The sequence below is a fragment of the Coturnix japonica genome, chromosome 7 (genome assembly GCF_001577835.2).
Source record: "Coturnix japonica isolate 7356 chromosome 7, Coturnix japonica 2.1, whole genome shotgun sequence".
NCBI classification, from domain to species: Eukaryota; Metazoa; Chordata; class Aves; order Galliformes; family Phasianidae; genus Coturnix; species Coturnix japonica.
This window is the reverse complement of record NC_029522.1, coordinates 13,090,142-13,162,230: the sequence shown is the minus strand read 5'-3', so window position 1 is coordinate 13,162,230 and position 72,089 is coordinate 13,090,142. Positions and strand designations below refer to the sequence as shown.

Genomic DNA, 72,089 nt, shown 5'->3' with positions numbered 1-72,089 from the left:
TCAGCCCTTTTGCATGCTACAGAATTTATAAAATTAAATAAAAAAATAAAAAAAATTTAAAGTTTAACAAATAAATGGAAGGGGGAAAAAAGTATTTACTTCAACTGTGATTAAGAAAAGCATCCTTAAAGTGCTCCAACAAATTTTCCTCAGTTTTTGGAACATCACAAAAAAAGGATAATCCTGCAGCAAAATCCTTATACACTGAACATCAAACCAATAGACCATCTGGCATACCAGGACCCCTCATGAAAAGGGAAGGAGAGACACAATACCCTTTCCCTTGCTAATGTAAAAGTTCAAATTATTCAATGGGTTCAACCTCCTGTATGCTTAGAGAAGTAGGGAAATAATCCATTGTTCTCATAATATATAGGATTCAAATCTAACAAGGAGAAAGGAAAAAGGTTTCTGTGTGGTTTTTGTTTGTGCATGTAACATACTGTGCAACTTTTTATATTGCTTGGGCAAAATACACTTAGGACAAATGAAGGACTTCTGTTTAGTACAGTTAATAAAAAGTATTGTTTCAAATTACTTCTCACTTGAATTAGAGTAATCAAAACTCAGACCAGCAAAAGCAGAAAAGATCAAAGGGCCAGGTTGTTAAAAGTTGCATTTCTCCTCCTTTCCTACTAGTATATTTCTTAAAAGTTTCTCCAGAGCATACAACATCCTTCCAGAACTTTGTTGTTTGGGAAAAACGTGAATGACAAATGCATGACTCCATTACATGCATCTCTACTAAGTAAGGCCCAACCCAGTCATTAATCATGCACTGACATAATACTGCTAAAATAAAATCAGCTTCACAGGAGAAGAAATACACCAATAATTCTCAGTATGACAAAATATTAATTGCTAGTTTTATTCTGTATTATATTCAATGGTTATGCTGGCAGGAAAAGGTATGGCTTAAAAATTTCCTTAAATTTCTTGTCCAAAATGCAACATTTCTTACTGATTATGTACCTGTGCTTGTACTTGGAAACAAGGTGCCAGGAGCTGTACTTGTAGGGAGCTTTCCATTATTTAGCTGCTTCACTCTTTTCAGGTGAGACTTGCCATTGTAATGAACTTGAGCTTGTGCTGCAGAGTTCAGCTGTATATTGCACACTTCGCAGACGGAAAACAGTATCTTCTTTTTTTCTTTGCCTGGTTGATAGTCCTGTCTGTCATTTTTCAATCCTTTTTCTTCAGAACTCCGCAGAACAGCTGGCTGATTCATAATCCCATCTTCAAAGACACGGTCAGGACTTAATGGACGTTTCATACCTACAGAACAAAAAGTAAAGTGTTATTGGAAGTCTGCTAGTAATGCTTAATACTAAATCAGTATTTTTGTATTCAGAATGAAGTAAAACAAACAACCAATTCCAATACATAAAGTTCCACATTGTAGAAGCATTTCTTTATGGAGAAATGCATGCATTTGTGACACGCCTCAGAGACAAGAAATAAGTAGTTGGGTCCATGCCCAGTGACAACTTACAACTCTGTTCTGCAAGCTCTCTGATTTAAAGCAGGTTCATTATTACATCCACAGCAGAGGATAAGATCATCTTCATATGGAATAATTAGGGTTGGAAAAGATCTCAAAAATCATCTAGCCCAATCACCATTATTGTCCATTGAACCATATCCCTGGGTACCACATCTACACATCTCTTGGACACCTCCACAGACAGCGACTCCACCACCTCCCTGGGCATTCCATTTCATTCAAGTGCCTGATCAATCTTTTTGAGAAGTTTTTTCTAGTCTCCAATCTGAACCTCCCCTGGTGTAACTTGAAGCCAATCTCTCACCCTATCATTAGTTACCAGGAGAAGAGGCCAACTCCTGCTTTGGCACAACCTCCTTTCAGGTCATAGTAGACAGCGATAAGATTTCCCCTGAGCCTGCTCTTCTCCAGACTGAAAGACTCCAGTTCCCTCAACTGCTTTTCATAAGACTTGTGTTCCAGACCTTTTACCATCCATTGCCCTCCACTGGACGCCCTGCAGATACATTTCCTCTGTCTCATTACAAACTGGTTCCAGAGCTTTTGACTTTCCTACACCCATAGTATTAACTGCTGCCCCAAGTACAATTATTCAACCAACGATTTTCTTTCATCATTATTTAGAAGGCAGTAAAATGTTGGAATTAACCTAATGAATACTTTCCACTGTTATTTCTACCCAAAACTTCATCCCTTATAAAAGCATTAACACACCTATGATAGATCAATCTACGTAGGTATAACTAACTCTCAACTCCTTTATTATTAGAATTATCGTACAGAGAAATGCCATCTCAAAGTTCAGCTTGTGAAAACTAAGCAAATGCATAACAAATGGCAGTCTCTGGACAAAAACTCAGGAGTCTGAAACATGCATTTGTCCCTAGAGAATAAATCCTCAACACAGTAAACACTCAAAACCAGTTATTTGCTTTGTTCCCTCAAGACAGAAATATAAAATACCTATAAATATATAGATGTGTAGGCTGCAGGTACACAAATGGTTAGTTTAAGGTTATTTAAAGGGCTGTTTGTATGGAGGGATGGAGCACTTCATTGCATTCCTTACTCTAGCCCATGCTTAAAATGCTAGTATTTGTACAAACTCCTCCCAAGCATGAGTCATTCTTCCAGTATTCTAAGTCAACAGGGTTTGTAGTCACATATCTGTTTCACACAGCTCCCAGCTCTGTCAACAAATAAAAAAATACAAACAGTACATTCATTAAGATGTACATCAAATATTAAAACTAAAAAACATTATTACAGGTTCCAGGTACCAAATTGCTTTTTAAAACACATAGGAGTAGACCCTGAAAACCTAGGCTGTCACGCTAAATCATTTAAGCATAAGTATCATATTTCAAGGCAAGCAACCAAGATCCTCCACTCTGCTGAGCTTAGATGACATTTTCATCTGAAAATTTAATCTGCTCAGAGCTTTGGTATTTGTTACTTTTCAATGCATTTTTAAACCATAAATAACTTCCCCCAGCGCCCTTTGTTTTCTGATTTCTATTATTTTATTTTTACGCTGCTGCTCTGACTTTTATTCCCTAAAGTAAGAGCCTGTGGGAAAACATAAATAAATTATATTACACTGTTTAAGTTCTACTAACTTCAGAAAAAAAAGATTTAATAATGAAACTGGTAACAAAAACACTCAGGTTGTCAGAGATTTCATAACCATGTTGGCCAAAAGCAAGTAGTGATTCAATATGCAATTCAATAATTATCTCAAAAATTCAGTAAATTTTAAGCTCTTTACAAAATTCCGTAAGTGTGGATGCGTTTAAAAGTGGCAGAGGCTCATATCTGCATTGGTATGTAACAGGGATCAGAGGGACAGATGCTCAGTGCAGACAGTGGGATTAGAGGTCCTCCAGCAGCAATGCAATCTGACAAGGGGGTACTTAGGGAAACAGCAGCATGGCACGGAATTAGGCCACTGTCACTGGGACATGGGATGCATATAGTCCTGGCCTACACAGTTCAGTTCAGTTTCACACAAAAACAATGAAGCCTTTCAGTTGGCAAAGTCTGAGACCACTATGCAAGATGCACCAAAGCAAAAGTGAGTGGGGAAAAATGAGATCCTCGCAAGTGCATTTCCGAGGTGACCCAGACTGGTTTTTCATGTAGACACACCCAGAAAGAGCAAGAGCATAGCAAGGACTTGAACACAGAATGTACACCCTAAGGTAACATCCCAGCAAGAAAACCCATCTTCTCACAAAACAAAAGAACTAAAAAATTCATAAACAGAACAGTTTTAAGCTTGATTTTAGATGTAGACCATCTTGTCTACACTAATAAAGAACAAACGAGAAACACAGAAAGCAGTATCTTGTTACTACTTAAGAATTAAAAAACGCAAGCTGAAATTTTAAAATAACTGACTGCTTAAAGTTGTCTAAATTAAAAAGTGACTTGGTTGCAGGAAGCATTAACCTCCCCACAGCTGCAGGGCGTGGCATTCACAGAGCACTTTAGAACCAGTATCTGCATCTCCAGCTTGGCTGCAGATACAGAGATACAGAGCATGTAACTCCATGCTCTGATGGGTACATGGCTGGAGTGGACCAGTACATGCAGCCAGGGAGCAGAGCCAAGCAACCCTCAGAAGTCTGTTCCCATGCAGAAATCCCAGCCTTCCTCTTCCTGAAATGTGAGACCTGAACATTTGGTACAGCAGAGCACTTCAAATAAGGTGTGATATAATCAGGCAAAGCCGCACTCCTGCTTGCTGTGATGAGCCAAAAGGACTCCATGCATGCACTGAATGAGCACCCAGGTGGCTTCTGGGACTAGCTGGGGGAACTACACCTCTTGAAACCGATGCAGGCATCTTCCCAACCTGTCCAGCAGCCAAGAATAGTTCAACAGACGACAAACATGCAGGAACAGTCAAAAAAAAACACCTTCCTTTCTTTTAAATCGCTCTCAGAGAGATCTGCTAAACTTTTGGCCATTTCTGTAGGTCCTGTTAAGTATCTGACATCTTTAAAATGCAATTTGTAAAGGTACTTCCATACAGGCAGCCTTATCCAGTCTCTTCCAAAGTAAAAATGATGGTAGCAAATACCCAGTAAGACTTCACAGCAGAGGCAGCTTTAATACAATATATCTTCTACCTTAAATGATCACTTTCTGTGGTATATACACCTGTCCAAAAAAACCACAAAACAACAAACAAACAAAAAACCCACACCCTCAAAAGTCAAACAAGATTATTATCTGAAAGGTCCTCTCTTCAAATTCTATCTCCTTTCTTCTTTAAAGCTTTGTTTGGAAAAACACCTTTAAAAAAATCTCTGCTGAAGTGTCCAGGCTCTAAAATACAAGAACAGTTGGCACTTGAGTCAGCGTAAGATTGTTAATGTGAATGCAGATGTGTCCCAAGAGATAAGACTTCTAAAGAGAGGTTACCTGAATGCCTTGCACTTGTATGAAAGAAACTTGTACAAGAACTTATACAAAACCAAACCTCATAAAAATAACTTCACATTCTTCCTAACCTAACCTCCATGTTTTCCAGATACTTGCATAAATTCAAGTGACTAGGAAGTTTTTCTTCCCCCTTCCCCATTAAGGGAAAAAAAGAAAAAAGAAAAAAAAAGGCCTTTCACTACAGAGATTCTAAGAGTTCTGCATAGTATTTATTCTCACTCACCAGGAATCAGATAGGAAATGGGGCCATTTAGCATCTCAGGTTTTTGCACAGATCACTAACATTATCATGTAACAGAGGCAGCTACTTGAGACTACAGTCAGGGAGCTGAGAATTAAGAGAAGTTATATGACCATTGTACTCCACAAAATCAAAAAAGTCCATTTAGAGTAATTGTTATCTACGGGATTTTGAAGAATTTAGAATTAGGTTTAAGAATAAATTTTTAAAAAATACAAATTTATTAAAAGTGGGAAACAGTGAAAATTATTGTATGGACAAAATACAACAATAGATCTGTACATCTGTGATAGTCTGGTCAAATTTACCAGTTGCTTATGTTCACATTTTATTCTACATAAATATCTACTTGAAAAATAAGAGTTCTATAGAAAAAATTTTATAGATCCTTAAAGAATGTGTGATTTTCAAACAAAATAATTGAGTTTGTGATTAAAAGATGTATCTATACATGTTTACATACAGCATCTCCTAATGAGTTTTATGAGAGCTAATCCTACATTTAGCTCAGCTTTAAACAGTAATTTAAATGAGCAAAACTTCTAAAATGCAAATATGCTTTCCCTACTACATGCAAAATGCTGCCAATCTACATAGGTTGCTCCAAAATTAATGCTTCCTTTTTGTTTCCATGGCAAGTAGAACAGCTGCAAAGAACACAATAACACTATTCGATAGAGCAAATTCTCAGCTACAAAACAGTATTTTTCAGTGTAGTCACCACCATGCATTTTTGCCAGCAGTGAACAGAAACCTACATGCTGTGCTTATAAAAATATGCATGGCTGTCCAGAATATGGCTTGCCTTTCATCTCACTGCCATCACTGCTGAAATGCACCACCCACCGCCTCACTGCGCTCACTTCCACTATGCAGTCTCCATAAATGTTCAGCAAGAGATGACAAATGCCAGTGGGTGCCAATTTTTCCACATGGAAGAATTCAGTGACACACCTTTGCTTCATACACATTTCCAAGTCAGATGCCATTTTGTCAGATTGATGTCTTGTGTCACACAGCAACAAAGTGTAACAGAATACCATTGAGAAGGTTCAGCCTCTACTGCCATATCTCCAACATTCACCTCTGCTGTTGCAGGCCAACATAATGAAATAGGAGGCATTACTTTCTGAGCAGCACCTGTACATGTGTAATCATCACTTAAAAGGCACAAAGATTGTTGTTCCAAACACATAAACCAAATCTGCATGATCTCTATAACTTGGGCACCAATATAAAAAAAAAAAACTGTGAGTTTTTAAACCTGCACCATATTCAGCCCTTGTGCCCCTCTCTCCCAAAATAATAAGAATGCATAATTACATACAGTGCTGTCATTCCAGATAGCTATTTTGTTTTCATCTTTCAACAGACCAACATTTTTAGCACATTTCCTAGACAAAGCTGATCACAGGGATTGGATCCTAAAAACAGTTGAATTCACCCTTGTTCAGTTACTACTACAAGTCCTGCAAATTGTCTCAGCTCCATACTGACATTCTCCTCTTTTCACCTGAATCTGTGTCTTAAATTCTCTCTTTGTGTAAGGCAACAGAAGAGCTTCATATTAAAAGCAACTGGCTTTAGTTCAAATGTCAATATATATTTAAAACTTTATTATTTAGCATATAACCCATTAATGCTTTCATTTAAGACTAACAGATGTAATTTATTTTCTGCTTTTGTATAACCTGGATGCAGCCCACTATTTGTTAAGTCTCAACAGCAGTCAATAGATGCCAAGCACAAATTAAAATATCCCATTAGAGAGCACAATACCATGAATCACCCTGAAGTGACTCACACGTTACAATGATAGTGGCATATAATTGTAGCTGTATTTACTCAATTACTTACAGAACTAGAACCAATTAAAAATTGAAAAGGGAGAACTTGAAAACAAGAAAAAAAAGCAGGAAGCAAAGAACATCTATGTACATTAGAATACATCCAATTGGTCCAGAAAATCTAGGTTCATCAGGGGACCATATGACATATTCATCTTTCACACATACTTGTAATTCTGTTCCTTTCTCTTTCAGAAAGAAGTTTTTGGGCTCCCTCCAACTTGGGATATTCTATGACATTAAGTTCTTCTATTTCAAACCAGATAAACTCCATTTTACTCTGATCAAAGTCATACTCATACTGTTTCCTTGCATAACAGTGTTTAAACATTTGACTCATTACCCGACTAAACACTTTTCCCTATCACGCTTTATCCTGTGTACAGAGCAGATCTGTCTGAATAGATTCTGCAAGCAATACCACAGCAAGAATAAATTAGTGATTTATGACACCACATTAAAATTCTTAGTTGTCATGAGATACCCTGTTTGGATTTCTGAAACCACATCTTCTCAGCCTCTTTCAGCTGGGAAAGAAATCTAAGCATGGATGTTCTTTATACTTGAAGCCCAAGGCAATTAGCCTTTCAATTTATCTAATTTACTTTTAAGCAGAGTTGTGCTTTCAGTGGAGCTACAAAAAAGTATTATATATAGCATACTGCTGTAGGTGAGAATGTGCAAATCTTTACTCAAAGGAAATAAGCTTTTGGTTATCCTAATGAATTAGTGATGGTTACACCAAGCATTCTTTTCCTAAGCACTAGTCTAAACTTTTGCAGTGCCCATTCCTAATTAGTTCATACTTCAAAGAGCCACTGTGCTAGAAATATGATTAGAATACCAGCCCTGCATGGATCTCTGCCAGGTAAGCAAAATAGAAAACTTACTTCAACCACTTACATAGAGCAAAGAGAATTTTCTTCGTTAGCCTTTGGAAACAGTCAAATGAGTTATGGAAGAAAGAAATATTAAAAAAATATTGGCTTTCTACGTTGTTCATTCAGACAAGTGAGGAGGAAAAAAAAAAAACAAAACCATAAATAAAAGAATCAAGACAGCCTTTGCTGTACACTTTGTAAGTACCTCTTATGAGGAAAAGCTATCTATGTAGACAGAAAAGCCAAGTCTCGGTGCCTAAACTGTGGTCTCATTCTGTAGCGTAGATCCTCAGTGTTGCCATAAAACACTCAAACAATAAAAAACCCCTACCAGTTCAAATGTCTCTGGAGCACTGTCTAAAAGGAACTCACTAGAATGGCTTTGAAGAAGTCTTATGACCTATCCTACATTTTTAGACAGTATTTCCCAAATACAGATAAGCTATGGAGAGGCATATGGTTTGCACCATCTGGGCAACAAGTTCTATTGGGATACTGTGGTGAACAGCATATGCATAGTGCCTTGTGCTCAGTATCCTACAGTGTTAAAAAAAAGCACTAGAGACTATTTTGAAGCCAACCTTGAAAAATCTCCCATATGTTGAAGGGACAAGTTTGCTTTCTGAAAGCGTATTCCTCTTTCTTTCCAAACAAATCAAAACAAAAAACTGCTATGTTTAATCTTTGTTGCGTTCTGAAATTCCTCAAGGAGGCATCACATTCTGCAGTGTCAAGCTATTTACTGTCTCAACTTCTACGACCCACCAACTCTTCCTTTCTTCTTTCACCTGCTCACAAAGCACAGAATGCTTTGATTCAAAGCTACAGTAAAAGCTGGATGGTTCAGAAGACTTAATACGTTTTTATTCCTTGCATCACTTAAAGAATAACCAGTAAACCATTTACATCAACCAAACCAAACAGTTAAATACGGCTTTAGCCAGCAAGCTTTTTGATATTGGTTTATCAGTGGCAATAAGAAGTCCATTTGCTGTTACTGTACAAGCAGTTTTGAATGGTGTGGCGTGACAAATGGCTGACAGCCTCTACACTAACACATTTCAGAATATTTAACATTTGAACAAGAATCTCTTTAAACTATGAAAACAGATGGTTGTTTCTCAACACAAACATTAGCTGTTCAGTACAAGGTAATTCATAAAATGGAAAGCATTCAAATAGCTAGTCTTTTGCTTTGTTCTACCACCCCTGAAATTGTCTGCTTCAAGGAAACCTGAAATTAGATCTACTGTACTGGACTAAGAGCTCAGCTGAACTGGAGTAAATAAAAATCACTCTGGGTTTAGATTATCCTAGACGGATTACATTTGCATCTGTCCATGATGGTAGCATCTTCTAATTACAAGCTATCCTCTTTAGCCCCCCTACTTACAGATTTCTGTCTTTCTTGACATTAACAAGAATAGATTTACACATCACACTGTTCAAAGAGATGCATCCCACCCTGAAATGATGTATCTGACTGCTGCCAAGGTTAATCATGTCTGGAATCTAGGCAGCAATCTAGGATTGTGCTACAAAAAGAGTAGATGGTTTTCCTGTATCATTATAATACAACAATGAACCATTTGAACAAGATGTTTCCTACTTATTGGCAATATGCCATTATACAGTCACATATTAAATCTGATTATTTAATATGTGATTTATTAAGAATTTTTATCTAACTGTGGAAGAACATGTAGATACTCAAACATCCAACCTATAGTTGCACAGAGCTTTTAATCTCTCCCTCCATGTTTCTAAGTCTATAAGAGAGTAGACCTGCCAGGAAAGCTGCTACTCAGTTTCCTTTAACCAAACATTGCTGATGGCCATTATCAGTTCATATTTAGATTTTATTTCATTCAGGAACTCTAATCTATTATCATAGCCCTAAACTTCAAATATTTTTTAATTCTAAAGCAATACTCAGAAAGAAAGGAAAAAAATAAAATAGACCAGAGAGTCTTGAATTGCTTCCTTGTCAAACTAAGTCAGGATTAAAATATCTCACATGCCAAAATGCCAAGCAGCTGGTTAAAAACATTAAAATTAAAATTAAAAGTAGGATACAACATCATCTCCACAAAAATATATCAAAATCATAAAGCTGCTGAATTTGCTCAAGTAAAAAATGAGGTGTTCAAGCATTTTCTTGAACGTATTCCCAATTTTGCCTGTTTTCACAGTCTGCTTACTTAAAACTTGGGAACATTTTATCAATGATCAATTTAACAAAGTATATCGTATCATGTTGTCTCTAAGAATTTTCTAAGATCATTTCCTATATCTTTAGAATTCTATGAAGTTGTATTGTTGTATTCTTGCGTCTTTCCAAATATTGCACTTAAGTATTCTCTTAAAGGATTCTTCTTGTATTCATCCACACGAAAAAAAAAAATAAACTACGTAAATAAACTAAACTAACAATATAAAAAAACACTGGTTAGCCAACTTTTACAACTCCAAAGATCAGAAAACAAACTTATGAATGAAAAATAAAGAATATTTAATTTGAATCTACCTTCAATATCATGTTCAAATAACTTTTGTTGCTGTTGTTTTTTCTTTGTTTAAGTAAAAATTGATTTAGGATGTTTTAGAATATCACTTTAAGCAAAATTTAATACTTCTATATAAAGTAAATCACTTTTAAGTAACTAGAAAGTTGTTACAAAATAGAAGCATTTCTACTGAAGCATCTATTTTTATTACAAAAAAAAAAAAAAAGTTTTAAGCATGAACTTGTGGGAGAAAAGATCAAAACTCACTGACATAATGGGAGATTCCCACGGAGTGCTTGTACCCGCTTGTTACTTATCTTGCCTGAGCATTATCACGCTTGAGAAGTACGTAAAGCTTTGGTCACAGAGAACAAAAATCATTTTCTACCTTTCTTAAAAATACCTAGCCATAAAAGGAAGCCTTAACAGAAAGGCAGGCTGAGTGGACAGCCTTCATGTTCATATAGCACAAGTCTGACAATACTAGAAGCTGAGTATAATTTGTACTCAAAAAATCACTAATCAGGATAAAGAACAGTAATACTGTGAAAAAGCTCTTGGACACCGGAAAAACGATTTTCAGGACTATGTGGAATTAATAGCTGAGCATGAACAAAGAACAAACAGCATAAAAAAAAATACAGCATGAGACTGAGATGCATCAGCTTGCTTGACTGTACTAAGAATCTGATGGTGAGAAAACCCTGCTCAAAACAGCAAGCCTGGCCTGTGGCCATGAAGACCAGTCCTAAGGTGCTTCTCAAGAAATGGTCCCAGCTGAGTAATCCTAAATATCAGCTGCCAAATAAAGTACTGACTCTTGTTTGGAACTGAAAAGAAATTGAAAGCTATGCTTCCTTTAAGTATATAAAGGTAAAGAGACATATGTTTTGTATTATTAACAAGTTCAGATTTACAGTCAAGAGAACCACCCAGCTGGTAAAGTTAAAGCCCATAATAGCACCTGAAGGGATCAGCTAGTTTGAAGTCATCTGCAGGAATGGGCCAGGTTCAAGCTGGCTCTGCTTTGAACATGTCATTTCACACTTTCCATTTTCTGTGTTTAAAAGAGCCACAAACAAGCATATTTTGTGCTGACACAAAGCACAGAGAGATCCCTGGCATTGCTAAAGATACAAGCCTGTTCCAATTCCACTTGGGCTTACACAGATGTCTGCTAACCTCACCTCCAGCTTTTAGTGACTGCTGCTCACAGAAACCCATTCTGATTACCTACTCTGTTCCACACTAAAATGAGCACTTCAATTCATAAAGAGTGAGGCAGCTTTCTACTGTTTTTGCTGGTATTTCACACTTTGATCCAGAAATAGCATATGCATGTGCTTCCAGGCCTTAATTCCTTGAATTAAGACTCATGTGGGATTCTGTTTATGTTTTTTGTTTGTTTGTTTTTTAAACCATTCATCAGTATATTATTTGAGTATTGTACTTAAGAAGTGAAAACATCTGAAGAGACTCAGATAGTACATTACTCCCATCCCCCAAAAGCTTTATGTCAAAGAATGACTGGCAATTCCAACAGCATTAAACTGCACAAACATTTCAAACCCCACACTTTTTTTAATACTGTGCATGAAGAATCCTGGAAGCACTGCAAAAAGAACAGTCAAGTCAGCTGTTTGAATCTCTAAAGAAAATACTATTTTGTTAAACTTCCAGCAGAGATACACTGACCAGGTGCAAATAAAATGTGCTTTAACACTTTAAAACCAGATGCCTTAACAACAGCAGTTACGTGGCAGATGCAGAGATTTCCTTCTTTCCAAGATATTTATACTCAGTACATCCCAGAGCTTCATACTCAATTGGCTTTACCATCTAAAATAACCTACATAAAGATTAGTCACATAAATAACAAGTGGACTAAAGACAACTGATCTAAATAGCATTTCTCAAAATACGCATGTCGGGGCAAAGTAGCGCATAGAACCACAAAAAGGCTGAATGAGGGAAGCTGCACATGTGTATTCTCATGGATCACCCTTACCTAATCCCAATTTTTCCTTCTCACAGATGCACATACACAAACAGATACACATCTACAGAAGAAAAATCTGTGCTCTTTCAAAGTCATTTCACACCTTTGGGTCCAAACTGTCCCCTTCCTTCACCCATTAAATAAGCCTATACTGCTAAAACAAGGATGTGTTTTATACTACAAATTACTGCTCATTATCAATATCAGGTATGATCTGATATGAGTCATCTAAACATCACCTATGACACTGTAACTAAGAATCAGAAGAGCTATTCTTATCAAAGAAGCACCAGCAATGACTAAAGGCCTGCCAGAAGCACCATGCAAGTTCACCATCAAACACTGTGGAAGAAGTATCACCTTATACTCACCCGTATGATGGAGAGGGACCCAAGATACACAAATTCTTTTTCTGCTGAATACTGCATAACATGAGGTTTTCGCAGTGCTGACTGCATACCAACTGCAAGTGCTAACAAGTTGTGTCTTCCTTCGGACATTTACAAACATCAGAATGCTTATTCATGACAGTCCCACATATCATCTGCCATCCCAGATGGTGACTGGTGGGATGCTGATTTGGTCCTAAGGCAGATACCACCCACCAAGATTTTACATGCAGGGCTAAACAAAAGCATGTGCCATCTGCTGTCAAGTTTTGAGACCTGTTAGGTTAGTTTAAGTTTATTTTAGATCAGACAGGTCAGGAGGCTGTAGCTCTCAAAATGCCCAGCAGAAGAAGGGTAAGTTGTGCTGTAACAGACAAACAGTAGATCTCAAGAATGAGTTACAAGACACTGCAGGGCCCACCGCTAACACCCTGAGAGCAGCAAAGGATTTTCACTGTCATCAGTGGCAAAAGGCTCACACAGCCCACAAGCACAGAGAAAACTGGAGGGAAATTGAGACCAGAAAACATGATTAAGTTCTGCATAACTTACAGATTTCTTTGGCCTGAAGATCTTATTTATTTGCATTTTCCTTCTTGCTGACAGGATGTTTTTTCTGACTCCTTGCCTTATATCCCTCTATTGCTGCTTTTTGAACAGCTGTTTTCCACCTTAGGATTTCTTTCCTGTTCTTTCCCTACTCCCATATCTCTGTAGATTGCTTTCATTCTCCTGTTCATGCACTGTCACACTATACACACATAGGAGAAAGAAAGAACAATTAGAAAGCAGAACCAGTGTGACCTCTTCTGCCTGCTTTACAAATCACATGTAGTTCCTCTTACTCCCTTCACCTGTCACATCTATTTATGGATGGTTCGCAGAAAACAGTAATTTCCTCAGTCAGGGACCATTAAACACTCAAACTACATAAAATAATGCTACATGTTCTTCTTCAATCACCTCATTAAATCTCTTATTGAATGTTAATAAATAAAAATTTAAAGAAATTGAGCAAATAAAAAACAAAACACATCCATCAGTTTGTGTTCCCCCATCCACAAAAGCAACCAAAGGCAACAAGGGGCACAAGTTGGAGTTTTTCTGTGCCCTCAGACAGAGTTTCCTTACACCTTCAAATGACTGTTTGCAAAATCATCAGTTCTGCATCAGTTTAAATCGTACTAGATTCTTTTCTGCAGGGACCACAGATACCACTCTATGCATACTACTGTAGCAATCTGCATAGCACACATTAAAAGATGTCCGCATAACCACAGTGTAATTAAAATGCAATACCATAATGAAATTTCTTAGCACAAAAAGATATGACAAAATTACACACCTTGCCCTTAGTCTTATACTGCCATCCTGCCAAGAACACAGTTCCAGAATCTCCTTACAGACATAAATATTCTTCTACCTATCACATTGGAATCTGAAGTTTTCACAGAAATTCATACATACTGCTCCCATAAAAATGTCATTTTGAGAAGGGATAAATTTCTGATGGAGGCAGTCACACTGAAAATTGGCCATTAATCTCCTTTGAATAAATATAACCCCCAGAAAGATGGAAGTATGAGCAGAATATTTTTTTCACTTGAAAATGCTGAGACGCACAACAAGCAGCTTTCACTTTAGCACTTACAGCTGAAGTTACCCTTCCAAAAACCCAATTTAGTCTCATGAGATATTTCCCTCCAGTCATTCACTTTTCAAAGCCTTTTGCAACTTCTAACATTGCAGTAAAGCTGACTCTTATACCCTGTTTCAGTAAACCTCTCCCTTGTCCAGTCTCATTCCTTGGAAACATTAGGTGTTTTTTTCAACTTCCTGAACACTTTATTAAGAAATAAAAACATATCCTTGTGATAAACAATTGCTCCAGTAGATCACCCAACTGATGAGGGCCTTATTCGCTCTTTACAGCTTACATAGTTCATCTGTACTGCAGTTATTGCTAAATAACTGATACTAGGGAATCGAACAGTTTCTGCTATGAAACTGTTTTAAACACAGCTTTATTGCCTTAAAAAAATTCCAGTGAGCTGAATACGTCTCCTGTGCTGACATCATCAATGTGACATTTTGAAACACCAAACACTTGTAAAGTTTCACTTACGAAAAACTAATTTATCAATTTGAAGCCTCCCTTTCTTATGACACTCCACTAACCAGTCCATGGCTGCTAGCTCTCAAAATTTTCATGTTGCAGCATTAGGCATTTCTCTTAAGCCTGGTTCTTGCAGTTATAAAAACCCTCTGGGAACTCTTTTTATTTTTTCCTTTTTCTTTTTTTTTTTCTCTTCTTTTTTCTTAATATCCCTCTAATCCTTGCGGAGAACCCTAAAGACTCAAAAACTAGATGGGAATTAAAGAGAAACCTATTTCATTTTTCTCCTAGGACTTGACAAAGGATTTTTGAATGTTTGGAGCTGGCATTATTTCTGGCAGCCTAGCAAGAGTGTTGCAGTTCCCTTAGCCAGACATTTGTTAAGTCCTGTACTGCTGTTGTTTTTATTGCAGAAAACACAGGGCTTTCAAAAAAAAAAAAAAAAAAAAAAGCTTAAAATCTAGTCCTCTTATACCCTAGCCTTTATCATTTAGCACCATGTCTAAAGCCACTTCTTATACACTGTGACTTTAGCTCCCACCATTCACACTATTAAGATGCTCCCAAGTTGCAAATCACCAACAATCACACCTGCCCTTAGTCATATAAACTGTTCACGGGTGATATCCTGACACTTGTACTGGGACAGTGCTAATTGTGGGTTTAAAGTTCCTCCTTCCTCAACGTGTGCAGGGAAATAAATAACATTTACTTTTCTTTAATATAGAAGAAAGGAAGTATGTGCTCCTCCCCGTTGTTCAACTTCTCCCTTCTGTTATCCTCTATACTAAGACTAAGGAAGACTCTCCATAAAAACGAGGATTTCCCTGATCAGAATAACTCTCTGCACACATCTCCATCTGAACTTACAAAGGCAGCAATTAAAGCAGAATTCTAGACAACAACACATCACTTTTGGAATTCCATATCCCTAAAAATCAGTAAGTTCAGGCATCACCAGTTTATTTACTGATATACTTGTAAACGATACAGAAATCGATTTTTGTTTAATCACAATTCATTAGGCACAGCAATTAAATAACTGGAAAGGAACAGCAAGAATCCTCAGCTGTCATAATTCACTCCACTTATGCTAAATGGTGATACAGACAGTAAACAAACCACCAATTAAATGACACTTGGTTGTTTTCAAATATTTATCAGCCTTTTACCTACAATGCACAGACAAAGCCGAGCTCCATCATCAACAGAAACAGACTGTCATTTTTCTACGGGAAATCACATGGGAAAGCAATTCAGAGAGCTCAGAGACTTGACAAAATTCACCTGCAAAGGATATTACAGACAAATTTGTGTACAGACCCCTGAGCAGGTGCAACACAACACTGTTATTGTTGGACCAAGCATATGGAAGCACACACATATATATATATGGGCACCTTATCACTTTCTCTCACATTACCCTCTCCGTGAAGCAGCATTAAAGTAGACATCCTGTTACCTGGATGCACAAGCCAATATTCAGCTTTTTTCCTGGGGGAAAATATATATATGTACATATAGATAGAAAGAGTTATCTGCAATTTAGTTTCCATTTACTGGAAGCCTGTTTTATTCAGCTTTTAGTGCATTACTGCATGCCAAACTAGAAGCAGTATCTACAGCACATATACGAGAACAGATTAAGAGACGAGACTTCATAGTGTCCAAACCCAAGAAGAGGCAGGCCACAAGTTCCTTGTCATGATTTTCTAACAGCATTTCAGACTATTCTAACAAAGACAATCAAGGGCTTCTGTACATAGGCACTGAACATCTCCATTCAGCTAATTCCTCCAATAACTTATGTAAGCAGGAAGAGGCTCCCAAGCTGCCTTTTGAGTTATGCTGTAAATCCAAAGGACAGGGACCATATCTGCTTACTCTTGCAACATAATGTGAACTTCTGGACTTAAGGCTACATGAAAAGGACAAAACACATCTCTAGAGGGCACAGTACCCAGATGATCTGAAGAAATCATGAACAGGAGAGAAACTAGCCACCTGCATTTTCCACCTTCAAACATCCATGATATGTAACAGTGTCATTCTAAAGGACCTTAATTCTTCCAATGTCTGAGTGTTTGGACTGTGAACAGTAACATAGGGGACCATCTGATCTTTCCTGCTGTTGACTTTCCCAATCCAGACAGATGGATCAGAGAATCACAAAGCTAGATTACTTTCCTTTTTCAGTCAATCATCAAATTCCTTTAATGAACATGCTTATTTCAGGGTATGCACAAATAACAGGGGGAAGATTTAAATCGGAACCTAAAATTGTGCAATCATTTAACTTCTTACTAATAAAAAAAACCATAAACAAGGTAGAACATCAGCTGATTTTCCTTAGCCAATTCAGACTAATGTACTACAATACAAGGAAAGAAAAACATTACACTTTCTTCAATGTTCATAAAAATTATAGTGATCTCGCTTATGGAAAATGGAATAGAAATTCAAAGAAAGCCATATGGAATAGTTATATTCTATACTGGAGTAACAAATTATATTACAAATTAATTCTTGCGCAAGAGAAATAGTAGGGAACAAATAAACCAGTGTCCTAAAACTCTGTCAGAGAGAGAACTCATTTGGGAACTACAGCTGTTGTGCTTTAGAGATTTGGATTAAAATCCATCATTATCTTTCAGTTAATACTCTTTCACTGACCAATCAGCAGTCATATGGTGTTTACCAACCCTAGTCACTTAACCCACTTGAATGGCATTTGTGCTATAATTTGTACTTCAATACAATCAGATTACTTCTAATCTAAATGATTCGTATCCTTTATGGGACAGATAAACACTAATCCCAAGGTTCCTAAAACACTGTAAGCCTAAACACTGCTAGTACAGCATTCAGTGCCTGCAGCTTTAATGAAAGTATTTCATTCAAACTGGAAAATATTTCATCACACAAAACCTGTCTTTTAGATGCTTGTTCTTTTTTTTTTTTTATACTTAGATAAGATTCATCAGCAGAAAACAACACCAGTTAGATAAATAAAACTAATCATAATAATCTAATAATAAACATATTGATACATAGATACTACTTCTTAATCAAATTATTTCACAGGAAATAAATTACACTAAGCAACAAGAAACATTTTAGAACTTCATGTTGAGCAAGGTATTATACGTAGTAATGGCCCATAGTCCCTAGCTCATTATTTGAAGCTCCCTCCTCTCTGGAACAATTTCCCAAGGATTCAGCAGTTAACATGTCCTCCATCCTTCATGCTCTTCAGTTAATCTTGGGTGACACTTGAAAGAAATTGCATTGCAACACCAGCCCAGCATCCAATTACATTTGCCAGTAATACGCTTAGGCTCTGATCTCACACAGGTAGATCAGTGCCCATGTGACAGACTCCCTCAGAAAGAAAGGACACACAGACACAAGCACATCTCCATGACTGGACCCAGGTACATCAGTGTGTCTGTACCTTGACAGTCACCGGTGTCAGAAAGAAGAATCCCACAATTCAGTAATAAACAATTGGTAAGAGCAGGTACACAGACATCTAACTACACAGAAGTATTATCTGTGTAACCCTGTGTATTATATTCACATACATAAAAAGCGATATATTTTTTTACCTAGAAAAATGGGTAACTAACATTTCAATTTTCTACAAACATCACCATCAAAAATATAATTGATTGTAAGTCAAGTTAAGGAGAGAGAAGTACAGCTGAGAACTGGATAAATCATTCCTAAGGAAAAAAATCTGATGCTGGAAGATGTTAGCAGCATCATAGCTTGTATCTTATGTAAACCTAAATAAGTTTACTTACAGTACATTAGCACAAGCACTTATATTTCATACTGGCAAAGCTTCTTCTCTAGTTTCTGGACTAAACCAGAAAAGCCATTTTCCCCCCCAATATCCCACTCAAACACAGAGCAGCTCTCAGCAGCAACCTTAGCCTACCTTGTAGTGACAAGTGAATGAACACCCACACGGGGAACTAGGAACCACCACCACTTCACAGCCAAGAAGCAAGCCTGATACATTAACCTTTTTAAAAGCCCCCACATAGATTTAAAAGGAGTGATGCAGATCATCTAGTTCAGCAAGACAGAGCAAAAGAGGGATTGCACTGCAAAACTTGCCATTCTAACAGCAAGCACAGATTGCAGGGATTACTTTGTGAATGGCACAAACACTCCTGACACTGGGCACAATAGACCTCCAGAAAAGCCTAGCAGAAATCACAGCTTGGAGATATTCCAGGAGAAGTAACAAACTTCAAAAGCACTGGAAAAGACTCTATAGCCCATGTTCATTTTCAGACTTATCACAACCATTAAATCTAGTAAAAAATCAGAATTAACCATTCTGAATTTACAGTATTGCACTTAGATAAATCAAACTCTCTGTATCAAAGATGCCATGAAGACAAATATTCCAAAATTAATGTAATCAGAGAAACTTCAGGCCTAAAAGTAACGTAACACACAGTAACTACTCGGCACACAAAATATATTGAAGTAGACAAAGAAGCTATTTGGGGATGGGAAATAAATAAATAAAAGCTTATTTAAAACCCCTGAGCTAACAAAAATTGTTGGCCTGTAGAGGATTTTCCTCCCTACCACTGGAACATTAAGTGTCTCATATTCTCAATCTAGGTCTAACTTTATCCTAATATATGAAATAGCTGCATTAAAGGAAGTTTGAACAAGAAATATCACACGTATTTCTCTTTTCACCTGCTATACTTATGTTTTATGGAAGAGCGACATTCCCTCCTCACTCCAATGAATTGGGTATGTAACAAAGAAGCAAACAACCACAGGAGACACAGGAGCATGGGTTTTTATGTTCTAGCCATAATAAATGAGAAGATGCTTGCAGCTGCTTTCTTCTCCTCCCATCACACTAGTCACCTAGCTAGAGGAAGCATTAAACAATTGGAGGTGTGAATCCAGTCTAGATTTCCACCCCATTAAGTCATACATCATTTTTACCTAGGAGTCACAAAGCTATAAATCATATGAGACAGAATGAGAACTAATTAACAGGTCACCTAAGCATATAATTTTGCATTGTTGCACATCAGAGAGCTTTAAAATTGGCCATATCTTCTGTAAAATATTCTCAAATATAGAAAGACAATTCAAGCTGATAGGGGTCCCCCCCACCCCTTCTTCCACCCCAGAGAAATGGCCATTACTTCATGAAAAACATCAATAGTTAATTTCTCAGCATAGAAGCCCCATGAAACTGAGTAAGCCTTTCACTTCTTTTGTAATAACATTTAACTCTGCCTTGCACACTTGCTGAGGTACAGCTTTGTTTACAGCCTTGGAGCATAGTCCATTTTTTCCTATAAGACCAAGATCCTATGCTTTTTAAGACAGAACTACACAATGCAAGAAATTTATACATACACTAATGGAAAGCATTAATCAAACACACCTAAATCTAGCAGTTAACTTTACCTGTGAACCCTTCAGAATATTTACAAGATTCCTTTGCCAACAAGTTACAGTTTCTTCAGAAAAACAATTTCCATAGACTAGATTTCTCATTCAATGCAATTATGTGGTACAACATTATCTTTGAAGGTTAGAGGTAAATCTGTTGCAGACATATTAACTGAAATAAAAGAAGATTACAGCCCTTTTAAGCATACATAATATTACTATAGTACCTAGAGCCTCTGTTAGGGAAAAAGAAACCTATTATCCCATGGTCACATAAAAATAGAGCATGAGGATGATCCTCTAAATCAAAAAGCATTTTCTCCAAGGGATGTTTATATAGGTATGGATATATGTTTTATTTTTATTCTTTCTGTTATTATTCTTTTTAATGATGTAATGATTGAAGCTACAAAAGAAAGGCATTTAGAAGTTTTTTAAAATGAAAATATTCATGAATCACAATAACGCCTTCCTGCAAGGCATATTCAAGTGCTTATATAGCAGACTTACAACTTGTTATCATGTAATTGGTTTCCCATCAAAACCTTAAAGTCAAGAAAATCAAATGTTCTTCCATCCTGAAGCATTCACAGATTTCACAACTAAAACTTTAGAAAAGCCCTTTATTATTCTGCTTAATTTTTTAAAAAAAGGTATGGAAAATGTTTTTAAAATAGTCTTAATCCAGAAGAATGGAAGAGGGGCTCAAAGACATTTTTATTAAAGATACATAAAGAATCCATCAGAAGATTCATATTTTACTCAAATATTCCAGTGAGTCTGTGCCCACTCTAACTTTTAGAGATGGGCTGCAGTGAGGAAGAGGGATGTGGTCAAATGCTAAGGGCAGGCAAGGCATTGCAGGGGCAGGAAATTAGAAAAGTCAAGAAGTGCTGCTACCTGAAGAAAAGGGCAGAACCCAAGGCATCAGGTTGCCTAATGGGAAAACAAGAGACAAGCCAAGGTCAGGAGCAGTGGCAACAAGTGACAGAAGCTTTGCAGCCTGCAAAGCCCCACTTGCTCTGCACACTCCTTTGAGTCCACTCAAGTGCAAGCTGAAACGATCAGTTTAAACTGCACAAGATAATCCTTTGGTTCAATGCCAGCAACCTCGACCTTAGAGAAATTTAAAAGTATATTTGTTTGTTACAGTAAGTCATCAACATGAAAATAATTTGAGGGTACTTATAATCTGCCAAGAAGGAAGACAAAGCATGACAAAAGCAATATAAAAATAGGCGACAGCCATGGATTCAGCACTTTGAATATTTGAACATATATTATCAAAAGCATTCAAAAAACTTGGATGCAGCATTATGCTGAATGTGATCCCCAGCTCTGCAAAAACAGAGTCACTCCATACAAAACCATGTAAATATTACATACATATTTATACAGCAACAGTGCATGAAAGCAAATCTGCCATGACCCCCAACGCTCAGCATGAAACAAGCTGTTGACTCCAGACTCCTCTTTACAGATCCTACAGTTATCATAACCACATGGTAAAATAAGCCTCTGAGCGGGAAGCGGCTGCAGAGCTGCACGCAGAGATTACAAACCCCACACGCTCCTGTCAGCCACAGACTCCTTGCTGTCCTCTGTGTTGTGTCATCTGGTGCTTAAAACAAGCACAGGCTTTTTTTTTTTTTTTTTTTTTAAAAAAAAAAAACGTTCTCTAAATCTGATTAGGATAAAGCTCTTCCTCTGAACAAGGGGGAAGTTTTCTTGTCCCTGTCAAGACTTACGTGCCCACATGAATTGTAAAGAAATTCAAATCCTTTCTCACAAAACTACTGCACAGAAACTCAATCGATTAATATTCTGATTTACAGTTGGGAAAGAAAGGTGACAAGCAATTGAGAGCTAGAAATAACATAAGAGACCCACGGGGTTCCTCCAAGGACAAAGGTTTTTCATGCTTTTGTGCTACAGAAACAAACCTCCACTAAGTCACGTGCAGAAATTTTGGCAAATGTGAACTGAAAGGGTTAGAAGAAGCATTACAGCATTCCTGTTTTGTGTGCCTCACTCTTCCTCTCAATCCTATGTGACTTAGGCAATAAATTGTAATTATAAAGGAGTTGGGAGCCATCACATTTACAGAGCTAACATATGGTATTACAACAGCGTTGACAATATAATCAAATTATGACATTAGTTCTGTCAATGTTTGTTATTCCTGATCATCAGCACAACTGTCCTTGATGTTTGCTGAAGTTCCTAAAGCTCAATTTTCCAGTTTCTTAAGCAATTTTTGCACTACTCTTGGCTTGGAGAAGCTAACCCATATGCTGGGGAGAGACAGCAGAATTTGATTTGAAATGCTCCCTCAAATCTGGTTGAAAGAGACAGAAACTGCCAGTGGGGGTGGCTGTTGTCTAGCCTTTCAAGAATATCTCTTTTTCAAAACAATCTGCCACCTGCCTGCAGCAAAGAGGCCCCACATACCACAGCATCAGGTTTGCTCCAGCCAGAGCAATAAAGCTACAGTAGTCTCAGGTACACCTATGAGAAGAGATTTCTACCTAAATAAAACAGTCATATTTCCAAAAGCATTAATTTGGAGCAGCTGAACACAATATAGAATAGTAGCACCAAACATCCGTACTCATACTAAAGCAATTCATATTCTTCTGCATTACCTATAGGGACTGGGAGGGTCATCATTCCACTCCAGCTGCCTCAAACCTCCTATCTATAATATGATCCTACTGCTTCTGAAAGGAACATACTGTCTAGAAGAACATGCTAAAGTTTTCTGGAACAGAATCAGATCACATCTGAGCAAATACCAGTGAAAAATAATTTAAAAAATTATCAGACAAAGCTCATCAAGCCTCACCTCGAGTGCTCTGATAAAGTACTACGACACTAATTTCCCTTGCTTCAGCCATTTCAGAACCTCCAGAAGCTATGCTTTGTATCTAAACATTTGACAAGCGCTTAGGGATGACAAGACTCACTAAAATTATTCCTAAGAATTAAATTTAGGGGTTTTGTTGTTCACTTTTTAAAATAAAATAAAGAATACATACTTATAAAAAAAAATAGTGAGCTCTTTAAGTTAGAACATCACATTTCCTCTCACAAACTGGAGAAGAATCAAAACACTCAACCAAGGTCATAAACCATTGCCCCTTGGAAAATCACACTATTTGGTGTAGAAGATGAAGGGAGAGAAAAAAAAAGAAAGTACAAAAGCCAGGAACCACAACAGGAGAGTTCTTCTCAATACTGCAATGCAGAATCTGTAGCAGGACCCTTTCCACAGAGCTGCTAGCAATGCTACACAAATCACTGAAATCAAGCCTTGCTCCATCACTAATCATGCATACCTTTCCTGGGAGCCCCGCTTGATAACAGAGCTCTAGTTTACGGACATGCTGAACACTCACACTATAATGCAAAGCAACACAAGCACTGCCACAAGCGCACACTGCATCACTGAGCTTTGGTGTACTGGATCCCACATCTCCCAAGCTGATCATCCAAACTGCTGCTGACCCTTCTGTGTTAAGTTCCCCATCTACTCAGAGGGAAGACCCCCCATTCTCCTCACAGAAGCCTTGCAAATGTTTGTTTGTTTTTAATATCACTAACTCAGCATTACCTATCCTGCAAAGCCTGGTGGCAGTCCCACAGAAAGAAAGCAAAATGAGTCATGATTGTATGCAACAACAGGCACACGGACATTTCTCGTGCTTCCTAATTTTCAAATAGTTAACTTTACAAGTTCTATGTTACACCAGTGATGTCTGCAATAAAGGCACGTTCGTTTTACTGCTTAGCAGGGAAACAGATGCCATTGACAATGCAAAGGCCCCCAGCCTCAGCAACACGCAGCACTGGCACAGAGTGCCCCCGCACTACAGAAAGGGCTGCAAGAACAAAGGCAGAATCTTCAACTGTAAACCTCTGACACTGATTTATAAGGGGTTTTCTTCATTAGTAAGATGTATTAAATAACCTCATTTTTAAAAGAAAGATGATGTACACTTACACACATTTGCAATTCCAAGTCAAAGATTCACCATCCAATTATTAGCTGGTGGCCAAAGGAAAAAAGATTAAGCAATTTTTTTCTTTGTCATATGCAGTCATGCAAAGATAGAGACTAGGTACTCTTCTGCAGGCTTGTATTAGCATTTCCATTATAAAATCCCATTAGAAGGTTCTAATACTTTCTTTGGAAGCCTTGCTGACCAGGGCAGAGTACAGACAGTTTGAGAGCATTTACTTTATATCCTAACCAAACTCATCTTCTCAGAGATAAGTCCTGGTAATGAATCTCTATGCTCAAAGTTAATTTCTTTCCTTGACTTGGAAAAAATAAAGTCATTTTCAGACCTCATAGTTGCAGTAGAAACAAACACTGAAGAAGTAAGCCAAGTTGCATAAAAATCACATTATAGTTTAAGGATCAATGGTATGACAACTAGCATTAGCATGGTGTGCTTCAAAATGAGGGGGTAAGAAAAAAACTAATTAATCTTTGAAGTTGTATCAAATTGTAATAAGACTAAAGAGACCTGATAGTCTACTATATTCAAATGGGATGCCCCAAGCCCTCTCATTCTGGCATCTCTGCAGCAAATAGACAGATCTCCAATAGGAAACTAAGAGTAAAGAAACACTATCCAATATAGTCCAGAATCAGCATTTTACCAATACATCAACCCACCACCTGTCATCGAGCCAAACAGCCTGGAAAAGGCATGGAGAATCATGAACCAAGAGATGCAATTATGCATATCCTGTATTCTGCCACAGAAGAATGTGCATTTGTCAATTTGTAAACTGAAACCTACTTATGCAGTCTCTCTGTTTGAGGCTGACTTGCAACATTTAAAAACCTATAAAATGGGTCCTAAACAGAGAAAGCTATGTAAATGAAAAGGTGAACATAAGTCAAAAGGACTCTAGATGTCTAAATAAGTACAGGCAGAAGCAAAAAAATAAATAAAAACAACCTCTTTTTCTTGCTACCTCTCCCCTTTAATTTACCACATTATAGATGTTCAATGCTTAAAAAACATTGTTGCCAATGAACAAAGTGATACAGGGTGATCCCAAGGAATTAAGCATTTTTGATGCTTCCATAACAGCCTAATATTGATGATTGTTTGGGTATGAGTATAATGTAAACACTGCAGTTGAACTAGATGTGCATTAGCACCACCTGTCCTTAAAAGATCTCCCTGGCAATGCAACAGCAGCAAAATAGTAAGGTGCCAGTGTTGGTAAGAAAAGGATTGGAACTGCACTGATACAATTAGATTGGTTTGCAAGGCTTCTATTTTTACAAGCCTTAGCAGCTCAGGTTCTCTAATGAATTTTTAACACGTCAATTAATACATTTATAGAAAGCAATGTTAGCATTAGCTCATATGTGAGAAAAATCACAGTTGCATGTAGAATGCATAGCTTACATGTGAAGATTCTATGCTTCACAATGTGAAGATATTCAAAAGAATTACTGGGGACAACCTGATGAGAACACTCATCTGTAAAGGAAACACAATAAAGCTGTGGAGGTTAATGGGCATGAATCATCACTCATGGAAATACATCAGCTTATCTTCAACAAATGAGATGAACTGCAAAAGAAAAAATGGGGTTTTTTTTTAATTGTTTTTTTTTTTTTAAAGTGGTTTTGGAAGGACTGGGAGAGGCACAGTAAGACCCTGACCTCCTGTCATTAAAAACACATTATACTGAAATAAAACACTCAGGGCTCTGTAATCCTGTAGTTTACCAACATGCCACTGATGCCAAGAATTGTACTGGAACACCAGATACTGTTTATCAGCACTTTCTCCAACAAGGTAGAATGCAGTCAAATGACTACACTCTGCAGACGTTTTTGCCTTAATTCCCTGAGTCGCTCTGTGCATTGCATAAAACCAGAAAACAGATTATGAAAAACATTAATTAAAGTCTTCACACCAGATCTTTCACAAGCGTTTAAAAGAAAGCATCTAAAAACATTTTGCTTTAAAAACATTTTCATTTGTTAAGAACATACAAAAGCAACCTTCCCATAGAAAGATAAAGTGCACTCCCTAGAGCTGCAGTACAAAGAGAAGTTTTAGCCTTGAAAAGAATCTGTGCATTTTACACTTGTGAGCAAAACTGGAATAGAAAATAGCCCCTTGACTAATTCCTGCAGCCCCTCTGCAGAGTTAGGCAATCAGAGCTCCCAGGGCAAACCCACCAACCTATGCAGCTAGTGGAATGTTAGGATCACACAGAAGAGTGAAGTTCCTGTAATTCCTTCAGCTTGCTGTGCATTCACCAGCCTGAGGAAACAAGATGCCTGTGCGGTTTGGACATTTGGGTAAATATCCCTTAAAGCTACTGGGATGTTGTAGCATTTAGGTACCTGCCTCTGCCTTCATTGTGTCAGAGGCAATACAGGCTGGCATCTATTAAGAGCTTCCTGTTTGTATCACGATGGCTGACAGACATTAGGACAGACATTCATCTTCTGAATGAGTTATTTCAGTTCTATGACTTTTGATCTCCTACAAGTTCACACTGAAGGAATGCTGATGTTTTTAAAACAAACAGATAACAGAACTTCAGGATGCAAGCTATCCAAACTACAATTATCTTTTGTTCCTATTGACTATAAATGATTTAAGCTTTGCAGCATATCCCAGCACACTAGAACAAACACTGCACTCAACTTTAGTTACAGCACAGCCTGACAGACGTTTCAAGGTCTGAGACAACCACGACTGTTCCATATGTTCATTTTTAAATCAACACTACTGTCTCATCTCAGATTTTCATACTCATAAAGCAAATACTCTCGAACCACAGTCCCTTGTGATAACCTGGAGAGCAAGGAGAGCAGTGACACTTCAGCATCTGTTAGGTTTTATGAAGCAACCCTCATTGCTTTTTGAAATCTAAGGACTTCCCAGCTAATTAACTAACAAGCCTTCACTCCTCCCAAAGATTCTTCTACAAGACCTTTTCCTGCTCTTATGCCAGTAGTAGTCAAATAGGAACACATCCTTTAAGTTAAAACTTCACTGAAGAAATTCAAGAGGGGAATGAGACAGGAACAGCTAAGAGCAGTGGCTTAGGAAAGACCAAACTGGTGTGATACAGCCATTACATCGAGCTGGCAGAGGCCAGCACAGTACAGAGTTGCTGGGACAGCTCCAGCTCCAGTAGAAGGAGGTGAGAGCGCAAAATCTCCTGATACTGCCTCAGTTCAGTTAACACTTCTGAGTTTAAACAAGCACCCTTCATATTGTTCATCAGGGAAAAACACAAACTTGGTACCTTTATGGAGACGCCATACGAAGACTGTTTTCTTTCTAATTTCATACCACTTTACACATAATTTAAGCAAATAATAGAAGAAAAAAAAAAAAGTTCGTGTGACCAATATCACAACTCTATTTCATGACTGCCTGTCAGCAGTCACACCAAACTCCACTCACTGTAGAAGGCACGAGTTATGGAAAAGACATGCAAGGATCCTAAACACCAGAAGGCTTCAGAATGAGTTTGCAGCCATGGAAAAAAACCTTAGCACTCAAAAAGCAGAAAAAGAGCAAACCACCTCTCTTACTCCTCCCTCTAAGTGGATCACTGACCTGGTGAGTTGGAGAAAGTAGCACGAGGACTCATTTGGGAAAGGAGAAGCGCCATAAGCCAAGCAAACTCCCCCCCCCCCGGGACCAGCTGAACTCTGTGCACAGGCAGCGCGGTCTCCTCGCCGGTCCCCGCGTACCGTGAGCATAGTGACATGGCCCTACCGGCCTTGTGATGCAGCGCCAGCACTGCTACGTCGTGTTGCATTCAGGCATGAAAACGTGCAGGTTCTGGACAGTAATAGAGCTGGTTTTAAGCCTCGCTTTTATACCGCGTGCAAGACATCACTGATGAGGCAACAAAGAGGATGCAAACAAAACTATTTCTGCTACCTTTCCCCCAGCAAGTAGCAGCTTGCTGCAGTTAGACGCTCGCTCTTAAGATTTATTTCAACTTTGCAGCGCTTTAGAACTACCCAGCATCCCAGCCTCCCCACGCCGTTCGAGCTCAAAGCGAAGACCTCGTGCCCACGCCGAGCGCGCGGGGCGGTCAGCCCGCAGCGCTGCCGCGTGGGCAGGAAAGTTCTGCCGCTTCCCCGGCACGAGGGCGCTCGCGACTGTGCGTGCGCCCACCCGGCACCGCGGGGCTCGCGACGGAGACACCTGCGATGGCAAACGCCTGCACCGGTCGCTAGTTCATCGGGACGGCTCCTCGATAAAGGTCAATTCCGCCTTCGCTAAAGAAATCCGCCTGTCCCAAAGCCTGGGCGATGCCCGCTGAACTACGAGAGCGAGGATAGCGGATCTCCGTCCCGCCCCGGGCACGGCGCAGCCTGATCCCCGAGACGCGGAACCGCCACGCGCTCAGCACTGACCTACTTAGCGGTGCGCCTCGCGTTCTCCCCACTAGACTCGTGCCTGCGGGAGACGCCGAGGAAGAGCGGGGAAGCCCAGCCCGCTGCCGCTCCTCACCTGCGTTCCGCCCGCCGCAGCCCCATCCCCATCCCGCCGTGACATTGAGCAAGGTCCCCGTCGCACGCACCCGCTCTTACCTCTGCCGCTAGCGTAAGGCGAGCGGCGCGGTGCCGGCGGGGACAGCAGTCCGGCTCTTCCTAGGCGGAGGGCACGCGTCCCAACTCCGCCGGACCCCGGCGGTTCGCCCGCTGCCACCGCCCCAGCGCATGCGTCCGGAGACCCGCCCCGCCTCAGCCGCTCAGGTGCGGGCGGACCGACGGGTGGGGGAATCTCCGGTGCTTAATTCCTCTGCTAAAGAAAAACATTGAGCGCGGGTTGGAGCAAACCTGCTTGCTGGATCTTTTCTCAGCTTTTGGAGAACACTTAATACCGTTCCGAATTGCCTCATACCTTGTTTGTGCTCGTGTGTTCAATGGGCTCTTTCATAATTGAAGAATTTTTCAGAGTTTGAAATAACCGTCCTGTTAGAACGTGAAATCCGAAGTAAATAGCCCTTCCTCTGGTCTGTTACCTCTCACGAACTCCTCGCAGAGCAGAGATCTGAGCTCTAACCAGCAACAGCTGGTGGCCCTGAAACACTTTTTGATGCGTCCTACAGTGAGAAAGGGAAGCTGAGAACAGGATATGCTTCTTTTGTTTGTGTGTTAGCCCAGAAATTCTGAGTTTGTTTGAGTCCTGTGTGGAAGGATGGATGACACAGAGGGAAGAACCCAGGACTCAAAGTGATCACACTGGGACACTGGTGGAGGAGCTGCTGGTGTACCCCTCCCCTGCAGTAACTCAGCTCAGGGAAATGATGGAGGCTGGTGGGTGTGGGTAAATCAGACATGAATAGATTATCAAATGAATAGATTATCCATCAAAGATGATCCACCAAAGGAAAGTCCTGTGTGACTGCACACTAGCAATATCCAACATGTTAATATTAGTTTATCTTTTTGTTCATTCCAAAACAAACCTGATGCAATCTAGAGTAATAGTCTCCAAAATACAATTGAAAAGCTCCAAGTCAATCAAGCTTAAAAAAATCAGTTTTTCTTTTCATATCCAGCTGTTATGTCCTATTGTAACAAACAAGGAATATTATGTTCATGAAATATTATTTTTCTATGTAAGCAGTGGTTGTGGTTGCCATAGAGATGTTATTCAATCTCAGATTGGAAGGTGGTCTACAATGGCCATGCATCACACTCGCTGTTAGGATGAAAATGTTTAAGAACCTGTGTGAATACCGGAACATTCTTCAGAGCAAATGCATTTCCATTTAGTAGACTTATGATTTTTCCAAAATGACATTTCAGTGAATGGTAACCATCAGCCTCCTACAGGGAGACATAATGGTAGACAGATAATTGTATATGGCTTGAAACAGTTTATGTGAAAGTGTATCTTGGCTCTGCCTTTGAACTATTCTTGTCAGAAACACCAATGCTTAACCCATAATTGTAAAGACCTTTATAAAGTGTTTCATCTAAGCCTTCCACTGTGTAACACATTGCTCTTTACTCCATTTTTTTTTCTTTTTTGAATACACCAGTTACTGAGAATAGATTGACCTGAGCTTGTCACTGAGAGAACTAGATTTGTGCAGAATATTGCATGTAAGAAAACCTCTGAAGGATGCCTGCAACCCAAAATCAGTGGAGAAGTCCCAAGAGCTGGGGAACATTTCATGTCAAACTGAACAATTATACTAAATATTTAATAACAAATTAAAGGCCAGCACCATTCTGAATCAGATTATTGGGACAGGTCACCACTGAGAGACTGAGAGCAACCCTCATAGACATGATTTACCCTGCAAGAGATATAAAGCAAGAAGTTTTCTCTTTTCTCCAGAAAAACAAGGCAACCAGTAAGCTCAAAACACTGATCTATTTTAAATGTGTCAAAGGCCTATTTATTATGAGAAAGCCTTCTTTTATTTGAACATTGTACTTTTTATTAGAAACAAGATTTTATTCTCATTTATTTATAAGAAAAGCTGCACCTAACTACAACAGGGCATTTGAGGTGTGAATGTGGGCTTTATATTACTGCTGGTCTATGCAAAATATGAAATTAGTATCCTACTGCTGTAGGTGGAGATTTGCCTTTTTGGTTATCTCATAAGGCAAATATGACAAAAACAATAAAGTGAAAAGAGCAACAACAACAAGCAGAAATTCTTCCAAAGCACACTCCAGAAATTGCAGAAATACACTCAAGCATTTCCAATGCTCCTATTCATCTGCCTCTTCCAATAACCTAATCAATGTTAGCCCCTATGAGAAGTGTTTCAGTAAAAGTGGTTTCAGAAACTGAGAAACCACCTGTACAAACAGAGAAACACAGGCAGAGTCAGGTCAGTATTTCCCCTCCATTAAGTACTAACTCTTCTTATAATGGGAAAAGTTTCTTAGTGATTACCTCAGCATGTCTACTTTCCCACAGTAATTGGCCTCTACTCTCTAAACTCGTTTTGTCTTGATTGTAACTGACTGTGGGCAGACTTGTATTTGCTTTGCAGTCTATCCCTTCCAAGAAAGCAATAGCATTCTTTCTACATAGTTTTGATGGTAAATTTAATGGAAACATGTTTGCTTTTCACCTAAAGATTATAGAATTAAGGTTGGAAAAGACCTCTAAGATCATTTAGTCCAACTCTCTACCTACACTCAATGTTACCCATTAAACCATGTTCATTACTACCACACCGAATGTCTCTTGAACGCCTCCAGGGATGGTGACTCAACCACCTCCATGGGCAGCCTGTTCCATTGCCTGACCACTCTTCTGAAGAATAATTTTTTCCTAATATCCAACCTGAACCTCCTCTGATGCAAATGGAGGCCATTCCCTCTAGTCCTTTTGCCAGTTACCTGGGAGAAGAGTCTGACATCCACCTTTCCATAAGTACTTTTCAGGTCATCGTAAGGAGTGATCAGGTCTCTCTCAAGTGTCATCCAGACTGAACAATCCCAGTTCCCGCAGATGCACCCCATAAGACATGTGCTGCAGACCCCTCATCAGCTTAATTGCCTTTCCCTGTATGCTCTCTGGGGCCTCAATGTCTTTCATGTATTTAGAAGAAAAAAAAATCACTCTTTTTCTGAAGATTTCCCTCATTTCTTTGGTCATCAGAAGTGATGTATATGACCACTGCATGGAAAATGTATGGTCAAAAAGGCCCCTCTGACAACTGAAGTATGATCTGCAATACCTGAATGTAAGTCCCTGGGAAGACCCCACTGAGTTCTCACAACATTGCTTCAAAAGACAGAGCTTTTCCCACTGGTGTTAAGGTCCTTCTTTGCTTCCTGATTATTTGGTTTCCGGTGAAGTTCTTTTGAGTTACTTCTTGATCAAGTATTTATTTATTTAAGATTTTTGGAACTTTATTGATTTTCTTACTCAATTGTAAAAAGTACAGTTGTATATATAATGAGTTTAGATTTCTCCAAGGGACGCTGATATTTTATATTGAGATATCTTATATACCTGTGCATTTTCTAGCTTCCTTGCTATTGCCTCTGGGGATACAATCCCAGATTTATTCAGATCTCCATCTGCCTCCCCTATAAAAAACAAACAAAATGGGTGCTTAGCCACTTGCTACTTCCTCACCAATCTATTCTTATTTTTCAAGTAGGGTAATTATAAATTATGCTTTTATTTTCTACCTTACATTTAAATTTGTTGGACCCTGTGTTATCTGAGATGCTTTATGCAACTTATTAACTCTTTGGTACTCTTTCCCAGAGTCTACCCCCTCCCCATCACCCACCTACTTCCAAATGCTTGGTGTTTTACAAGTATCTTTAAGGGTCCCAGTTGTCCTCTTAGCTGCTCAAAGACATTCTGCTTTCCAGCTCATGTCTGCTCCCTCTAAACTAGTGTGCTCGGTAGCTGATGAATTTAGCCAGGGAAGGTGCCTCTAACTTATCTGCATTATTTAAATTTATGAGAGAAATTGCATATATGATTATACTTTCATCAGTTAATTACCTTCAAACCATTCAATCATGCATAACTGTGCCATTCGTACTGTGTGACAGGTCAGTTAATTCCCATGATATTGCTCTTATTTCCTGGTTCCATGCTGAGTAAAATTACACTGATTTTGACCAGAAGGCTTTTGGCAAAAGAAATTGTTATCTGTCTACAGAGTGCCTGGAAAGTCACATCTGTGAGCTATCCTAGGGTTGTCTGTGCACATTCAATATCAATAATAGATGACAAACTGTTGTCAGGATAGTCATAAATGCTTCTTCGTAAAGCATTCTGGTTTCATTTACATAGTCTCAGTACTTTTCAAACTAACTTGTGAACAAGTATTTGTGCTTTCTGCTAAGTTAAAAACAGTATAAAAATCACAAATCAGCATTAAGTATTTTGTTTTAATGAAATATTCACATCTGTAATCCATTACTTTCCCAGCTATGTTAAATCCTTTTGCAGTATGTGATTCCTTTGAGAAACTGGAGCAGAAAAAAAAAAAATGGTCTAAACAAAAACATATGACATCTTACGATAGCACTTTAAAAGCAGCTAAACCCTTCCTTTCAGTCACAATCTGTTCCCAGAATGAGGTCTCACTGATACATATAAAGACTATTCAATGTTATCCCATCCCTGGAGAATATCAGCTTCACAGATAACATGGAAACCTATTCCTCTGCATAAACAATTTACTGTGAATGCTGGAAACACTGAAGAGTTTGTAATTTGGAAAATAAATAACTCCAACAATACCAATATATATATATATATATATTCAGGAGTTTCAGATGCTTCAAATTGTAATTCAGTTCAGAGAATAAGTTAACTCCTAGACAGGGAAGAACAGCTAGGTAAAGAAATTACATTAATAATAGAGTACATTAATAATATAGAACTTAAGATGCTGAAAAGCAGCAGAGGGAACATCCAAAAACCTCCTGGTAAAGTATCCAGGTAGGCTAGCCAGATGGCATACTATTTGTTTTCACTACCTCATTTAACATGGAAACAAACCATCCTTCAGCTGAAAAACAAAACCAATTAGAATATTTCTTTCCCTCAGTGTTCCTAAAGCAGCCTCCATTAAAAATCATCAGGGATTTACAGATAAGAGCTTTGCATTTTCTCTTTTGAAGTACAGGTGAAAGATCGGAGACACCTCCTGAGCTCCCATCTGTTTTTAAAAAGAAAACTACTAGTGCAGCATATAAGTAGGAGATTAGAAACTGTGAGCAGAATAATAGAGGGAAAGGAACTTGAGTTAGTATGTTTCTCCTTGGTGTCACTGTGTCACAACCAAGGAGGATATATCACATATATTCGTATTCTAGATTTTTGTTATTATTATTATTATTAATATAAAAATTATGCAATGAGCTATGGTTCTAAGAAGAACTGAATTGAAAAGACCATTCTTCAGCTAAAGTACAATCTCATCTCTCAGAGACCTGCTGCTTCAATGACAGACAACGAGCCTAGAACATATAGCATAACTTTGTCACTGTCCTCTGATGGAAACTATGAGATACAAAACCCACTGTAAGTGCTGGTTTAGATCACATGGGAAACCAATCATCTTCTATCTTGTGCTGTGGATTAAAAAAACAAACAAACAAACAAAAAGGTACAGAGGATAAGAGTAATCTTTAATTCTCTACATAGTCAAAGCTTTCTTTGGAAGAGTTAGTCTGGGATAAGATATGTGTGGTTGTGAACGACAGGCTCCTTACGTTCAACAGCCTCAGGACCATCTCTGAAATACAAGAAAGCATTAGGAAAATGCCTTGCATCCCTGACTGCAAATATTTGAATTAATACTATTCAATATAAAATCTCAGTGTGCCAATCAGGACCGGAAATATGTAGCACTCCTCCTAATGAATCCTTGAGAAAAATTTCCTGAGTGAAACAAACAGGATTTGGCTCTAATTGCAGTTCTGTCTGTATCTCAAACAAGCCTACCAGCGCCCATTTGGCAGCACAGGTGATATTACTAAACAGTGATAGTACCTAACCAAACTGCTATAGCACACCATGAAGGTCAGTGCATGGAAAAAGACATATCTACCAGGTGCATTGTGCTGGTATTCTTACCACAGTATGGGAAGACTGTGCAAGTATATAGTTATACCAGCATATATGCATAACCTTGAGATCTAATGATGCAAAGGTCCAGATCAGAAGCTTGAACCAGCATTGCCTGTGTTAGTGGTCACTGTTTGTCACTATCTTATGTCTGAAAACTTGCATTTGAAGGCTGTTTTGTTAGTGGCATTTTTTCTCCCCCGCCAACAAAGCGAGCGCATGTTGAGAATTTTTTCTCATGTTGATATTTGTTTCCAAATCAAAATATTTTCTTCACCTCCTCTCCCTTCTGCTTTTCCTATCAAAAGATAACTTTTGGTAAAATACTGTGAACTTAAATAGTTTTATCTGTACAAAATGTGAATGGAGACCAGGTCTAAGAACATTTAAAGGACAAGCTGCAACTGTGCTTGGCTAATTTCAACAGAAATATGGGAAACTGCATCAATGGAGTGGATGTTTCAGAGCCTCTGGATGAATGACATAGATCACACTGCAGGGCACAGTACTTGAGCACCTGCAAGAGAATGCTTGTGCTGTAAGAATGGCATGAAAGTGGCTAAAAATGAGGTGTAGATAATTCGGATTTACTGTTTTCATAGGTTATCTGCCTGCATACATATATTTAGTTGAATCTCAGGAAGTTACTTCTGCTTAATCAGTAGGAGGGATGGATATATCATGTGGACATAGAATTTTGGAAACACACAGGGATTTCATGCAGCATTCAGACTGTGTTATGTTATTTATTAGGGAATAATATTGCAATTGCTGAATTTTACATTAAAATAAATTTGGAAAACTTAAATGAGTTCCTCAGTTTAAAAGTGAATTTGAATACATATTCTTGTTAATTACATTGTATATTAAGAAGTGCAATGTATAATTAGGTAGTTACCTATTAAACATAGAACCATAGAGACTTACAAAATGATACCCCTACAACTACTTTACTTGCTGAGAAGTCCCATAACAATTTTAAAACAGTGAATCTTTCCTTAGAACTTCTGTATGGGTCCTGTACAGTAAGACATAAGAAGGAGTTTAACTTTGACAGAATAGAAAACTGAGCAACATTTGGTTCTACATAAGATTTTCTCACAGTTTCTAAACCAGCAGAGAAAACAGGGCAGTTAGAGTTTTCTTTGTTTGTGGTAGGGCTTTTTCCCAGCATATTTTCTTTCATTCACTCACTCATTCTGTAGAAAAAGACAGCAATAGATACAGTTTAGTTATACACTACAAGATCAAAAGCTGCCTCCATGTGATTACACAGTACCAAAAAAGAGCAGTCACCAAAATAGTATCCACCAAACCAAATGACATCGCCTATAACCTCAAAGGAGCACACTGAACCTCGTGCGCGTGGCACAATCTGCTCTTCTGTGAGATCTCTTTTCTTTAAGGGGGAGGCTTTGAGTGTCCAAAAAAAGCGTAGCTTCAGAACTGTCAGAAAAAGAAAAAAAAAGCAGAGTGGGCTCTGAGCTCTTAGAGGAAAAGTGCTTGCAGTGGTAAAAAAAGCCCCACCTGGTTTTGTACTGGGCCTCCCCAGCACTGTGCAGCACAGCAGCTGGAGCAGTGAGCACTCCAGGACACTTCCCATGGCCTTTCCATTGCTACCCCAGCCAAAAGGCTGAGCCATCCCATGGTCAGGGATTGCTGCAGGGCATGGCAGCCAGAGGGAATTGTATGTAGCATGTGCCAGGCACTGCGCTGCCTCACAGCTAGCAAAAAATATCCTGGGGTTTTTGTGCCATGAAGCCTCTGGGGATGCAGAACAAATCTGTCTCCTGGGTGGTGTGTGAGCCAGTGACAGGCTGCAAGGAACTAGAGCAGCACATACTGATGGGATGCAAGGATCTTCGGTGGCTTTTCAAGACCTATTACAGGTTCCAGAGGATCTGCAGGTTTTGGTACCAGATTTACTGCTTGTGCTGGACAGGGGAAATAACTTTTCCCTGAGCTCCTGCCCTGCCCATCTGAAGGAAGCTCCAAGGGAAAACTAACAACACTCTGCATTCCACAAGGGAAAGAGAATGCCTCAATGCACAGAGATACTTTATTTATTTATTTATTTTCCCCTACAGAACTATTGAGTATATATATCACATTTTATCAACATTCATAATTATTCTGAGAAATAAATTGAATGGAATGTGATTGACTCCAGGTCAACAAGCTATTAACTCACAGGCTATTTTACCAGATGGTTCACATGCACTTCTCCTCTTCTTCTCACTGTAAAGGTGAAATTAATGACTAAGTTGATCAGGACATCAGCAGTCAGAGCTGCAGCAGAGCTAAGCAGAAATGAAAAACAACTTTCTGTGCACAAACAGTTCAGATATATGAAGAGAGTACAGTTTCTGACATTTGTACAGCATGCACAACTAAGGAAAAAAGCAATATACAAGGTAGACTCATTTGCTTGTAGCAAGAAATCCCCATTTGAAACAAACTGTAGAAATGAATGAATTCTCAGCTCAGACCGAGAGGAAGATAAAGTGATGTTCTCACTGTACACCTACACAAAGTCCCTCTGTCTTACAATTTTTTTATCATTAGGGACAACTTTTCATACTTCTTTTCCCAGTAGGCACAGGAAATAGGCTCTTATGGAAACACGTGGCAATCTAGCAACTGCAAGGAACAGACAGGCTGTTTTAAGTCAGCAAATGAAACGATGTATGACATGGCTGTCTCTACTGACAGCCTATCGTGCCACAAAACTGCTGAACCTTCACTCATTTCATTTGAAACTTAAAATCTGCTCAATAGCAGACAGTATAGAGAAGGGCTCACCACGAGAACCTGCCTTCTGTCTGCCTTTGCAGTACAATGATGAATGCTAAATAAGCAAGAAAAAGTAATTTTCTCAAGAGCCCTTTGTGGCTGCCTGCTTTGCCCATGAACATGGGCAGCCAAGGCTGGTGGGTGGCCAGAGGCTGGGTCTGTCCCTTGATGCCAGCTGATGAGCATGTGGGCTGTTTGTGCTTGAACCTAGTACTAGGTGCTCCCACAAATGTATCAATGTCTCCCCACCATCCTCCCCAAACTCTGCATAAGTTTGGGAGGGCAAATATACCAGTCATTTTTCTATGCCCTACCTAATTCTGCAAGAAATAACTAGTCCTTTGTGGGAAATCTTATCCCTCATCTCTTGAAATTAGGCTGTCGTTTTGTTCTGCAAGAGGGGGGAGGGGGAGGGAAACACCTTTCTCTTGGGGTTCTAAATGTGTTTCCTGCTTCCCTCAGTTGCTGGTCTGTCCTCTTGCCTTGTCTTCCCATCTGTCCAGCCAGCCAGAGGGCATGGAACAGGGCTCCCCATCAAGTACCTTCTATCAAAGGCAGGTGGTGAGCAAGCCAAAGAGATCTGTCCTTTAGGCACTCTCTGGTCTTTCTGAGAGTGGTGTGCTCCCTGCACTGCATCTTTGTGTGCGTGATAACACATGGCATAGCAATAAATTAATACACTATGATCACACTTCCTCCTGCTTTTGTCACCTGCAATAGAAACAGTGGTTCTAAAATGTCTGCATGCCATTGAACTAACCAGCACAAGGGTTTAAGAAGCTTATCATTAAATAAAATATTCTATTTGACTGTTTATTTTGGTCTTTGGGATGAAACAAATTAAACTCTAGCTGCTTATGAAGCAGTTCCAAACAAAGTAGCGTGTCCACCTGAAGCCAAGATGAGAAGACTTCCATGCATAGCTTCTATTTATTCATTTTAATACTTCTCCCCTCAAATGCCTTTTAAAATTTGCTTAAAATCCTTGAACCAAGTCCTTGAAATGTTTTCGTCTTTTCCAAAACTATTTAATTCTCTAATTCAAGCTGTCAGTTGTATAAATTGTACCAAAAATCCTAAGGGAATTATTAAGCAAATTTTTAGTTACACAATATATGTGCATTAATAATTAAAAAACAAAACAAAAAAAAAACCAACCCAACATTATTTTAGCTGTAAATAAGCCGTAAGAACCTCCAGAGGATATAGGAGGGAACCTGCACATAAAAATATTAATCTAGATTTCTGAAAATCCTTCAACAAGTCCTGCAGCAGATGAACTAACCAATTCCTAATAAAACTGAAATCTTCCTAAAGAAACTAATCATTTGGGAGGAAAAAGGCAAAGCATGACTTTCAAACATGTTGCTAGAATGTGAAGCACATAAAGCTGTGCTCAGTATGGCAAAAGATTAACAGTGAAACAGAACCATAACCATGAACGTCTCTGCTCAATGCAGTGATTAGCAACAACAGACATGCAGTCTGCTCCAAGGAAAAGGAACAAGTAACACTGAAAATGCACCACCATTTTGGAAGGAAGTGGTATCGTCCCAACAAGTTGGAAGACATCTTTGTTGACTGCAGAATGACAAAGGCCTGAGCAAGAAAGCAGAAGAATGAAAGCAGTGGGAGGTGGTGAAGGCTGTCTCTCTGAAGGGGAGCTATGAAAAAGTGTTTACAAAACAGATAACCCAACAGCACTTAGCGCAGGACATTGGCAATAATGAGTATTGCATGGAGGAGAAAACGAGCACTTACCCTGTCATAAGGACTGATGCTCAATGAAAATGAAAGCAATACATTTAAAATAGATTGCAGCTTTTCTCCTTTCCTTTCCTTTCCTTTCCTTTCCTTTCCTTTCCCCTTTCTTCTTTTTCCTTTCCTTTATACTTTCCTTTACTTCCTTTCTTTTCCCTTTCCTTTCCTTTCCTTTCCTTTCCTTTCCTTTCCTTTCCTTTCCTTTCCTTTCCTTTCCTTTCCTTTCCTTTCCTTTCCTCCTCTTAATGATGTAGATGATTCCCTAATAGCAGTCTGCAAGATCTGTGACGACAGTGTTAACTGATAATGAACTTAAGATTTCATGCAAAATTCATAATATTGGGGTGGAGCAGAAGCACAAAAAACAAAAATAAAGGGGCCTTTTGGAAACTGAAGCCATCCTACCCTTCCCCTTTAATCCCTTTTTGTAGAACAAAGAGTATAATGGCTTATCAGAACAAGGAGACCAGAGTCATTAGGAAGAAGATGGAGTGAAAGCCAATGCTAGGGTTTGGGTTCAAGCGCAAATTAAGCTTGTCATTCAAAATGGTAATTTCACAGACTGATGACAGCTGTCATGCAGCTAACCTTGAAACTTACTCTCCTTCTACTCATCTACAGATCATTAAAATGATTGGTCTTCACGCTGCATTTTCTTCATAAACTACAGTAAAACTGTAATTATGGAAATAAAGCCTTCCCATAAATGCTGTGAAACGAAGGAAGCTTTTGATTATACACACACCCACGGTGAGGGATGCCTAGAGCTCTGAGCACCGAGAGCAGGCGGTGCTTTACCCCAGCTCACAGACCACAGGACCACCACCCGCTGGCCTCCTCCTGGCTGCTCTGGTTGAGCTGAGACTTAAATTACTCCTGGAAATGAAAGCATAATTGCATGTATATAAAATGTCAGAGTGTGACACCAAAATACACACCAACAACGTTGGTATCTGTAATATAGCCTTTGGAAGTGCCTATCATTAGGTACTATAAAAACACACAATTTTCCACTTTTGCAGCGCTGCACTGCACCATACATCACTACAAATCCTTAACTAATGCATCATGTAGTCTTTTTTATTCCTTCTGCTAGACTTCATAACATTGAGAATATCAATATTTTGTACTGTTTAACAGTGTATAGGTGAAAAAAACCCAACAACCATCTGGGAGCAATTCAGACAATACAGTACTGAAAATTATTTCACAGAGCACAAATATCTGAAATTTATTGCTGTGACCTATCTTAACTATACAAGAAACTAATCTTAGACTCTTGAAGAGGGAATGAAAAAAGAAGGCTTTGTCTGCAAGTGTGTGTGTTCATGCATATGCACAAAACTGAAACAGTTTTCCAGTGGAGCCTGCCTCTCTGCAAACAGAGCGCTAAAAATGAATTGAGAGGAAAGAACTGCTCTGCAAAAATGAGGCAAACAAATTGGGTGTGCACAGGGCTGGATTTAGCCTGTGGAATACCACGGCCACAGCCTCCCTGCAGCGTGTGCACAACTGCTGACTGATCCCTGTGCTTCCTCCCATAGCCACAGTCACACAAATGGAGGAGCAAACAGTGGGCCGTGAGGAGCTTCTGGACAGCATCTCAAAGAGTCAACATTTCAAATGGAACAGTGATCAAACCAAGTTGTCCCCACCTCTTTTCCACAAAGAGGTAGAATACGGAATAGAATAGGGAATAGTTGTTCACTTTCGGTTTCCCTTTAAATGACTGATCAACTCCCAATTTCTTAAGCACAGTCGCATCTCACAGCACCATGTACAGCAAAAGAATGGGCCCTGTATACCTTCTCAGTGCATGTTTGTCTGCAGATCTGACATCCAGCCTCCTGGCCTGAATGAAGGAAGCAGTCATTAAAGCGCAGGTCCCACTTGAAGCAGTCCATGCTTCAGCACTCCTTCCTCCCACGGAGCTCCAAAGGCTGCCTGCACACCTGCCAAACAAGGTGCGGAATATCCAGAAAGCTCTCCGTTGGAAGGCAGGTTACCACCCATCAGCCTATAATCCCATGACACCACCATGTCATTACCCAAGCTGACAGAGAGCAGGGTGCATGGATATATCCACTGTGTGTGCCAGGCCAAGAGCCTCCTGTGACACTGGGCTGACTGTGGCTTTCATAGTCTGCCATGGCCCTGTCCTGTGGACCTCTGGTGGGGTGAACACCCCACGTCCATCTGGGTTGAGAACAAGCAGGCTGTCTGCAGGAGCTGAAACGAGAGCCAGTGCAGGCGTTGTTTTACACTAGAATGGAAAAAAAAAAAAGAGAAGCTACCAGGAACAAACTTCAAAAATAGCATCAGTATGTGGCAGGTCATCACTTTTTTCCCCCTCAGTGGACTTTGTGTGTTTACGACCTAACAAAATAGTTTACCAGGACACTGTAAGTTTCTAATTTGTCATCTTCCTCCCCTTTTTGTTGTTAAAGACAAAAATGCTTGATTATAGTCATAAGAAATAGACAAGAAAATAAAATCCCGGACTCCATAACAGCCAAATTATAGACTGGCAGGAGGAAAACACACAAAGGAAAACTAAATATAAAAAGCAAAGCACCCCTCCAGTGACTTTCTTTTTCCAGTATATAAGCAGTATTCTGCCCATGCCACTTTTAACCTAAAAAATACGAGTCATTTATTCTTAACTAAAATTCTCTCCTATTTTGCATTTTGACTTCACGATTTCTTTAAGATGTATATATAAACATACACACTAAGAAAGCTTTTAAAAAATACTAGTTTTCCTCATTTGAAAATACACATGGACAAGTGTCTGTGTTGTGTGTGTGAGTACCTGTTAACAGTTCTCTTTGCTGACACAACAGATTCTTGCTTTTTAAGATTATCCAAGATAATGAGCCTTCTGGTGGTCACATTTCCTTATCGCTGAAGGATAATTCAAAGCTGTTTAAGAAGAGTCGATGAAGATCAACTAGCATCTTTATAGGCATAAAAAGGTGCAAACTTTATGACAGGGGAGGCTTTTAAATTGCTCCCGGAGCTTAAAACCAACCCACTCTAGCTCACTTATTGTGTTAGGCTGACATGCCATTCAAGCTTTCAGTAAATTAAACAGCGTACTCATAAGTAAAAATTATGTACTGCCTAAATCTAATTAGTAGTAGAAGTAATTTTCAGAATTCAATCTAATGTTCAATATGCATGCAATCTGTTTGGGAACTTAACAAGAGCAATGCCAAAAGACAGATGTTTCTGTAGTCAAGTTCACATTGCCATGCAGGACTGCAATGAACTATATACAATTTGAAGATGCAATATTTCTTAAATACCCATTAAAACAGTTTTAATAACTACAGTTAAAATATTTTTAAAATAACTGTTAACTGTTTGCTCCCAAATTTATCTGACCGCTCTCATACTAAAAGATGGTACTGTGGCAGTTTATATAATGAGACTGTATAAATATTTTGACATAACATCTTCCCTGGGTGAGGAGTGCTTATGACCTCCCCTGCAGCTCAGCAGAGCTGAAGCAACTTTGCACACATTACTCAGGCAGCCCAGCAGGCACTGCACTGCTGTTGGGTGACTGCTGATAGCACAGCCATAACCAGACCCACCCATAGAAAGCTATGGTTTGGCCAAACCAATCCTCCTTCTAAGTAGCAAGGAATTACAACTGAGCACAGGAGTTAAGAGTACAACGGGATCTGTCCTTGAAGTATTTCAGCCCAAACTGCTGCTCAAAACACATTGTCGCACTCCAGCACGGCTACAGGCGTGAGTCCCTTCACTGCTGTACATACACTACAGCTACAGCCAGCTAAAGAAACCCCAGCACCCACAGCAGATCGTTCAGTTCTACAGCAGTTGAGAGGATAGACTGAAATGAAACCAACTCACTCCTACACCCCAAAAAACAAAGCTATTCTATCACTACCCGACTTCCAGTACACCTTATTTTGAATACTACACAGAATTTAATAAATATCAGGTGTTGTAGGCAACAATCAGGAAAAATGATTGGGACTATGGAGCAGTCTCAAGTATGGAGAGATTAATCAGATTAATTTTAACTACAGGAAAAGAAATGACAATATACAGATGTAGGTCTGTAAAATCACAAACAAGACTGCAAGCAATTGCACAATGTTATTCATAGAAGAAATCAGAAGGTATCAAACAAAAGTGATCAAGCAGAAGCTATGAAAGAGACCTACTTTCACACGTACTGTACAAGTAAATACTGGAACTTCTGTCACAGGGTGCTGCAGTTCTCCCTGCAAAAACATTGAAGAATGAGGCCAGTCTGTGGGTGAGGCCTTGCTCAGGGATGCACACAGAGCCTCTGGCTCAGGTAGCAGTGAGACTGCTGGTAACTGGGAACTCGCTCTGTGCGCTGACCAGGGTCAGGGCTGCGGACACTTCAGGACTGCTGCAGAACAGCCCTCCTTCTGGGCACCCACCTGCTTCCAGCCATGTGTCGAAAGTGCTGCTGACTGCTACTGCTTTGCTAACAATGAATGGCTGGTGGCAGTGATCGTAAAAATCAGGTCTATTATTAATACCTCAGTCTGTTAAGCATCTGTTAATGTTTCTGAGAATGAAAAACACACTAAGAGACAGTATATGCAGCTGAGACCCCAGCTCAAGTCCTAGTCTCACTTTTCTCCCTTGCCCTTGGAGAGCACAGTACTTCTATCAGCTAGTTTAAAGCAACACGACAATTTGGAGGTGCTGTTTACGTTGGCATTTCCTGATAAGCAGTCACAGATCAAATAAGTTTGTTTTAAGCAAACAATGCTTTGTTTACACACTTACTTTAAGGCATATCCATTTATTACAGATGTAATTAACAAGCCTTTTAATTTGTACATAATATCTCAAAAGCTATTATAAAGCAATTATAAAATTGATACTATTAAACCTATGATACAATAAGGGAAGGGTTACTCTCATTAAATTAGCTAAGCTCATACAACACAACAATTATGAAACACAGGTAATTTTTAATACCCTTAGTAGATTGCTAAGAAACAAACAATAATCTCTAGCACAAATCTTTCTAAAAAGAATTACTTCAAATTAACTTTTCTAGGAATCAAAGTACACTACCAAAAACACACAGTTAGCCTGGAAAAATGAGAACTGCACTGGGAATAGAAACAAAACCAGAATTTAAATAAGACATTCCTCATGATACCACTAGAGCATTTATGGCTGTGTGGTGCAACACAACAGAAACGTTCATTTTTCTCTGCAGTGTCTCTTTATTTTCTCTGCTAGTATCTTTGAAAACATTTCAGTGCATGAAAACTGGCAGAAACAAATTCTGTTAAACACAGAACAGAAATCCAAAGCATCATTTTTCTTAGAAAAAGATGTTGTGACAACTTACCCCAACCTAATCTATTTCCTTAGGAATTGCTCTATTTGCTGTTATAGAACAGCTCAAGTGTATTTTTATAGCCTTCTGCATACAGTGAAATACAACGTACACATGAAATCTGTATATTTTCATGTGCCCAACAATTATGTTCATTTTGCAAAGGGAAAAAAAAAGGTTTTATGGCACTAACAGTTGGGTTATACATAACTGTCATTCCTGCCTTTTCTACTGACCATGGCCACGCTGATCATGCCAAAAGACTTTCTGAATTTGCCTTTGTTAGTGATGACATTAAATCTTAACCACAATTCAGATTTGTAAGTCAAACAATGAATGTTGCACTAGTTCTTCAAATGATTCTACACAGAACAACTTCCATACTATAAACTGCTCAGGTGTTGTTTTTTTAGTAAAACTTTGCTTCCAGTAAATTTGAGCACTTTAAGCCATGCAGTTCAAAGCATATAAAAAGATTTAATATCTTTTGTTTCACTGTTTTTAAAATATACCAGGAAGGACATTCCTTAAACATTTCCCACAGAAATACACCTGAAGTTTACAAATTACTTCAAATCAGATTCACAGTTGAAAACATTTTTTCCTCCAAGATCACAAGCATCACTGGCTTAGGATGTTACAACATTAAAAAACACTGTGAAAAGTAACACAGAACAAGTTGACACAGTTTCAAAATGTGACATTTAAAATAACAAAACTGCTGTTCTGATTTTTAACTCTTGAAAAAAATAAACGAAGGTTTTCCTGAAAAATTTTGGTCCAACTTACTTCCACGTTTATGAAGATGAAAGAATATAACTGTAGAATGCACAGTGCTCATGCTCAATTCCTTTTAAAAAGCCTTCCCATGCATCATCGATACCGTCATCTGAGATTCTTAGATTCATTACGTTAGATTCAGCATCTCTGATCTTCAATTAACCAAAGTTAAAACGCAATGTTTTTGTACTAGAAAGTTACAAATACTTGAAATTAAGTGACAAGAACACCCATTTTGCTGAGATCTTAACTGTTTTATTCACAAAATAAACAACTTCATCTTCCCAGAGGATGAATTCAACAGAAAGACTCAAAGTAACAGTTATAAAAAAGCAGTACTGAAAATTTGAAAAAGTCTGATAAAATTTACAAATGCAAACTACCACTTTGTACAAAATCTTTTTTAAAGAAAGTTTAGTCATATTTTTTAAAATACAGTTTTAACAGCTCAGAAATACACATTTATTTCAAACTGCTTAGGTCTTATTTTCGTCTGTGTGGGGAATTCTCCCTTCGTCTATCCTCATATTTTCTTGATTCTCTGTACTGGTCAGAGTAATGGTTGGACTTCTCTCTGAGTCTCTCTGAGCCATTTCTGTATCGGTGGTCTTCTTCCTCCTCCCTTGGACTTGACTTGTTATAGGATCTCTCTCCAGACTTAGATCTTTCCCTTTTTCTACTCCGATGTCCATTATCTCTGTTCCCATGTCTATAACTTTCATCGTCAGAAAAAGAAGCTCTTCTTTCTGCTTTCTTCAGTTTTGAATTACTGTGTTTATTTTCTAGATCCTTACTTCTCTCGTGGTTCCTATCCCTTCCACTATGGTAATCGTCTCTGCTATTAGACTCATCCCTCTGGTGGTATTTTGATACGTCATCTCTCCTATGCACTTCGTAATCACCTCTGCCATTAGATTCATCCCTGTGATGATATTTTGATGTATCATCCCTCCTACATGCCTCTCTCATATTTCGGTGATTTCTTTCTGACTTGCTCTCACTATCACTTCTGTCCTCTTGCCGTCGCCTTCCCATTTTCTTTTCAAGTGATTTCTTTTTCTTTTCTTGCTTTTTCCGGGAAGCTTTATCAGATTCTCTATTTTTCTTTTGTGTTCTTCTTCTTTTGGCTTTGGAAGCATCTGAAATTACAACGAATTATGGAAATAAGGTTCTATTTTAATCAACTATTTGATTCATTAAGCTACACCAAAGGTTATATAGAAACACATTAGTGGAAAAACACTCCAACTTTCGTTGTTATACATTTGGCTGCAAGTTACAAAAATATGAGCTCTGCTTCTATCCCCCCCCCCATCAACCAAGGATTTTTTGCAATGGGACAAAATTCACCCATTTATCTGGTTGAATTACAGGCCTCATATTTTAATGTGAAAAGAAATTCTCCCTTGAAGTGTGAGTTGATTAACAAGCCCAGAGCTACATTATTAGTCTATGCTTCAGCATTTATCAGCACCTTCACTGTTACTAACACACGAACCTCACGAGAACAACAAGCAAGGTTACACCACATCCACAACAGTAAAAACAAGAAAATATGATGTTGTGGAAGTCTTCCACATTTCACCCTATTTACCATGACCACGCAGTTATCAAGAACATGACACATTGCTCCAGCTCTAACAGAAACCAAACTTCTTCCTCAACTTACAGAACATACAAACAAACCTGCACTTGAAAACAGAGTATTACTAAGCAGTCACATAAATGGAGTAACTCAAACCCAAAGAGTGACGTGTTGAACAAGAATCTGACATAACATGTAGGCTGTGAAGGAAATGCCTTCATATTTTACATGCTATGTACTGACAAAACTCCAACAATCAAGCTTCCCCCCTCATCTACTAATTTGTAACTGTGACACTTGCAAGGCTTTTATCCTTTATCTATCTGGAAGTGATGCCCGAATTCTTAAAGCCTGTATGCATCATCATCTTTTTATTGACTTCCTACAGAAAGACCAGGCAAGGAGTTTAAGCCATACATCAAAACACTCAGAAAATTCCTTTCTGAAAGGTCATCTTTTCACGACCATCCATTACTTTCAAATTGTTTGCTTCACAGATTACTTTCTGGAAAAGCTTATCAGTCAATGAGTTTAAAACAGCAGATGGGGAAAAAACTCTTAACACTATACTAAGAAAGAAAAGCAGGATGAATTAGCTTCAGAAACTTTGTGGTACTGCAGCAATGTAACAATGACTCTGGTTTCTTTCCAGGAAGGATAATGCCAACTTGACAGCAATTTTATATCAGCTTCAGAACCCTAAGAAGAAAGGTCATAGACTACTGACACTAGGAACCACAGGAAATAACATTAACATCTTCAGAGCTTTAAAATGTCCCCAGTTTAAACTGGGTCTACATACTTTTTTCAAGTGAAAAGTGAAATCATCATGAACACTAAAGAACAATGGAAAGTTAACAAGAAGGTTAAGAAGAGATGTTTTGATAAAAGCCCTATAGTCCTTAAAAATACACAAATACATGGATATTTTAGTTATGCCACAGTTACTGAGTGAAGGCAAAGCAAAGGGAGTGCAGCTGCTTCAAACCAGTAAATATTTGCTTTTAATTAGCAGAAAATATTTTCCTGTTTAATAAAACTTAGCTTTTGAAAACAGTGTGTGACTACTTCAGAAACAGTCTCCATTTGAACCAACATCTGTATTTCTGAATGTGATGCAGTACTTATCTCAGAGGATCACTTTACTCTTCCTGTTTGCTCTTTGTTAACAATCTGCAGATTTAACTCAACAGATGTGACAAAGCAGTATAAGCAAACGGTGAATACTAAGTTGCAGTCATTTGCAGTTAACAATGGTTACTACATGACCTATAGTATCACATTAGTTAACTGTTTCTAACCAACTTCTGAAAGTACTGTATCCATAAAATGGATTTAATAGTACATCAAATATCTGAGTTCTACAGCAGCTGGCTAATCTGGCTGAACTAAAGCTTACTGGCACCCTGATAACATGCAATGATGGATCACTTTGGCTACATTTTAGCATAGTAAGCTTTCATTTTTTTTCCCAACTCTAGCAAGTGAAAAGAAGCCTTCCCTCTGTTTGCAGCTTAAAAAAAAAAAAAAAAATTAAAAAAAAAATCAAGCTATAGTCAGTAAAGGACCTTCATTTTATAGCAAGCCTGATTCACGTTTACAAGCATATAATTATCTCAAACTGGTATCCCACACATGACATTTAAGTACACAAAAATCAGAGAAAAAGTAAAACCAGGCTACAAAGAATTAAAACTACAAGTTTAATGACTGTATTCCTTAATGAAGGAAGGTCAAATAGAGAAGGTCAAAAGAGAAGGTCCTAAGATTACAAAAATCATGTGCTCATACTATTAGACTGAAGACTCGGTTGGTTTGTCACTAAGGACTTACCTCTCTGGTTCCTATCAAGCAGCTCAGCAGAGCTGCAGCTGTCTATGCAGGAACCATCTGGCTCTTTGCTGAACTAACGCCTTCTCTGACCCTATTTGACTGCGCCCTCCTCTAGTACTTTGTTGTCATTAATGTGATAGCTTTACGATGAAATGCAAATCAGATTTTGTAGAGGAACATTGTAAGAGAACAGAAACGCATTTCCAAACATGAGCAGTTCACACTGCTTTTATTTTATTAATCTACATTTTCATTTCTAAGGCACATAATAAATCAAATTAATTTTGAATCAGCAAGCTTCTGAACTACAGAAAGTCATGCTGTGTTATCATCTGCTCATGTTATATAGGTGAGACCCTACACAGTAATTCATACTAGCAAGTACTTTACTGATTAAGCAATGCTTATGACACTTCATGTCAAAGAGAAGGATCTACAACAACAGGACAGCATAAGATGCTACATACTGATTGCAGCACAAAACTACAAAATACTAAGTGGTCAGCAAAAACTGATCCATCCTCGAAGATTTCCCTCAAGGCAAGAACCCTCACTATACCAACACACAAACTCTTCCAGAAGAAGAATCAGAAATGAAGAATAAGAAATAGAATAAAACTCATTGCTAGAACTGATCAATGCTGCGTCTGATGCACAAAGGGGTACATATTAACAAAAGAGGACGCTAGTAGTATCAAGATTACTCAACTAAACAGTGGAAAAAAGAACCAGATATTAGACCCCAGAGTTCCCCATTAAACATCCCATAGAGATATTAATACCAGCCCCTCCATTCTCCACTAGACTGTAAAGATAGCTCTGTGCAACACGTAACAACTGTGTAAGAAAGTCTTCTATAAAACAAAGTTCCTCAAATATTTAAATATGTAAGAATGGAACTAAATTCTTCTATTTATAGAAAAAATATATATAGTTATAAACCACAGCAACAATGTTCAGAGCTCCTTTTTTCTAAAAACAAGTAGATGTAGCAATAACAGTAAACAGAAGCATAAAAGTAAATGACAGGTAAATAATTAGTTACAGATGCTGAAATACCTGAGTCACTGCTGTCGCTACTGCTAGATGAGGAGTCACTGCTGCTGGATGACTCTGAGCTACTGCTACTGCTGTCAGAATCAGAATCTGAAGAAGAGTCTGTATCCGAAGATGAAGATGAATCTGATGACTCAACATCTTGTTTCTGAGTCATTATCATCTTTGGTGCATTTTTCAGATGCTCCCGTAATTCATCCCTAAACAACAACAACATCATCAAAAAAACAAAAAACAAAACAAACAACATAAAAAAAACAACTGAGAGGCAGGGGAGGAAAGCAAGTATTAAATCAAGAAACCAAAAGTATTCCTTACGTTAGTCCTCCAAGGCCAATAGAAGTGAAGAAATTGATGGCAAAGCGAGTGTTTCTTGGGTTATCCCGAGGCAGCAATCCCTCAAAGAAAGGCTGCAGTGTTCTATTGAAAACAAACATCTAAATTAGTCAGTATGCCAGTTTAGCACTAATTCTCATTGACATTAATAGACTTAAAAAGGAACTATATCACAAAGCACAGTGAATGTTCTCTTCATGCATTTTTCAACACTTACCTTGTTAACATTTGTGATGTATATTAACAAAATACTTCTGAGAGGCTAATAATGCAAGTGCCATAACCTGACAGTATGAAGAGCTTGAAGCCCTGAATAGATTTGTGAAAACATGATAGCTAATAATAGTAAAGGATATTACTTGATAAACATGAAGAACAAAGATCTAGATAACTATGATGAAATTCCAACAAACAGGGACCTACAATGGTCTAAATTCAAGCTTACATAAGCTAAATAATCTATTAAGTTGTTTAACAGACAACCCTATTAATGGGAAGTAGCTCTAGTGATCAAGATTAATACTGCCAGAACACAATGTGTTAAAAAACCACAAATGCTTAAAATAATGTTACTGACATATACTCAAGGACAAGTAACTAACCCTTGAAAAACTACAATTTTCTCCCAAATTTGCTCAGAACAAGCACCCACCACAATTTCTGCTAGCAAAACAATGAAATTATAAGAACTTATCAAGGGTATGTCTCTTACAAGTTGAACTGTCTTAACTATCTTTTGAAAAAAAAAAAATATAGCTTTCAAATATTCATGCAAGTAGCTGAACTTGTCAATGGTAGCATTCAATTTAATGGGACTCTGAGTTTCTAGTGACTGATGTTATAGGTGAAATTATTCTTGAATATCTCAGCTATAAAACCACAGATGTGATTGAATTTGAAAACAGTTTTTAATCTGTACTCTTTCTGATAAATTAATTCCATTTACTGTTTTTAAAATAAAACTTCTACTTACATGTCCTTTAATCTTGCATTTAGATTCGGAAGTCCCATATATTCACTAAGTTCCTGAAAGAATATTTTGACAAAAATCCTACTGGAGGATGTGGTTGTTTCTTCACTCAGTATTATGCATTCCAAAACCTGAAAATGTTTAGGGAAAAAAACCACACAAATGAAACAAAGTATGTTCAAATTTAACTTTAAAACCTTTGGCCTCCTGAAATAACATGCAAAGGCTGTTTGTTTGTTTATTTTTGTTCACCAGTGCACACTAATTCCTGGTCAAGACCTTTTCTTCCTTGAAAGGTGTTTTTCTCCTCCTGACTCCTGAGAAGTTAAAGATTTGAAATGGATATTCTAAAGAGGTGAGATATTTGGATTAATCTGTGTGTGCCTGAAGAATGTCCATTACATTATATTATCTAACAAGAATAAATGTGTAAAGATAAGTAGAACTGTAATTAATTCTTCATTTTTAGAGTTACATTTTAATAGATCAGAATTCAAAACTACCTTTATCCGTTCAGCACTTAAATCCCAAAATGGCAACATGTTTAAAATTTCATATAAAAAGCTGGAATTTGTCTCCATGAAGTTAATTTTACATTTCTTTACACTTATTTTTGAGAAGCAGATAATTACACCGCTGATTAGCTAAAAAAGTACATTTTAATCAGCCAATTCCAGCTGAGCTCTGTAAAATAACAGCTCAGAGCCAGTAATGAAGAACTGTGGGAGATAGAAACAGGTTAGGATGTTCAACGGTCTATCTCAGAATACATTTAAAATAATTCTGTTTGCTACGAGTGTCAATACTTCCAAAACGTTGAATGAATGCTAAAATTACTTATTTCTGAATTACTATAGATTAATAATTAAGTAAAAGGCCTTTGACAATAGCCAGTTCTACTCACACTCCAGGGAATTGAATCAGTGTACAGCAGATGAGCAAACATCTTGGCAACATTCCTCAATTTGTTTGTTTCCAAACGATGAATGGTATCATATTGTTCCTTGAAAATAGCTTCAAAGGATTCCATATATTCTTTTTTTAACATGCAGAAACGCTGAAACAGTATTTTACAATTTAAACAACCAGATTAAACAAAATATTAAACATGCAAATAACGTATGCATAAATAACTTATGCAATGTAAACACAATGCTGCTAATATTTATTGCAAGACTTTCTGTTAAACTAATACTTAGAGAAAACACCTCCAAACAGATACAATTGATTGCTTTCAGCAGTTTGTCAGAGCATGAAATTCATCTGCATTGCAAAGTAGTAATTAAGAATTCTGACCTACAGCAAATGATTCAGCAATTTATTTTACTTCCATACATCCAGTATTCTTACTGGGTGTAACCTCTCTAATGCAACTTCATTCATGACATCAATGAATGGGTATTTAAGACCAGAGAGGCAGCGGGGAACACAGCTAGAGGCATAACACTTTGGACACGACCACTGCAGTGAACACAGAAATTAGCAGTTATGTTCTACAGCTTTTTAACATGTACATTCAAATGGTTAGTGCTTTATAACACGATGTCAGCAGAAATACTTCCTCCAATACTGAATTTAAAAAAACCTAAAAATTTCCAGTAAGCACTGGGAAGTAAGCACTTCCTATCATCAGAACTGCTTACTCCCTTAAGACAACTATTTGACTTAATGAGTCAGCTCTGTCAGTGTAAGAGTTAGGAAAAGGTCAAGTAAGAACTAAACATGACTAAATTTTCAGCCAGTTTGAGAGAAATGAAAATAACAAAAATCCAAGCTACTAGCTGTTTACTGGAGGACAACAAAACACAGAAAAACAGGACAGCAGTTACTGCTTTGTCTTATAAATAAGATCTACTGAGCAGCTGAAAGAAGAGTCTCAAAAGACAATTCTTAGCACTAAGAAAAGGATTTTTCCACAATACTTCTAACTTCTTTTGGTATCAATGCCTTGGCTTCCAATTTACTTTTCCACTGTAATGGAAAAATGGGAGGTCAAAAAGCAATAAAAGAAGGAGAAAATGAGTTCTCATTCAGCATTCACTGTGCTTGTTACAATCCAAATGTTAATTCAATCAATTAACATAATCATTTTCAGTATAATAAAGACTATTAGTTTTACTTATCTATTAAAATTGGTTTCACACAGTAAATAGAGTAAACCAAAATAAATTATCTACCATCAAGTGTAAAATGTGAAATTAGGTCTCACCCCTGCCAGTAGCCCAAAGAATTTCTCGTATGTTCTTTGCTGAGCGCAGCAGTCAAGTATCATGTTGCAGAGTTCTTTCTGATTTAAGAAAAAACAACATTTTCTCCAGGTAAATTTGCTGTAGCAGTATAAATATCATCACTAAGTATCAAAATATTGAAGAAACGCTTACATGGATGCCAGCTTTGAAACAAGATTATTTATATAACTTCATTGGTAACAAAAGTAGTTTTTCAAATTTCTCGTGTTTCTGAATTTACCTCAGGGTCTATATTTGAACTTCTGGCATTTGTATTTTCTCTTATGCTTAAGATAATGTTTTTAAGTGTTTTTGAACCAACTCACTATGTAATCTAATAACAACAGTCAGAACTACTTTAATAACTGACTTTACCACAGAGCAGAAAACAGCACTAATCCCTGCATCTAGAGAAAACACAGACAAGGAAATCCATATTTAATTACATCACAGGAGACCCCAGAATAGCTGGTACCTTAGCAAATGTTAGTTATCTTTATAACCAAACGCTAGACTTGAAAATTAGACAGATTCACATATATGCCTACCTTTGTAAGTAGGAGCAGATAGCTCATGCATGAAACCTATATACATCTTTACCTAAATCCTAAAATAATTAGTTCAATTTTAAACTGTAACATTTCTCTAAGTAATGGGTATAATTCTACAGGCTTTTTTAGTCACTAAATAAGCATCTAGTAGTTCAAGCTCAAGACACATTTTTAAATCCTACTGCTAAGAAGAATCAAACAAAAAAAGCAGCGTATTTTATTTTTTAAGGAGTGAGAGGAACAAAAAATAAATGCAAAAAAAAGCAAAAATCTAGCAAGAGCTCTGTTACCATTCTAAAATCTTACTTTTAAATAAGCTTTGGGCTATTTCAAGAGCAATAAAAATAGTTCAGAAATACTAACTTTGGCCTTGGCAAACTGATCTACCTAGACTTCCTTTCTAACTAAGGAAGCAAGATGAATTTTTCTTCTAAGTCAACTGCTTTAGTCTCCAATTGGAATTGCCCTCTTGAAGAGCATTTCCCCTTCTTGGCTATGAAGGATCACAGGAAGCAGAGGTAGATTAGCCTCCCAAAGCTTTTACATGCACACATCAGTGACAGCCTGCCTTCCACCCCTCTCCTGTCCAGTGCATGTGAATATAACCATCAACTCTGGCAGTCCCTCAGAAGATACTAGCTGCCAGCTACCCAAAACAACCAGTTTCCTCCCACTCCACAAAAGGCAGCCTTTTTAGAAGTAAAGATACCTGTCCTTTTTTCTGTTTGTTTTCCAATATAATCACCCCATGTTAATTATTCTATCACCCTCCAGCAGCTACAGCTATGGATACACATAAACTTTGTTTTCCTGACTACATAAGCTGAGTGTATATTGGCATGGCTTAGGGCACATACAACCAAAGCAAATATTCTTGTATATGAATTAGAAGCCATTAAATATTGGGCTGCAGTTTCCCCCCAGTAATAGTATATTTTACCATATGACCTACTTCTCAGCATAAATCAAATTATCACATTCTCAAATAGGTTTCAGAGTCATGTATGTTTCACAATTATTTAAAATAAGCTTTAAATAAACTTGCCACTAAGCTTGCAATGTGAAAAGAAACATTTTGCCCATCACACACTGTTCCTTACTCAGAACAAACAGAAAGCCAACCATGTTTAACAAGAAGAAATAATCCCTTCCAAATACCAAGGCAGCAATGTATCAAACAGAAACCTAAGTTTGTCTAAAGGCACTCTTTTCAACACTGTCACACTGGGTTAGCTTGATATATTAAAATGCATATTAACTTTTTATATTATCCTGTTTTACAGTAATGCTTCAGTTAATCAGTTTTTAAACAATAAAAAGGGGCAAAGTGCTGATGCCACTGCTAATAAAGTCAGCAAGATTTGAAAAACAAATTACTTCTTTTCCTCATCTTAAATGCAATTACAACATCGGTATCCCCTGTGGTTTACAGTAATTAAATATTTTAACATTTTAATTAAATATTACAATGATTTCTAGGAGGGTATCTTGAATAACCACATGCATGAAAATAGCTTTGCCCACAGACATTCCTGCCAGTGTTATCAAAACAACTCAAGGTTAGGTCTAGAGTAACTGTCTTTCAGATTAAAAATTAACAAACTTGAAAATGATTTAATTATTTTTTGAGAGATGTGACAAGTTCACATAACAATTCAAGCTTCAATTATAGCTTTGAAAGGTTAGTTAACTCATTTTGTTGCTTCCAATGATAACACTTCTAAAGATGATTAAGGTGAGGAAAGCCGATGAGTTTTACTTCAGCATTTGCTTTTAAGAACGTAACAAATGCTCCCCAGTTTTAAAGTCACTTTGTATATTGTGCTGTTCAAAGCTTTTCATACAAGGCCAAACAAACAAGTATCCAGCTCTGCTCAGAAACTAAGTAGCACTATCTCCTTGTGAAGTAAATAAATACTTCAAAAAATATCTGATGTCCAATACATATTAAGTGAATGATCTTTCGGGAAGATTTTTAACTCAATACTGTATTATGGGAAAATGCCATTTCCCAGAACTGCTGAGATGGAAAATAAGGAGAAAGATTTCTCTGAATAGAATGTATTTCTCTAAGTTTTCACTTAACAATTCCTATTCAAACAAGGTAATGGGTTGGATGGACTTCAGTGCAACCTTGCACAGAAATGATCTATTCTAAACCAGTATTAGTATTTTAAAGAACATACATACCCTCACTCACTCCTCTACATTAAACCATCTTCACGCATAAGGGCTACATTAACTTCAGAAAGAGAAGTTAAAATAACTCAGTTTTCTCACTCCTTTCTGATCCTGTTTTTCACCTTACATTATTTTTTTTTTCCTTTTTCATTCATTCTGCCTTGCTTCTTGCTATGATTTCTTTAAGAGCCGCTACTCCTATTTCAGAGCTGACCCACAGGTGTCCTCCGAGAGGAGGCAACTTGTTTTTATACATGGTTGCAGTGCTTTCATCAATGTTATTCCTCATTCTTTTCTATTTTCTTTCAGCTGTAGTTTATTTTACTACCTTTAAACTGTCCCAACCACTGCTTATTGTAGTGCATGTAACTCATGTATGTCTACTTTTTCCAGCATCTCCCTCTTCCTTCCCTCAGTTCTCAGAATTATTGCATGGAGCCAAGGCTGATGAAGGGATAGAAGGTGCTTCAGTAGCAGGTGGTCTGGCAAACTACATGTAATGCTTTTGGCAGCTCCCATGCTGCCTCCAGGTCTGTCCTCTATTAAGTCAGCTGATGGTTCTTCAGCTTCTGTTATCCCTTTGCCTACCTTTTTATGTTTAGAGAATTGTATGACTAAAGTTGAATAAGCCCGCCAGAAGACCTACAGGATTTTGTGTAGGAAAAACAAACTGGATATAAGGATATAAATGTATTTAATTGTGCTGCTCTAAGTTCACTTCCTGCCACAAATCTGCAGCACACATGGAAGTCTCAGTAAAACAATACATTGAAGCCAAACAGCATATGCTTCCTTTCAGCCTGAAAGGTACGTGTGTAAAAATTAAGTCATGCCACTGAGGTGACATGAGCAATTCCATCTTCATAGCCTAAATGCATATACAGAGGTTTGCAAGACCAAAGCCTAGCCAGAACTCTAGCTAACAACAGGTACTGGTAATACAAAAATGTGACCTCCTTTTCTCTTCTGTATCTTTAATTTATAGATGGCAATGTATACCAAAATAAATGCAGAAAGGGCAACACGCTTCTCAGCTACATGATGAGATCAGCTATTTCTCCATCATCAATATTTTTATTAATGTTAAAGATAGTCAGTTAAAGGAAACTATTTCATATTTATTGGGATCATTTTAGTAAAAACATCACTTACCAAAGTTAAGAAATGCATGCATCCCAGTTCCAAAAATAAATAAATAAATAAATTTAAGCCTAGTCTTCAAAGACTTGGGGAAAAAAATAACAATAAAAAAAGCAATGCTAGCATTTTCTCATTGGAAAGATAAATAAGACAAACGATGGCACCTTCTAATAGATTTCATGTATTTTATAAAGGACATTTTTAAATCTAAGTTAGGTTTCTGGGACTTCATTCCATATATACATGGTTTAGAAGTTTTCCCTTAATCTGTTACTATTTATTTCCAAGAGATGCTTTGAACAATCCAGCTACACAATTAGTTATTTTCTCCTGCAAATGTGTACACTTTCACTTGAAAAACCATCACAAAATCAAATTTGTAGTGGAAGTCTGGAACCACCCCAAACAAACACAAGGTTACTGGTAATACTGATCGTTCTTTCCCTCCTTATTACCTTTTCAAGTCACCTAGGGAACAGACCTGAAGCTAAGAAACTACACACCATGGAATAGTCTAGACATCAATTCACAAGGTACATAACCTAACCTATCCATCCTACGTACTGAAAAAACACGCTATAAATCAAAGGACCATTAGATGTACTCCTAGGATCGTACAAATTGTAAAGGTACAGCCAAAGAGTTTAAAAAAACAAAAAACCAAAACCATCACTATGCCGTATATTAGTTATGGTCTCTCAGAGGAAACTGCAAGCAAGCCCAGTCCTATTGCAACACAAGTCTTAACTAAATTAAAGGCTCACAAAATAAATAAATAAATAAAATTATAGTCCTGCAATAAAAGACAGGGAAAGGAAAGACTTGAGGATGACCATGTATTATAGATATTAGCAAGGCAGTGAATTAACCATGGTGCAACTACCAAACCTACCAAATTGGGAGGCCCCATATTTGACAAAAGTAAACCAGTGAATCTCTGAGATCACTGACTAGACCAGAATCGAGTTATCAGGTTTAGATCATCCCTCTCCATACCAGCTTCCGGGACTATGCTTTCACTGAATGTCAAGTCAAAATAAGTACTCTTGTTATCTTCAAAACTAAATTAAGAAATAGCATAAGTGAGACAATCTCAACCCCCCCACCCCAAAGTAGGACTGTTTTCAGGAAGTGTGACTCCATCCTGTAAAAATGAAAATGTGTCAAATGCATGCATAATTCTTTCAAGGCTGTGCTTAAAAAAACTTCTCATTTCAAATAAAAAAGAAAGACATTCTGTGATCCATTACTTTTGTTTTGTATAGTCATACTGAAGGTAAGCTCTTTTTATAGAAGAGGCCCTAATTTGGTTTAGCAAAGTTCCAAGTGTTGCTGTATACAAATTCAGTTTACATCATAATCAATAGGAAGAACAAACCAAAGCCAATCTGTTTTATCCAAATTCTTGAAGAGCAAGAACAATATGTGTATTTTTTTCCCCTTGAGAAAGACTGAAGAATAAGGTAAGAATCCTTTATGCGGTCAGCTTGAATGACACCTCAGTCCTTTATAACTAAGTATTCTGTAACTGGTAAAAAATAAATAAATAAAAAAATCCAAACACAAAATGCATTCCAAAGACACATTTCACTAAAGGAGGAGCAATTCTCCAGGTAAGTACTTGCTACTCCTGTCTAGATCCAAACTACCATGAAGATTCTCAAATAATTTTCTTTCAGCTAAAAGCATCAAGAACTGAAATACACGCTCTTTCAAGAGCAGCAATAACAAAACCTGCTAAGGGAAAGACAAGTGAAAAGCCCATTTCTGACATTTTTCTTTGGGCTTGTTTTTTTGTTTTTTTTTTTTCCCTGTAACAATTTTGAAGCCAGAAGAACTGGTAATACCACATTCCTCTACGACAGTTTTAACTTAAATTTTCTTCTTTGGCAATGTATTGGATTCACACTGTTTTAATACAGATAATAACAGCACTTTAAGAACAGAAGTAGTTCTCTCTGCCAAGATCAAACATATGCCCAAAGCAGAAACTGAAAAGCTTGTTTAGAACAGCTTGTCACAGGCTATAGTACAGACTACAACAAAGCTCTTCAATTTTTGATCTGCATGCTTCAGCTGGGTCTAAAAAAAAATAATAAAAAAATAATATAAACAAACAAACAAAAACACACTCAGAGAAAAGGTTTTTAAATTTGTTTGTTTTTTTAAGAATGGGGTTTATTACTTTTCTTTTTGTGGTGGATTTGACTCACCCTGGTATGTTTGATCTGTTCCTTTGCATTAGGCTGTAGTATTTAAGCATTCAGAATATCAAATTCAGAATTTTATGTTCATTTATTATTTTTAAAAAAAAAAAAAAAGCAAACAAATGACAAATGAAGAATTGCAATTGATATCCTTAAGTTGAAAGCTGGGGCAGAAAACTGCTTGTAAGCTTGCAACAGAAAATTGTGCAAAGTTATTTTTAGATAGAGAATACAGAGGTAAAGAAACTTCTCAGCCAAGAAAAGAAGACATGAAATGAAAGGATGAGGTGTAGATGAGTATTCTAAGAAGAGGGACTATGTAGCTGGAAACTAAAAATTAACTATCCAAATTAGACAGAAGTATAAGATGTTTGTGCTTAATAGCATTCTTCATTTCTGAAAAAGCACTTCAGTTCATAGCAGAATGAAAAATGTCTCAATTTCAAGCCACGGCACAACAGCTTACTGAAGAATAAATAAATAAAGATTGCCAGCATTCCCATCAACATTGAGCAGAACCTATACTGTAATGCCAAAAAGCATTATTAATTTGTACTGCTCCATACGTGATCTATTTGAACCTTAAACCTCTTCTGCAGATCTGAGATGAGCACAGCAGACCCACGACAGGCATTACCCATACCTATACTTCTGTTGCAAAGTGCTTGATGTGACAATCTGTGATTCAACCACTGACAGAAAGTGTTGAATTCAAGTCAGCCCTGCTCTATCACACTTGAAATCTCTGCACATAAAGATTTGAGACAGCTGTCTGCAAGAAAGTAATTAAGACTTTATTAGACGCGAAACTGTCATTCACGACTTCAGGTTCCAAATACTCTTAGTAGTTTTTAGGTAGCATTTCACAATTCATTTACTTAAAGCTGTGGAATACAGTCTTACTGACAAAATTAATGAAAGCTGGTTTTTATTTGGTGAAGTCTTCTGAAAGGAAGAAATTCACATTTAACATAATTAGAAAACAAATTTTATAATGACAAATTAAAATTTCCCAATTCTTTAAAGAATAGAACCCACACTGAATGACACTGGAATTAACTCTACTATGTCTGCCTCGTGATAACTGCCACTTACAGCAGGGCAGGCACAGAGAATGAGCTCAACAGAGTCTTCATTAAATTAGAACTGAGGCCAGCATAAAGGTTTTATGGAAAAACAACCTACAAGCCATGGCATCATCACTTCTCCTACATGCAAACTAAGCTGCAGTTTCCTTACAGGAACAAACAGGAGTTTATCAAACATTTCAGAAATGTATCAAGAATGGTTAAAGATTGGAATCAAAAGGAGTGAAAAAATGTTGGGCAAGATCCAGCATCTTCCTGAAAAACTGGTTTGTGGAACTTTCATTTAAAGGAAAACAAACAGAAACAAAAAGGGGTGGTGGGACAGGGAGCTTAATGGCTAAACAAATACATCCTGTGACTTGTTTCAGTTATGGAAGTAGTGAGACTGATGTCAGTGAAGGCTTGATTTAAGAAGATATGGGATATAAGATAATCTTCGTTGTTTAGAAATAGAGTCAAATTAGACAGAACCCTAGTTATATGGATCACATAACATTTATTTTTTTTTTTAAATAGGATGCTATGCTAACTGCAGCCAACCATCTACACACCACAAATTTTAATACTCAAATACAAAACCTTGTATTAATCTGTCTTAAAGAAGCCTTTTTCAGTGCATGTTAAAAGTTGATATTAAAACCTGTCACGATCACAGAAATTTGAACACTTAAACAATGACAGGAGAAAATATACTGAAATGAAACATGAGGAAAATGAAGTAGTGCTGTCCAGAGATGTAACCAGACAGCTGACAGGATAACATGTTTTGTATCTCCCCATCGTTTTTCTTTAAAAATACATCAAATTCATTCCAGAGATTACAGTCTTGCTGGTGAAAAGCTGCCATATTCTAGTCAACACCGTATCCTGATTGATTACTAGTAGTTCCATATACAGACTGTCAGAAAATTTAATTTATCCATCATTTCTTAAGTCTCAAAACTCGATCTGGAAGTTCCTTTGAGAGCTCTCCTGCAAAACTAAGAATGACTAACAACTTCTGCTTTTGCAGCGCAGAAGAAAAACACACATTTACCCATTTCTTTTGTGTACAACAACGTTCTTCCATTTCTAAAATTGTGACTGAGAGTAGAAATTCCTCAAAGCTCACAATTTTCTCTATTTCTATAAAATACTTCACAGGACTATGTAATAAAAAAAGATTAACACTTGGTAAAAGCACCACATAAAGTGTATGAGAAGTTAGACATTACATTCATCTGTGTTTATTTGCTTATTTTCATTTTTAAGTAAGGCAACCCACAAAAAGAAAAAGAAAATAACCTAACACCCAATTCTAAGTCAAATCTTACAAAAGACCTAGTTTTCCAGAATGAAGTGGTGGAAAAGTCTACTGCTTTCCGCACTTCAGATTCTGACTAAAGTGGGTTTTTCTTTTAAATATATGTTTTTTCCTTGCAGTTCTTGACCACAGAACAGACGACAGCTGAGAGCTGGGATTAAACACCAGAAGCTGAGAACCAGTGAGCAGACCAATTACTAAAGCAATGGTGCTCAAGTTATATCTGCACAGTATAACATAGTTTGTGCATTCCTGACTGTTATCTATGCGTTATAACTGAATTGTTTTTCTGCAACACAGCATTTTTTTCCCACTACTCAGAATTCTTCAGGTTATAGCTTCACTGGAAACCAGAACCCAATGCATGCATTTAGTGTTGAACCTTTAATTTTGTGCATGAAATGAATCAAATAAGACAAAAATATAGCAGTCACCTGAACTCTGAAATTACTTTCATGTGAATTGTTTACTGGCTAAAGAACAATTTTCCTTACTTGAGAACACACCTGCCTGCTGATCTCCAAGACTAACTGGCATCCATACAAAAATTGCTTTAAAACAATACACAGTATTACTAGGGAAAATAAACAAAAGCAACTATCAAAAACTGGAAGTAACGACGTGATTCATTCTTTTAATACCATCTTGTATTTCAATACCTGCCTGAAAATACCTCGATTCTCTTTCAGAGTCAGAGTTCTGAAAATGTCTTCCAAGTTACATTATTTTTGTTACCGGATAACCATTCCAACAGTCCAACCAATATATCTTTCCAGGCTTTAAACAAACATTTTAAACTGCTTGTCAGCAAGGAGCAATTACACAAGAGAAATGTGTTAAGAAATATGTCGTCCTACATGCTCTAAAGGTTTAAAGACATCTTAAGTAAAAACAGTTGTAAGGAGATGCTGTCATTCATCTACTTGCTACACAAATTAGGTCCCAGGACAAGTAAGTATTCTAAACTCTACGCAGCTATTTCATTTAATAGCAACAAAGAAAAATAAACTTACTGTTTGACTTTCAGGAAAATCCATCTTCAGCAGTTTGTGAGCACATTCTTCAAAGTCTAAGCTGAAATAAGTTGAAAAAAAGCAAACAAGTTTTCTTCTTATCCGTGCAATATACAGCTATACTAAAACACCTGAAATCCACTGACTTTCGTTCAGTCAAAAGGTTTGATTGGAGCAGTATTCACAGTCTTAGCAATCTAACTTGAAAAGTATTGTAGAACAACAATTTTTGCTTGGAATGATGATTTAAGAACCCACTGTCAAAATCATAGTCAACTTTCTAGCCTTTAAATCAAGTTCAGTATTTTTTTTTAATGATATGCTAAAGCAGGATTTAAAAAATAAGAGAAATTCAGTCACACCAAAAGAAATACAGCTGTGTATGAATTATACAATATTTACCTTGACTGAATAGCAAGATAAATTGTACGACGGAAGGAAACCAGGTTAATTTCTGTCTTGTCATGGACAGTAACTTTCTGGCCTGTGAAAGAAACACAGTTTGGAAATAACAAAGCATTACAATGTATTTTATACATCTACATATCTTGTAGAAAATATTTGTTTTTATTATGTCTGTACCACATTTGTGTAAAAATACCTTTTGTGGAAATATTTAAGACTTGGGCAGTAATGTGTTTGTATATTTATTTCTATCAAAGTAAAAAATTCAAAAACAGTGTTCACTTTATCTGTGACTAACAGGTAAATATTTAGAGATACAATAGAGTTACAGAAAGCCTCCTTTTATTATGTGCTACTATTAAACATTTATATTTCTGACTAACTGCAGATTAAAGCCTCCCTTAACACTGCAGTGTTCTTAGTTATATAAAACTTGAAACAGAAGTCAAGGTTTTCTTCACAGTTTAACCTACAAAAAAAACCCCATGCACAAAGAAATCCCAACAACCAAAAGACAAACAAAACTCCAAAACAAACAAAATTTGCCAGTCGTACACTTACCATCCTCATCCTCCTCTTCATCTTCCTCTTCATCTTCGTCACTACTTCCAGCCTCTTGATCTGCTTCAGACTCACTGTCACCTTCATCAAGAATTTCTGAAAGAGCAGCATGCCACATTAAAGGTGCACAGAACATAGTAGTTTCATTACCGAAAAAACAATTGATCTAACATCTAAGAGCAAAAGGATATCTCTGCTGGAAAAGGTACATCACAACCAACTTAAAACACAGCTGTAGGGACAATACTGAGGAAAGGGACAGGAATATGTTGGAAAGGAGTACGACAAACTCAAAGGCAGTTATCTGGGACACACATGCCACCCGCTGTTAAACAGTTAAACTGGTAACGATAGTTGGATAACTGAACAGCATACAAAAAACACAAAGTACATGAACACATATTTTACACATACCATGCATATATAATGTGTAGTAGACTATATATAACGTATAAAACACAAGTACACACACCTACCTTTCTTGAGCGCTTTGTATTTCTCCTCATTTTCCATAAAGTTGGGATCCATCTTGAAAACATCTTTAAAATAAAAAAGAATCCTTAAAATACAAAATGAAAATAAGACTGCACACCAAATCTTCAGTTTGTTTTTGTGAAAAACACAATCATGTAAAATATTTCTAACTTACTGAGAACATCCTCTGGGTTGTATTCATCTTCTAAAGGTAACATGTGAGTAAACTGATCTTCCTCTTCCACTAGATCTAAACCCTCTGGAATGATTGGATGATCCTTGAAGCCATCCTTCCGTACGGCAAACATAACTTCTATCATGTACTGAACACGCATGTCAATTTTAGATTCATGGAGAATGTGACGAAGACGGTCAAAGATTGCTTTGGAAAAAGTGGAATATTTAATATGTAAAAGGACTTAACATTAAGTTAATCACAAACAAGAAAAGGCTAACGTGTTGGCTCATACATACCATTAATACCTCTAGGAGAAACTTCTGTTAACTTGAGCCCACTCTCCTTAAGGAACCCAATTGCTACTTCAATACTGTCATCAGTAGGCCTTTCAAGAAGCAAGGTGAGCATTTCCAAACACAGAACCTCGTGAGCCTTTAGAAAGAATATCAGTAAAGAACTAGAATTTACAACATTTCTTTGAGGATGTCACAATAGTTGTTTAATCAGACAATGAAGGCAATACACAGGAAAAAAACTAATTAAGAGGTAGTCAACATTTTACTCATAATTTAGCTATTTATATTTACACCATCTTCACAGTCAACATGACTATACTTCTGAAGTGTGGCTACATTCTAATAAACATCTTAGTGAAAAAACAAACAGAATTCATTTATACAGATCAAATAAAATAATTCTTAGCTAACCAAAACTAGTTTTAGCAGTGCACAATCTTTCAAAATAACTTCAAGAAGTAATGTTTCAAACTGAGTTATTTTATACATCTGGGATAGAAATCCTGGTAATTCTAACACAGAAGATGGTGGATTAGGGAAAGATACAGATTTGATTCAAATGCAACTGAGTCTGATCCTGCCTACAGACTTAATGATCTTTGTACGAGATTACAGTGCTGCAAGAAAACTCCACTTAGCACCTGTGGGAATTCACTTGCTTGCTAACAGAAGCTATCAGAATACTATCCCAAACATATACAGTTTTGGGAAGCTCTGAGTTGTTAAATACACTGGCAAGAGATGATAACTTCACAGCTACATTACCAGACAAAATCTCTTATAAAAACTCCCAACAACTTACAGCAAGCACTAACAGGAAATATTAACTCAGCTTTCCCATAACTTACAGAAAAGGGGAAGTTTATATAGAGCTACCCCTATCTTGAAGCTAAAATAAGTAGAAATCCATATAAAGTATGAGCAAGTGAAAAGAAAGTAACATACCACATTCTGATTCATCAAATGTGCAACAAACTTCGAAGATGTTAGACAGAGTTGCTGCAAAAGAAATAAATAACGGGAAACTGTAACATCTTACACGGAAGAAAAACCCGTAACTGAGACATTCTATACTACAGCCAAATTGAGTCATGAAAATAACTATTTTGGTGTATTAGTAATTATGCTACCATTAGGACTGCATACTTTCAAGTAAAATATAAAAAGAACATCACATTTCCAAGCTGAAATCAGTAGCCAAGCTTTCACGATGTGCAAATACTACTTTATTTAATGTACTAATGTTAGGTGAAGCAGAATGATACAACACAAACCAGAGGTCTTGGCAGTGTTACTTTGAAATACCTAACCTGGATACACTCAGTACAAGATTAAAACAGAAGAATTACAAGTTTTAGCATGTTGTTTCTTCACACTTCTTACATACCTTATCATTTCTGCGATATCCTTTGCGAAAATTTAGTATCAACCTCTTGAGAATCAATTCACCAATATTTGGAAACTTTGAATTAATAATTGCCACAAGAGCCGCATACACATGGGTAAAAATTGGAGAGGCACCCTGAGCTTGCAGAATGGATCTAGACAGCAATCCCCTGCAAATATACATAAGTTTAAGAATACAGTTTTTCGTATAATAACTTAACGTTGTCATCCATTATGTATCACAAAATAAGATTGCATAGTTTGAATAGTTATAAAGATGCTATACAGTCATTTTCAAATAGTTATTCACTGAACAACAAATGGAGTTTTACAGAATGAGCTGCCTAAATGTGCCCAAGTTTAGAAATCCTTAAACTGATACCTTCTCTTTCATCAGATATTATCTCTATTAAAACTGTATTTTGAAGCAATAAGCATTTATTTTGTATCCTGCAATTACCCCATATTTTTAAAAATTCAGAGCTTTGAAGTTTGTATGACTGTTGTTTTTTTTCTGCACACGGTTGAAAAAAATCTTATCTGTGAGAGAAAAAACAACTGTCCTGCAGTTCTTTATAAACAACAAAGAACTACAATCCAGTAGAATGAACTACCCAAAGAAGCAAAACTAAATTCTAAGAAATAGAAATTTTATTCTCATAAAAGCTCCCTAAAAATAAAAACATACCTAGGTATGATAAAAGCATAATAAGTAAAGCAATGTTTTTTTCAGTGCTTCATTCAGAATAACATTCACCCTAACTATGGTTTGGAACACAACTTATTTTTAAAAGACCACTTTTCGGAGTCTAAATGAAGAGAAGCAAAGGGCTCATGAGATAATAACAGTTACACTGAGAGAGTTGAAAAGTCCGGGAACACAGAAAGAAATAGACAGGCACACTTAAATTTCAAGTCATTCAAGTAAAATCAGTAGATATAGATAAAATAAAAAGAAAACATACTATCTGCTCAACTGACTTATTCTTTCAAGCATGTACTCCCTCCTCTACCACTCTGCTCCCAGCCCCTTTCCTCAAGCAGGGAGCCCCTATGCATAGGAAAATATAGCTAGCCTAAGATAAACTTCAAGGTCAGATTAGTAACCATATACTAAACATGCAGTGATGCAGGAATGAACAATATACATATTAACATAAAAAAAAGTTAGCTCAAATATTTTAACATTTACCTTCCTCGAACAATATTCTCCTGAAGCAGCTCATGAATAATGTTTTCTATATTAGAAACGTTTACTTTATTGACAAGACCATTGATGGACTTCTTCAAGGCTTCCCAACTCATCCTCTGATACGCCAAGCTATTACAAAGGCATCACAAATTAGTAAAGAATAAATTTGTGGCAGCAAAGTTATAAATACAAAAATGTGAAGATACGATATACTAAATAAAATAACTAAGAAAATATTCACTGTATAAACATGAAGACTAGCTCACAATTATACATCAAATGACTACAAACCCACCAAACCAACATGACATGCCAAAATGTAGTTCCCCATATGTGTTATAACCCACAACTTTTGTTTCTCCAGGGCATTAGGAAAAGAAATCCCATTTATCCTCTGTATCCTGCTCTTCTATTAAGAGCTGAAGTGGACAGGATCATAATCTGATTTGTTATTTTTGTTGTTGTCTGTTTGGCTAGCATTTTGCTTTACTCAGACAGGTAGAGAAGGAAGAAGACAAGAAAAATGGCTCATTTTTTTTTCCTGATTAAAAGATACCTCAAAAAGTGTCCCATTTATAACAACACTCCTTAAAACCCTTTATAGTTTTGTTTTTTAGGATGAATTCTAATGCTACCTTCAACTCACCTATTTTTATCAGTTATTTGTTCTTGCATCATCCTGAGCTTGGCGGGTGGAATATATGCACCACCTGTGCGAGTAAGGATTGGATCCACTTCTTCTTTCTTCTTCTTCGAAGTGGCCTCTTCATGAGTATTTGAGCCCTGAACTGTTGACCTCTCTGGACTCCTATGATCAGGGGAAGAGTGTCTTCTCTTCCTCCTTCGATCATAATCTCTTTCCTCCCACTTTTCATAGTATCTGTCTCTCCCTCTTTCCATCCTTCTATAAAGTTAAAAAACAAACAAAAAAAAAAAGATGTTTTCATCTTTTGTTTTTAAAATGAGTACCTTCAAATGAATTGAAAAACAGGTGTCTGTATTCACCTTCCTTCTGAAGATCTGTCATCATAGTACTCCCTTCTTGAATATTCTTGGTCATATCTGCTGTCATCAGAGTATCTTCTTCTTCTGGGAGATGGAGATCTGTCACGCTCTACATCTCTATTCACAAACCAAGGCACAAAATTCACAGTGAAGGGATTAGAAAAGCTATGCTATTAATAACTACTTGCAATGCAATCTGTTACATACACACCAACAACTCTACTTGTGCACTCTGCTCTTAATATGTGCATCACTCGAACGCAAAAAGTTCCCTTTTTAAATAACACATTGCCAGCCAGCAAAAATAAATAAATAAATAAAAAATCAATTGAAGCACCTTAAAAGGAAGCACCACCTAGAATGTAGGAGTAAACACTAAATGTCAGTAACATCAAATACCAAAGGCAAATGCCACACTTTGCATTTCTTGAAACACATACATTTATTTCAACTACTTTTGCTGGTGGTGCATGAAACAGAAAAGATGCCATTAAAAAAGACTGCCTTTGGACAAGATGTTTTATTCCAATTAAAATACAAAATATAGGTAAACTGCTAATGCTTCATCTCCTGCATCAGTAGACTGTGCTTCAAACAATACTTGTACACCTCTTGCTGGCCTCCGTAATCTTGCTACAAACATCAGTTCTGTTCCACAAAAGACAGTGGTATCTAATTTCCATTTTCAAGATCCTTGAGATTTTAACTGAGAATTGTTAAGTATTGAGTCTTAATGACAAATCTCTTTGACTACTGCTTTGTATACATGTAAGCATTTTATTAAACCTGCAATTATTTCTCATGGCTGTTATGGTAGTTACAAAACGATACTATATTCAGTTTTAATCTGTGTTATTTGTTTTCATTTTTCTCTCCCTAGGAGGTAGGTATATACAATTACAGGGTATATAAATCAATCATTTCTACCTGTCCTCTGGAGTCAAACTTCTGTGCCGTGGACTGTACTTTTCTTTCCTTTCATGACTGGACCCATGCTTTAATAAAAGAGAAAAAAAAAATTCAACTTCAAAGTTATAAAAGAATTAGCATGAATGTCATATGTTGACATCAAGGCATATGATGGCTTTAGCCCACTACATATTTATATGAAGAAATGGTAATCAAATAAAGCTAATAGCAGTCAGGCTCGTCACAAGGAGAGAACACATGCTTAAGCAGCTGCTACAGGATACTCTAAATGCTAAGTTCTTTCATGATTTCAAGAGGCTGAACACATGACAAATCATACGTATTACTAAAGGAAATCACAAACTGGATGAGACTGAGTATTTTCATGGTTTACCCTACTTCTAAATACTTCACATGGCATTTGCTATGGATACTACCAGAGAAAGGCTAGATCCGACCTTCAGTCTGTCTTCCTCTACTGTTTTCTTCATCCATACACCCCTTTACACTTTGTTGCATCACGTACAACACTGTTAACAGACTTCTACCTGTCCTTGCTTGGCAAAGGGCAAGCATATCTTCCCTCTTCTGAAGAATTTTTCAGTTCACAACTTCTTCATTATTTCTAACCATCACTGAATCATTCATAGCCTCATAAATTTTACATAGATAAATTTAATATACTTAATAACAACGTGGGAAAAGTTGGCTCTTTTGGTGACAGTCAGTTCTTATGAGCTCTACAGCACCTGTCCTGGCCCAAGGAGACTAAAAGAGACAAGGGTTCCCAGGAGTAAAACAATGTTACCGATGCATCTGTCACTAGGAGTTCTCAGGTCTCCTGGCAAAAGCAACTACATTTGTTGAATAACTTGTTTCCCTCAGCAATTCCCGACTAGACTTCTTGCCACAGGGTGCAGTATCCTTCCCAGCTCATTTCCAAAGCACCCAAACAACAATCCTGGTAAAATGGCTTATTTTGACAGGTGAGGGAGCAGTACTACAATCACCTGGTCAGGAAGACATGAGAACATACCTATCTATCTTTTGAGCATTCTTATCAAAAAACACTTTGGTCAGAAATGGTGGAATGTAACTGGGAGCAATGAAGCCCAGGCAGGGTTAAATGCAAGAACCCCAAGAAAAGAAGTAACAAAGATTTCACTTAAGTTCACTGAAATCCTAGTGAAAACAAACGTGGTATTTCTACACCCCATTTTTCCTCATTGCTTGCAGAGAAACCAGCCCTCCCATCCACTCAGAAATGTACTCAGCCTTTACAGGTAAAGTTCAATTTCCACACTGAGAAACACAGCCAACACAGTAACTTCTACTTGCCTTTTCTTCTATAACATCAGCACCCCTTTTTTCTGATCCCCCATGTTTATGTCCATCATTCAGCCAATTTTGTTTTACTATCACATACCAATGACATTCAGAACTTCCACTGTGAGGACAGCACGCACCAGCTGCTGTAACTCACCGACTTTAACTGTAACACCTCAATTGTCAGTGACCACACTCACGACCGTTTGCCTTCCAATTTGTTCTATTTAATACAGCATCAACTGAAACCCGGCCATCATCAAGAAGAGAATAATATACAACGTAGGCTTCAGGGCACTTACGTTTATTTGTGTCACCCTGCTCTTCATCTCGACTTCTGCTTTTTTATACAAAACTCACAACGCGCAGCAACGGGAAAATCCAAAGCGGAGTCAGTTCACCCGGAACGTTTCATCTACGACACACAGACGACAGCGAGGATTTTATAACGCACAATATCAACGTTACGCTGCCGTGACACAGGCCCAGCCGCGCGGCGCCCGCTCCTTCTGCCCGTACCCCCTGAGCCGCGACCCGGGACACAGGGGCTCAGTTCGGACAGGGGCTCAGTCTCCTCGTGGGGGAGGGAAAGGGCAGAAAACAAAGGGACAATCCCCGTTCACCTCACTTGGGCCTCGCCAAGCGGCCGCAACCCCCACCCCGCACCTACCGTCCAGCACCGCGTACCGCCGCCAACGCCGTCACTTCCTGCGGAAGCGTTACGTCACAAACGCGACGCGCTGAGGCAACGCCCAGCGTGAGGTGCCGGGCTGCGGTGCACCATGGGAAATGTAGTGCGGCGGTGGCGGTGTGCGGCCGCCATGTTGTGGGGAGGGAGGTTGGGGGGGGGTGAGGGCTGCAGCGCCCTTCGGTCCGCTATTTTGTTTAAAAATGGTGGTAGGGAGCGATCGGGAAAAAAGAACAGAGCAAGCAAACAGACATAAACACCTTCAATAGGAAATGAGTTGATGGTGTCATCCGAAATTTGGGAATAAAAGCATTAACTCGAGTGTTAACGAGGTGGCATTCTGTATTTACGACCTCAGATGTGTAAGGGGATATATCCACACTCACAAAAGACCTTCAGCTTATGTATGTTACTTGTGTTATAAATGCAAAAGGTTCCCTGATCACTGCATTAATATTCAGTATATATATATATAGTATATATAGGGTCCAGCCTTGCACGTTTTGAGT

At 37.7% G+C, this 72,089-nt stretch overlaps 2 protein-coding genes across 6 annotated transcripts in view; both read right to left on the bottom strand.

Moving 5' to 3' along the window:
- ZNF385B (zinc finger protein 385B) overlaps window positions 1-28,960 on the bottom strand; it is a 148,529-nt gene extending 119,569 nt beyond the window's left edge. The window contains exons 1-2 of one of the 5 annotated variants that reach the window (XM_032445864.1): window positions 28,805-28,960; window positions 973-1,275 (exon numbers count right to left, since the gene is read on the bottom strand). In XM_032445864.1, the coding sequence (XP_032301755.1) occupies window positions 973-1,273 (301 nt within the window). In that variant the 5' untranslated portion in view covers window positions 1,274-1,275; window positions 28,805-28,960. Of the gene's footprint in view, window positions 1-972; window positions 1,276-7,945; window positions 8,061-12,800; window positions 12,951-27,992; window positions 28,213-28,804 lie in introns of those variants that run through there. The other 4 variants (XM_015868379.2, XM_032445863.1, XM_015868380.1 and 1 more) reach the window with 4 other exon arrangements.
- Window positions 28,961-44,942: 15,982 nt separating this feature from the next.
- On the bottom strand, window positions 44,943-71,655 carry CWC22 (CWC22 spliceosome associated protein homolog). Its single transcript, XM_015868367.2, has 20 exons — window positions 71,563-71,655; window positions 71,195-71,307; window positions 69,585-69,652; window positions 68,658-68,774; window positions 68,299-68,556; window positions 67,653-67,781; window positions 66,462-66,630; window positions 66,020-66,073; window positions 65,075-65,210; window positions 64,776-64,982; window positions 64,603-64,665; window positions 64,127-64,222; window positions 63,563-63,644; window positions 63,161-63,221; window positions 53,659-53,736; window positions 52,354-52,506; window positions 51,453-51,580; window positions 50,462-50,563; window positions 50,147-50,343; window positions 44,943-46,808 (listed from the first exon to the last, which is right to left on the bottom strand). Exons 2-20 carry the CDS (start codon window positions 71,219-71,221, stop codon window positions 46,153-46,155), a joined length of 2,781 nt encoding a protein of 926 aa, XP_015723853.1. The 5' UTR covers window positions 71,222-71,307; window positions 71,563-71,655; the 3' UTR covers window positions 44,943-46,152.
- Between the last annotated feature and the right edge of the window lie 434 nt (window positions 71,656-72,089).

What these genes read in the sequence shown, in the direction of transcription:
- CWC22 (XM_015868367.2), bottom strand. Translation starts at nt 71,221, where the DNA reads ATGAAGAGCAGGGTGACACAAATAAAC. An exon ending in CAACCCAGAGGATGTTCTCA is followed by an intron (nt 64,666 to 64,775) that starts GTAAGTTAGAAA and finishes TTTATTTTAAAG; the next exon opens with ATGTTTTCAAGATGGATCCC. An exon ending in TGAAGAGGAGGATGAGGATG is followed by an intron (nt 63,645 to 64,126) that starts GTAAGTGTACGA and finishes TTTCTTTCACAG; the next exon opens with GCCAGAAAGTTACTGTCCAT.